The sequence below is a fragment of the Primulina eburnea genome, chromosome 14, assembly GCF_022965805.1.
Source record: "Primulina eburnea isolate SZY01 chromosome 14, ASM2296580v1, whole genome shotgun sequence".
In the NCBI taxonomy this organism is placed as follows: domain Eukaryota; kingdom Viridiplantae; phylum Streptophyta; class Magnoliopsida; order Lamiales; family Gesneriaceae; genus Primulina; species Primulina eburnea.
Window position 1 is genome coordinate 12,055,734 of NC_133114.1, and position 72,089 is coordinate 12,127,822.

The following is a 72,089-nucleotide window of genomic DNA, read 5'->3' on the forward strand; positions in this document are numbered from 1 at the left end:
ATTAATGGCACAAATAGATTGGCTTATTTGAAATCACAAAATCATGATTTCAAAATTTTCATACTTCAATTTTATAGTAATCATTAAGAATTTCAATCGCCCTACATCTAAATAAGCGGAATGCATATTTCATGAAAACAGGAGTATCTTTTTTTCAGAAAATTATATTGTAAACACATGACATGCACTTAGAAAGCATAGATAAGAAAAATTACAACACAAATCAGATTGTTAAGTAATCCTGGGGAGTCCATGCAAGAAACAATATAAAAAAAGAAATAAAAATTCCAAATTCTAAATTCACATCGTGACAGAGACAGTGATTACATGTGTTAAGAATAACAAAGTTGTCCGCTTCAGTATACGGAAATGAAATTTCAACTTTTGTTGAAATAATGACATCCCCAGGGTTCAGTAGATGAAGTTTCCTACAACTAACATGAAAAACTTAACAAGAAAGAAACTTAAAAAAAAAATCAGCAAGAACACCAAACAGCACAAACACATTTCATATTCACCACAACATATTAACTTTTGAATTTTGTAAAGAAAACAATTATGCGATTTTTTTTTTTTATAAGCAAGGAATAAAATCAGACAACATACCTCATACAATCTAGGAATTGACTGATCCAAGAGCGTAAACAACCGCCAAGCATCATATACCTAAACTAACATTCCAATACATGAAATCCTCTTCCCAGATTATACAACTCTCTCAACAGAGAAGTTCAGCAGATAAGATTAAATACTGTCAATTTTTCACGAAACCCGCGGTTAATAATTCACAAAATACTTACAATAATTCGAAGGAACAAAAATTATTATGGATAAAAAAATCAAAAATCAATTTTGTTTATTCGGATACCTGCATCCATTTTGCGGTGTGAGATTGATAACCTCCCTATCAAATATAAGTTGGTGTTTGAAATCCAAAATAATTGAACTTGCCGGAACCCAGATTCTGAAATCTGTATTTGGATACGTTAATCCATGAATAAATCTACACAGAACACGATGATTATTGAATGTGTGTGAAAAATATTGAAAAAAAAAACAGAAAGATGAACATCGTGAGAACATGGCGTTGTGAAATAATTTCTTACACTACAATTTGTGTGGGTTAATACTCGAAAGAAATTGAAACTGGTTGCGGCTATTGGGTGTAGCTGGTTGTTTGTAGAAGTCGTTGGCATAATATGTGCGGCTTTAAATAGTGTGGAATCTGAATAGGAAGCAACAACCATGAGAGATTTGCGGGTGTGCTGTTTCAGAGAATCCAATATCTGGATTTTATGTTTTCAAATAAACGATACGTTTGATTTGAGAGAATTTGTTTTCTATTTTAAGAGGAACCGATGTATCCAACGGATTTGAGAGGAGAAGAGAGGAACGTGGGGGAGAAATTAAAGGAGAGGAACGTGGGGGAGAAAGTAAAAGGAGATGGAGGGGTAATTTTGGAAAAATACAAAACAGAACAAGACACCATACGGTTTTTATAATGGGCTTAACTTTAATAAATAGTAAAAGATGATTAATGGCACAAATAGATTGGCTTATTTGAAACCACAAAATCATGATTTCAAAATTTTCATATTTCAATTTGATAGTAATCATTAAGAATTTCAATTGCCTTACATCTAAATAAGAGGAATGCATATTTCATGAAAACATGAGTATCTTTTTTTTCAGAAAATTATATTGTAAACACATGACATGCACTTAGAAAGCATAGATAAGAAAAAATTCAACACAAATCAGATTGTTAAGTAGTCCTGGGAGTCCATGCAAGAAACAATATAAAAAAAGAAATAAAAATTCCAAATTCTAAATTCACATCGGGACAGAGACAGTGATTACATGTGTTAAGAATAACAAAGTTGTCCGCTTCAATAGACGGAAATCAAATTTCAACTTTCTGTTGAAATAATAACAACCCCAGGGTTCAGTAGATGAAGTTTCCTACAACTAACATGAAAAACTTAACAAAAGAGAAACTTAAAAAAAAAAAATCAGCAAGAACACCAAACAGCACAAACACATTTCATATTCACCACAACATATTAACTTTTGAATTTTGTAAAGAAAACAATTATGCGATTTTTTGTTTTTATAAGCAAGGAATAAAATCAGACAACATACCTCATACAATCTAGGAATTGACTGATCCAATAGCGTAAACAACCGCCAAGCATCATATACCTAAACTAACATTCCAATACATGAAATCCTCTTCCCAGATTATACAACTCTCTCAACAGAGAAGTTCAGCAGATAAGATTAAACGCTGTCAATTTTTCACGAAACCCGCGGTTAATAATTCACAAAATACTTACAATAATTCGAAGGAACAAAAACTATTATGGACAAAAAAATCAAAAAGCAAATTTTGTTTATTCGGATACCTGCATCCATTTTGCGGTGTGAGATTGATAACCTCCCTGTCAAATATAATTTGGTGTTTGAAATCCAAAATAATTGAAATTTCCGAAACCCAAATTCTGGAAACTGTATTTGGATACGTTAATCCATGAATAATTCTACACAGAACACGATGAATATTGAATGTGTGTGAACAATATTGAAAAAACAAAACATAAAGATGAACATCGTGAGAACATGGCGTTGTGAAATAATTTCTTACACGACAATTTGTCTGGGTTAATACTCGAAAGAAATTGAAACTGGTTGCGGCTATTGGGTGTAGCTGGTTGTTTGTGGAAGTCGTTGGCATAATCTGTGCGGCTTTAAGTAGTGTGGAATCTGAAGAGAAAGCAACAACCATGAGAGATTTGCGGGTGTGCTGTTTCAGAGAATCCAATATCTGGATTTTATGTTTTCAAATAAACGATACGTTTGATTTGAGAGAATTTGTTTTCTGTTTTAAGAGGAACCGATGTATCCGTCGGATTTGAGAGGAGAAGAGAGGAACGTGGGGGAGAAATTAAAAGAGAGGAACGTGGGGGAGAAAGTAAAAGGAGATGAAGAGGTAATTTTGGAAAAATACAAAACCGACCAAGACATCATATGTAACGTCCTGCCCTTTTTATTGCTTTAAAAGTACTAGAAATTATTTTTTTTGAAATACTTCGGCCAACTCAATATACACCTGAAAATATTTTTATAAAATATTTTGCCCTTTTTAAATAAAACCTCAACCAACTAGCATTTAAAAATTCAAGTGAAATATTCGCAAAGCATAAACGTCTGTTGTTTGACCAAACCTAAAAAGCAATAATTTGAAAAGTATAGCCCATACTAAACCTCTCAAAAATCTCTCAAAAAGCATAAATAAATAGTCTTAAAATCTTTAACATAAATCATGAGTCAAAAGTCGTAAATGCGGAATAATAGAAGCGCTGGTCCTCGGGTTGTGTGCACCTTCAGTCCAGTCAAATCACCCATCAAGTCCTCCCTCAATACCACCTACATCCATCACACCTAGTGAGTCTAAAGACTCAACACATTATAATCTTTATAACGAGTAATACGTAATACAGTCAACATATAACGGTGAAAAATATTTGTACTTAAAATATCGTTTTCATGAAGATGCATAAACATAACCATTTTCCTAAACATTTCCATGATGCATAAACTTTAAACATAAACATTTTCATGACATGCATAAATAAATCCTTAACTTTTCCTCAACATGACATGAACATTTAACATGATCATAAACATTTTCCTTTATCTTTAGTTGAATCAGATCGTTAATTATGACTTTCGTCAATATGACATGACATGACGATGGATCCATCTACATAAAACCACAGTACTGGGCGGCGGGGACATCAGCGACACTCTCACCGGTCGACTGAGCCTTGGCCTAACATGATCGAATAGAAATATGATCGTCAGGGCTCCCTCTGGGGCCTTTTTCCATAAATGGGCTCCCTCTGGGGCCTTCTCCCCTCACGACATTCCCATTCTTACCTCATATTCGAATTAATGGAAACACGATCGTCGGGCTTCCACTGGGACCATAACCCTCACGACGTCGCCATTATTAGCGAATTAGTCACAATCACTTCACTTCCTTCAAAATTTTTCATTCACATCACTTAATAAAAATCGTGAATAATATTTACATTTTCATTTTGAAACCAAGCATGCAACATGTATTTTAAATGACTTCCCTCAATCATAAATATCAAATAGACATTTAAAAATCATAATTTAATCATGAACATTTCATAAACATTTAAAAATAATCATAATATCATAAAAATAGCATTTCGGGAACTGCCATGACCTTTACTAATTTCTAGGTGTAAAAAGACCGTTTTACCCCTGGACTCGACATTTTAAGATTTCGACTTTTTTCCTGATTTCATGACTCTATCATGTCCCAAATAATTATTTAAGCCTACAAGAATTTTCTCATATTTTTATTTAGCATAATTCGATGACTTTTAAATTTATCTTTAAATATAACGTTTTAATGCGTTTTAATCCCGAATTAAACCAAACTTGCATATAAAATTCCCAAATTAAAAAATTAGACTTATATTAATTATTTAAGCTTAAAACTAATTTTTCATAATTTTATAAGGCTTAAAACTAGGCGTTGCAATTAACTCGTTAATTAGCGTTTCGTGCGGCGATTAAATCCTGAATAAATCCAAAACTCATTATTTTGATCCCAAATTTTAAACATAACATTTTTAGTATTTATTCTACCCTTCCAAGTCATGAGCCACCCCTGTGGATCCTTGGATTCATTTTTAGTTCTTTAATTTCGAAATATGACACCTAAGTGAACCACCCGAGCCATCTCCCAAAATACTCGAGCCGCGCCCGAGCCACCTTGAACCAAAACCTAGCCAACCCATCTAGGGACCCTACTGTTCAAGCCCAGCCCGAAAAACACGCCCTGGCCCGACCAAAAATCATCTGAAATCTCACCCAATTCCTGCATGTGTTGTGCGTGTGACCCCTTTTTATCCATAGGACTCCAAACTAGTCTAGGTCTCTCCCAACCGAGCCACCACCGAGCCCACACGATCCTAACCTTCCCTGGACCACGCCCGAACCAAGCCCAGACCAACTCAATCCCTACAACTCAGCAGCAAAGCCACTGAATTCAGACAGCAACCTGTGCCCCTTGAAAGTGTACTCCACGTTTTTCTGTGTTTGGCTCGAGCCACATCTAGCCCCCTGCCCCAACTCATGACTAGCCTCTCTAGGGACCCTAATGCACCCTTAGAACCCATAGGACTCGACCCTAGCCCCAAAACCGAGGCTCTACACCAGTAGCAATTTATGGCCGAGATCAAAAATCTCTCAAAAAGCATAAATAAATAGTCTTGAAATCTTTAACATAAATCATGAGTCAAAAGTCGTAAATGCGGAATAATAGAAGCGCTGGTCCTCGGGTTGTGTGCACCTTCAGTCCAATCAAATCACCCATCAAGTCCTCCCTCAATACCACCTGCATCCATCACACCTAGTGAGTCTAAAGACTCAACACATCATAATCTTTATAACAAGTAATACGTAATACAGTCAACATATAACGGTGAAAAATATTTGTACTTAAAATATCGTTTTCATGAAAATGCATAAACATAACCATTTTCGTAAACATTTCCATGATGCATAAACTTTAAACATAAACATTTTCATGACATGCATAAATAAATCCTTAACTTTTCCTCGACATGACATAAACATTTAACATGATCATAAACATTTTCCTTTATCTTTAGTTGAATTCAGATCGTTAATTGTGACTTTCCTCAACATGACATGACATGACGATGGATCCATCTACATAAAACCACAGTACTGGGCGGCGGGGACATCAACGACACTCTCACCAGTCGACTGAGCCTTGGTGTCACGCCCCGAGCCCTGGCCCGCGGCTGCGTGACTGCACAATGGGCCCCTATAGCAACTACTTCGTATTCGTCCTCGCTTTACGAAAATGATTAATCCAAGTTGCTATAGAACTCCATTGTAAGCCATTATAAACTCATTTTAAATCTTTGTATTTTTCGATGTGGGACAAGGGTGTCACAATCACCCCTCCTTCAGAACGCGACGTCCTCATCGCGGCCTGACCCCTCGATCCACCAGCACCGAGAATCTTGAGGTGACTTCTACAGGTTCAAGAGGTGGCTCCCGTCATGTAGCACTTTGCCCCGCAGGTTCAAGAGGTGGCTCCCATGCACGTAGCACTTTGCCCCGCATAGCACTTATTTCCCGGTGTTCCATGCCGGTGACCGGCTCTGATACCATTCTGTCACGCCCCGAGCCCTGGCCCGCGGCTGCATGACTGCACAATGGGCCCCTATAGAAAGTACTTTGTATTCGTCCTCGCTTTACGAAAATGATTAATCCAAGTTGCTATAGAAGTCCATTGTAAGCCATTATAAACTCATTTTAAATCTTTGTATTTTTCGATGTGGGACAAGGGTATCACACCATACGGTTTTTATAATGGGCTTAACTTTAATAAATAGTAAAAGATGATTAATGGCACAAATAGATTGGCTTATTTGAAATCACAAAATCATGATTTCAAAATTTTCATATTTCAATTTGATAGTAATCATTAAGAATTTCAATTGCCTTACATCTAAATAAGTGAAATGCATATTTCATGAAAACAGGAGTATCTTTTTTTCAGAAAATTATATTGTAAACACATGACAGGCACTTAGAAAGCATAGATAAGAAAAATTACAACACCAATCAGATTGTTAAGTAATCCTAGGGAGTCCATGCAAGAAACAATATAAAAAAAGAAATAAAAATTCCAAATTCTAAATTCACATCGTGACAGAGACAATGATTACATGTGTTAAGAATAACAAAGTTGTCCGCTTCAGTAGACGGAAATGAAATTTCAACTTTCTGTTGAAATAATAACAACCCCAGGGTTCAGTAGATGAAGTTTTCTACAACTAACATGAAAAACTTAACAAAAGACAAACTAAAAAAAAATATCAGCAAGAACACCAAACAGCACAAACACATTTCATATTCACCACAACTGTGGGGACCCGGACGCTAATCAAATTCTTAATCATCATTGAGACTAATTAATCAATTAAAAAACAAGGTCTAAATTTTTTTTTTTAAAATGCGGAACGTAGTGAAATCAAATAATGTACAACTCAGTACAAAAGAAAGTACAAGTCATGTACTGTCTACAAATCAGTAAAACTAAGGTTCAACATCTAAATATCAAGTGTCAAAACCCTATATACATCCAATTCCGAAGTCTCCACTCTATCACGATCTCTCTTCATCTCCTGGACCCTAAACCTGTCCCACCTGTTGTCATGTACACATACAAACAAGACAACAGCCGGATAATTCCGGTGAGAATATAATCCCAGTATAAATCAACGAAACATTCAATCATATAAACGAATATAAAGCATGTAACAGGTAACAGCAACATGTATCAAAATCTGAAACATAATCAATCATAAACTGTCGACCATGCTCGTAACTCTACAGTTCAGACTAGACTCAATCCTAGTCTAGGGATCCCGGTTTCCAGATGTGGTGTTCCTATATTGAATTCTGTAATAGAAGGAACTGTGATTCTATTTACTCGATATAACCAAATATGGTGTTCCTATATCGAATTTCGTAATAGAAGAAATTCAAATTCTATTTACTCGATATAACCAAACATCTGGTGTCCCGACCTAACCGTCATAGACTGTAGCTTTATCGCTAATATCCTATCTTGAGACATCGTGAAATGTGCCCGTGGCGATCCCGCCACTATCAGGCACTTTCGTCCCTAGATTTCTATACTATCTTGTGACATCGTGCCATGTGCTCGTGGCGATCCCGCCACTATCAGGCACTTCTGTCACAAGATTACTCGTCTGATACCTGCTATCTATAAATCAAGAAGACAAGTACATCAGTCCAATCAATGCAATAAAGTAAAGTATGTGATTTAGGAAAACTCAAGTCTAAACCGACTCAAGTCGATCTCCCAATACCACATTGACTTATACCTTCCGTTTGTAGTCTCGGTCTGAAGCAATATCAGTTCTGAACTCAAGATTGTCTCTGTAAATTGGAAATGACATATCTAGAATACTAATATCAATATTCCATTCTCAATTCGACACTGAAACTGATTAATCTGGATTTAATTCAAATTATCGGCATAATGGTACAAACTCAGTATCCCCGTCAATACCACATCACCAGATAAAAATTCCCTCAATTCATAATCAATACCAATACAGTCTGATATCATATCTCAGTCAGTTAACTTTAGAAAATCACAACAATTCCATAATCAGTCCGTTTTTTAATCTGACTTCGATTCTATGATGTCTAACATGTCAAGAACATCATATATGAATCCTAATCAATTCTGACAATATCATAATTTCAAAACATGTCAACACGTAGTAAAACTTACGTCCAGTTGTAGCCTACGTCGATAGGATTACAGTACTGAAGTCGGATTACAATTTGGACGGACGGATTTCGAACGATAGTAATTTGAATCCCAAGAATCTAAATTTTCCCTCGGCTCTCGTTTTGTTTTCTGAAGAATGAATTGCATGTATATAAATATATATATATATATACACTTCGTTCATGCAGTAAGCCAAGTGGCTCGGTGTGCCTATTGCACGTCTCGCGCATATGTGTGACATCATACGGCACATATGCACGAGACCTACTGGTCTGCGCACCTAGCTTATCGGCAGCTCGCGCATATGTGCGAGGTTTTCTGGAACTTCCATTTTATTTCTCGGATGACTCGCGCATATGCGCGCACTACTTCCGCGCATATGCGCGAGGTTCTCTGGACATCACCCATTCCTTTGCACTGGCTTGCGCATATGCGCGACATCTTCCGCGCATATGCGCGAGGTCTTCTGCCTGTTTGGCGCATGTGCGCCAATGCTACTGTCCTCGCACATTACTTTTCACACGCGATCTCATTTCGTGTCCCGATTGATTCTCTCATAATCATATCAAATTATAAGTCAATAATTTCAGATTACTAGGATTAAATTTCCGGGCATTACATTTCTCCCCCCCCCCCCCAAGATACGATTTCGTCCTCGAAATCACAGGCAATCAATCATATCAATAGGGAGTATATACAGAAACTGTATAAGGAATGTAATAGAATTTTACATCAGTGAAACAATGCTGGGAATTCTTGTCTCATATCAGATTCAATCTCCCACGTAGCTTCTTCGATGCCATGACGAGTCCATTGAACTTTCACAAGAGGAATCGTCTTTGTTCTGAGCTGTTTTTCTTTACGATCGATAATCCAAATCGGTTTCTCGACATAACTCAATGTCTCATCCAGCTCGGTCTCGTCTAGCTGCAACACGTGAGAATCATCAGGGAGATACTTCCGCAGCATGGATACATGAAAAACATCATGTATTCTTGATAATAAAGGCGGCAAGGCAAGTCGATAGGCATGATCTCCTATCTTTTCTAGAATTTCATAAGGACCCACATATCTTGGAGACAATTTCCCTTTCTTGCCAAATCTGACAACACCTCTGAAAGGAGAAATCTTCAGGAATACTCGGTCTCCTACCTCAAATACCAACGGTCGTCATCGAAGGTTGGCATATTTGGCTTTTCTGTCCTGAGCTGCCTTCATTTTCTTCTGAATAAGTTTCACTTTTTCAGTCATATCTCTGATCATATCCGGTCCAGTCTCATGAACTTCAGAGATATCATCCCAGTACAAAGGGGATCGACACTTATTTCCGTAAAACGCTTCAAATGGTGCCATTTCAATACTCGTTTGATAACTATTGTTGTATGAAAATTCACAAAGAGGCAATGCATCTTGCCAATTAGTGATAAAATCAAGCACTACAGCTCTCAACATATCTTCCAATGTCTGAATCGTCCACTCTGACTGTCCATAGTCTGGGGATGATATGCGGTACTCAGATGTAGTTTTGTACCTAGAGCTTGCTGCAAACTCTGCCAGAAGTGCGAAGTAAACCGAGGATCACGATCTGAAACAATGGACTTCGGCACTCCATGTAATCTAACAACCTCTTTGACATAGATATCGGCCATCTGATCATATCTATACGTCATTTTGTATGGAATAAAACATGCAGATTTGGTCAATCGATCAATTACAACCCAAATCGCATCATAACCTCTGGACGATCTCGGTAACTGCGTCACAAAATCCATGGAAATGTATTCTCATTTCCATTCAGGAATGGACAAACTCTGCAACAATCCTCCGGGTTTCTTCCTCTCAGCTTTCACATGTTGGCAATTCAGACACTTGGCTACAAATTCAATAACATCAGATTTAATTTGCTTCCACCAATATTGTGTCCTTAAATCATTATACATTTTCCTGCTACCAGGTTGGATGCTAAAATGACTGTTGTGCGCTTCTGTCAGTATTCGCTGTCTCAATTCTGAAACATTTGGCACAACCATACGATTATTCACATACAAAACACTATCCCGAACCTGATATTCCGATTGATGACCAGCTCTGACCATTGCAATCGAATTCTGTACGTGTTGATCATCTTTTTGTGCTTCTTTGATTTTCAATATCAACTCTAGTTCGACTTGAATCGTATATAATCTCAGAGGTTGACAATCTGTTTCGAAAGCTAATCTAGACAAACAACAGTCTTTTATCAAATTCGAGACACCTATCGTTGATAAGGATAGTGCACATATCTTTCGACTTAGCGCATCTGCTGCTGCGTTGGATTTCCCTGGATAATATTTTATTTCACAATCAAAGTCTTTAGTAAATCCAGCCATCTTCGCTGTCTCATATTCAATTCTGATTGGGAAAACAAATATTTTAAGCTTTTGTGATCAGAATATATTTCAAATTTCTCACCATACAAATAATGCCGCCATATATTCAATGCAAAGACTATGGCTACCAATTCAAGATCATGGATTGGATAACGAGATTCATGGGGTTTCAGCTGTCTCGAGGCATAAGCAATCACATGCCCCTGCTGCATCAAAACACAACCCAATCCGCGGTGAGATGCATCACAATAAACGACAAAATCACCAGTACCTGAAGGAATCGTCAACACAGGCGCACTGGTCAATTTCTTTTTCAATTCCAGAAAACTGGATTCACAGTCTTCTGACCAAATAAATGGAGCATTTTTCTGAGTCAACTGTGTAATTGGTTTGGCAATACTCGAAAAATCTTTAATGAATCGGCGATAATATCCTGCCAAACCCATAAAACTGCGAATCTCGGGTACTGATGTCGGTCTCGGCCACGAAATCACGGGCTCAACCTTACTGGGATCAACGGATATCCCGTCTCCGGATATAATATGTCCTAGAAATATTACCTGTTTCAACCAAAACTCGCATTTCGACAGTTTAGCATATAATTTCTCCGCCCTCAAAATTCTCAACACAGTTCTTAAGTGCTCAGCATGCTCCATCACATTCTTTGAATAAATCAAGATATCATCAATGAATATGATAACAAAATCACAGATATCTCTGAAAGATGCGATTCATCAATCCCATAAATACCGCTGGTGCATTCGTCAAACCAAATGGCATGACAATAAATTCATATTGTCCATACCTGGTTCTGAATGCAGTCTTAGAGATATCAGAGTCCCTGGCTCTAAATTGATGGTATCCAGATCTCAAGTCGATCTTGGAATACACCGAAGAACCCTGCAACTGATCAAATAAATCATCAATACGAGGCAATGGATATTTATTCTTTACAGTTGCCTTGTTCAGTTGCCTGTAGTCGATACAAAGTCTCATCGACCCATCTTTCTTTCTCACGAACAGTACTGGAGCACCCCAAGGAGATACACTCGGTCTAATATACCCCTTAGCCAGTAAATCCTCCAACTGTTCTTTCAACTCGATCGGTTCCATCCTGTATGGAGCCCTCGAAATCGGAACTGTTCCTGGCATTAACTCAATGCTGAAGTCTATTTCTCGAATCAGAGGCAATCCAGGAATCTCATCTGGAAAGACATCAGCAACTTCACACACCACTGGCAAGTCTGCCAATGATGGGCTCGTCTTCAGTAAATCAACTGAATATACCAGGAATCCATCCGCTCCTTTCTGCAATAGTCGAGTCATATGCATTGCAGATATCAAAGGAATTCGAGCTCGAGAACCCTTACCATAAAATTTCCACTCCTCTGCCATTTCAGGTCTGAACCGAACAATCTTGTGGAAACAATCAACTGTAGCTCGGTACTTGGCTAGCATATCGATACCGATAATACAATCAAAATCAGACAAACCAAGCACAATACAGTCTAACTCAATCGTATGCCCATCGTACTGCAGTATACAAGATTTCACAGACTTCACCGATATCAAACCTGTTCCTAACGGGGAAGAAACAGACACTACCGCAGACAATGACTCAATAGGTAATGCACGACTCAATGCAAACCTCTCAGAAATAAAAGTATGTGATGCACCAGTATTAATCAATACATATGCAGGATAACCAGAAATAAAACAGTTACCTGCAACTACATCGTCAGGTGCATCCTGTGCCTGCTCCTCAGTCAACGCAAACACTCGGGCCTGCTGTCTCGGAGGCTGGCTCAATGTCTGGCTTCCTCCGGGCCCCTGCTGTGACTGAGTAGACGGTGCTGGCTGGAAATAATGAACGGCAGATGGTTGTCTACCTGCCTGAGCCACTGATCCCGATGACTCAGCTGCCTGTGATCCCTGGGCACTCCTCTGGGGACACACTCGGGCGAAGTGTCCCTGCTGTCTACAGATACGACAGCTGCCAACCACTCCTCGGCACTGCTCTGTGGAATGCCTCCCTCCACAAGTGCTACAGTATGGTCCTGTATAACTCTGGCTCTGACTGATCTGTCTCGAGCCGCTTGAACTGGACGAGCTAGTTCCCGATTTCTTGAATTGCTTCCCTCTAGCCTTCAAGAAATCCTTCTTCTTGCTAGCACTACCACTCTCGAATCTGAGAGGTGGTTGCTGTGGTGCCAGTGCTGGAGGCACAAACAAAGCTTCTCTCTGTCTCAATAAACCGGCTTCAGCTCATTTAGCTCGGTTCAGTGCGTCAGTAAAATTGTTTGGTCTTCCAGTGTTTACCAACGTAAATATTTCTGGATTTAGGCCATTTATGAACTGGTCCGCAACGGCCTCGTCATGCTCAGCTACATGGGGAGCAAATCGGAGCAGTGTAGAGAACTTGGCCACATAGTCCTCAATGTTTAACTGGCCCTGTCTCAAGTTTGCATTGTCCTTCCTATACGATACCGGAAAGAACCTTTGGTAAAATTCAGCTTTAAACACATTCCATGTAATGGCCGTACCTCGTTGTTCCAATGCTCGTTTCGTTGTAATCCACCAGTTTTTGGCAATGTCATGCAATTGGTGTCCTATCAGTTTCACCCTCTTCTCATCAGTATACTCCAACGATTCGAACATCATTTCAATATCGTCCATCGAACTCTCACACTCCACAGAATTCTCCGTACCCTTCAAAGTCGGTGGATGGAATGACTTAAACCTTTTCAACAATTTCTCCATGGGGGTAGCGGTCACATCCATGGGAGGATTCGATGTACTCCCTTGTTCTTGTATTCTTCTCGGAGGCATATCTGATAATCACAAGGATTAGCAATCACATAATAAATATGTCTTAGCCCCTTTCTGATCATCCTACCTCTGATCAAGAATCGGTTCTGATCCATATCCAATAATATACATTACCATATCAAAATCAGATAATTCAGGTAAACATGTATTAACATAATAAATCATGCTAGCAATCAAAAGCAGGAAAGAAAACATCAATCTACCCCGCTCACTAGCTCCTATCTCAATCTCAAGGATCTATCGCTCTGATACCACCTGTTGTGGGGACCCGGACGCTAATCAAATTCTTAATCATCATTGAGAGTAATTAATCAATTATAAAACAGGGTCTAAAATTTTTTTTTAAAATGCGGAACGTAGTGAAATCAAATAATGTACAACTCAGTATAAAAGAAAGTACAAGTCCTGTACTGTCTACAAATCAGTAAAACTAAGGTTCAACATCTAAATATCAAGTGTCAAAACCCTATATACATCCAATTCCGAAGTCTCCACTCTATCACGATCTCTCCTCATCTCCTGGACCCTGAACCTGTCCCACCTGTTGTCATGTACACATACAAACAAGACAACAACCGGATAATTCAGGTGAGAATATAATCCCAGTATAAATCAACGAAACATGCAATCATATAAACGAATATAAAGCATGTAACAGGTAACAGCAATATGTATCAAAATCTGAAACATAATCAATCATAAACTGTCGACCATGCTCGTAACTCTACAGTTCAGACTAGACTCAATCCTAGTCTAGGGATCCCGGTTTCCAGATGTGGTGTTCCTATATCGAATTCCGTACTAGAAGGAACTGTGATTCTATTTACTCGATATAACCAAATATGGTATTCCTATCGAATTCCGTAATAGAAGAAATTCCAATTCTATTTACTCGATATAACCAAACATCCGGTGTCCTGACCTAACCGTCATAGACTGTAGCTTTATCGCTAATATCCTATCTTGAGACATCGTGCAATGTGCCCATGGCGATCCCGCCACTATCAGGCACTTCCGTCCCAAGATTTCTATACTATCTTGTGTCATCGTGCAATGTGCTCGTGGCGATCCCGCCACTATCAGGCACTTCTGTCACAAAATTACTCGTCTGATACCTGCTATCTATAAATCAAGAAGACAAGTACATCAGTCCAATCAATGCAAATATCAATGCAATAAAGTAAAGTATGTGATTTAGGGAAACTCAAGTCTAAACCGACTCAAGTCGATCTCCAAATACCACATCGACTTATACCTTCCGTTTGTAGTCTCGGTCTGAAGCAATATCAGTTCTGAACTCAAGACTGTCTCTGTAAATCTGAAACGACATATCGAGAATACTAATATCAATATTCCATTCTCAATTCGACACTGAAACTGATTAATCTGGATTTAATTCAAATTATCGGCATAACGGTACAAACTCAGTATCCTCGTCAATAACACATCACCATATAACAATTCCCTCAATTCATAATCAATACCAATACAGTCTGATATCATATCTCAGTCAATTAACTTTAGAAAATCACAATAATTCCATAATCAGTCTGTTTCTTTATCTGACTTCGATTCTATGATGTCTAACATGTCGAGAACATCATATATGAATCCTAATCGATTCTGACAATAGCATAATTTCAAAACATGTCAACACGTAGTAAAACATACGTCCAGTTGTAGCCTACGTCGATAGGATTACAGTACTGAAGTCGGATTACAATTTGGACGGACGGATTTCGAACGATAGTAATTTGAATCCCAAAAAGCTAAATTTTCCTTCGGTTCTCGTTTTGTTTTCTGAAGAATGAATTGCATGTATATATATATATATATATATATATATATATATATATATATATATATATATATATATATATATATATATATATACACATTTCGCGCATGCAATAAGCCACGACATCATGCGGCGAACATGCGCGAGACCTACTGGTCTGCGCACTTAGCTTATCGGCAGCTCGCGCATATGCGCGCTTCATCTTCGCGCAGGTCTTCTGCCTGTTTGGCGCATGTGCACGCATACGTTCGCGCATGTGCGCCAATGCTACTGTCCTCGCACATTACTTTTCACACGCGATCTCATTTCGTGTCCCGATTGATTCTCTCATAATCATATCAAATTATAAGTCAATAATTTCAGATTACTATGATTAAATTTCCAGGCATTACAACAACATATTAACTTTTGAATTTTGTTAAGAAAAAAATTATGCGATTTTTTGTTTTTATAAGCAAGGAATAAAATCAGACAACATACCTCATACAATCTAGGAATTGACTGATCCAAGAGCGTAAACAACCGCCAAGCATCATATACCTAAACTAACATTCCCATACATGAAATTGTAATAGCCGAGCCCGGTGTACGGTACGATTTAAGTTTCGTTTGTTATTTGGGATATTTGATTAGATGTTCAGAGTTGTATTTTTGGGCTATAGTATTGTTAGTTTTATTGTCTTGAGGTATTAGATGATGTTGGTTGTTCGTTTCAGCGTTTCGGTTTGATTTTTGTTGCATGGGAATAGTGTTTTGCCGTGAGCACACCGCACCCGCGGCGTTGTAGTGACCGCCCCCGCGGTGGAGACCGCACCCGCGCTGTTTGCAGTGCCGCACTCGCGCTGTTCGAGTTCCAGATTTTTTTGAGATGCCGTAGCCATTGCGCACCCGCGGTCCTTGTGTTGGCGCACCCGCGGTGAAGGTATGGGCGAGATATTTAGTCGATTTTGGAGTGGTTGGCCATCACTTTTCCTTTTTCTTTCCTTCTCATTTTCGCATTTCTCTCCATTGCAAGGGTTTTTGGTCATTTCTTTCACTTCCTATCTTCGATTCAAGCGTTTGTTTGGAATTTCGACTTGAGATCGACGTTCTCCTTGGTGCTAGGAAGCTTGGGTAAGCTTTTGGTGCGATTCTGTTAAGGTTGTAAATTAAGAGTTGTTTAGGTTGGTTGTTTATGTGGATTTATGGATTATTTAGCTTGTAATCTTGGATATTTAGTTGATATTGGTGTTATTTGTGGATTATTTGTTGTAGGTGGTGATCAAGAGCTAAGTTGAGGTGTTTGTTGTGGTTTGTAAGTGGAAATTCATTCCTTTTGCTCACATGATTTTATATGTATGTGTTTCAAAGAGTTTATTGTGTTATTCCCTTTCATTTGATCCATAGTATGTATTGTTATATGTATTGGAGGCATTGTATGTCTCATTATTGATTAAAGGGAATACAAAGAGATATATAGAGTTCAAAGTGATTGTTAAAACCAGAGAAGAATTTAAATGTTTTCGGATTGATAAATACATAGTCAGAGATTGCATGCAATATTAGATGATCATCGCCCAGAGGCTTATATCCCTCAGAGTTATCGGTATTTATATCGATTTGGGATACGAGCAACCCCAGAGCAGAGATACTATTGATATCAATCCCCAGAGCAAAAGATAAATACCATCATATTTTATGCTATTGCTATATTATTGATATTCAGAGTTTACAGTTCAGAGTTGATGGTATTTATGATTTCAAAGAGATGTTTTACAGAGTTATTGTTCATTGTTATATAAGAGTTCCACTTGCTGAGATTTATTCTCATTTCAGTTATTTTCATGTGATGCAGATCAGAGTGGTGCCTCGGGACGTTGACTGTAGATCGGGGGTCATATGCATACACCGTTGGAAGGAGGATTTTGGCATGATCATAGGAATGATATTTTGTTTTTGTTATGTCATTTAAATGATCATGTATTTATTTTGTAAAGATATTGATGATATGTATTTTGAAACTCCTTCCGTATATTTTAAAGAGAAAATTTTATTTCCGCTGCGTATTTATTTTAAAAGAGGTCAGGGTGTCACATTTAGTGGTATCAGAGCGGTGTTCTTCGGACCAATGCATATGACTTCGTCTACTTTCAACTGTCCGGGTATGTTTTCTTTGCATCTATCTATTGTTATGTATTGATTGGTATCTTGTGAGCATTGTAGAGTAGAGGATGCCTCCTAAGCGTAAGGCGTCAGAGGGGGAGGATAGTTCGTCCTCGAGAGTTGTCGACGAGTTCGGCAAGTTACTGAAGGAGCAGGCTAAGGTTCACAGTGAGCAGATCCAGCAGTTGCTTAGACTGCAAGGAGCAGGCCAGGGCAGAGGCCAAGGTAGAGGGCAGGTTGCTCCAGCTAGCAGTTGGTTCTGATGCTATCTTTTCTGCGTTTAAGAGGATGGATCCACCCGAGTTTCCAGGCAGCTCCGATCCTTTAGCTGCAGTAGAGTGGGTCAAGGCTTTGGAGGCGATTTTTGATCATCTCCACTATGAGGACAGAGACCGTATCAGTTGTGCTGTTTTCATGCTGGTTAAAGCTGCACGTTTGTGGTGGAATGCGACCAAGGTTGGCATTGATGTTTCTACTTTGAAGTGGTCTGAGTTTACTGAGCTTTTCTACGACAAGTACTTTCCTGATGCACTGCGAGCGAGGAAGGTCACAGAGTTCTTGGAGCTTCGTCAGGGGAGCTTGAATGTGGACGAGTATATTCTCAGGTTCGAGGAGGGTTGCCTTTTTGCTCCGTACATTGCTACCAGTGATAAAGATAAAGGTGCTCACTTCATTCGAGGCCTTAGAGCGGAGATCAGGCGTGATATCAATATGTCCAAGGCTGTGACTTTCAAGGAGATTGTGTCCAAGGCGTTGCTAGCAGAGCAGGACGAGAAGGATATCGCCAGGGAGAGACAGGCGAGGCACCAGGCTAATGTTCAAAGAGGCCAGAGTTCAGGTCAGCGTGGCAGAGATCGATTCAAGGGGAAGGGCAAGGTGGATCAGAGTCCTAGGCCACCGTCAGTGCCAGTTGCTCCGTCTGATTCTGAGAGATCTTTGTGTCCCAAGTGTGGCAGACCTCATCGTGGAGAGTGTAGATTTGGCACTCGTTCTTGTTATCGTTGTGGCATGCCAGGCCATATTTCCAGAGATTGTCCTAGGGGAGCTAGCCAGGAGAAGGTGCAGGGTCGTATCTTTTCGATGACTAAGGAAGGTATTAATCGTAATTCTTCTGTAATCTCTAGTTACATTTTAATTTCAGGCAGAGTAGCTACTACTTTGATTGATACTGGTGCTACTCATTCTTTTATGTCTGAATTGTTTTTGAGATCTTTGGGTATAGTTCCTTCTGTTATTCCCCTCCAGCTTAGTGTTGTTTTGCCTTCGGGAGATGTTTTGTGCCCGACTTCCATAGTGTATGCGTGCCCCGTTCGTTTTGTTGATCGAGAGGTCTTTGCTGATTTGATTGTGATCCCGATGGTTGCCTTTGATGTTATTCTTGGCATGGATTGGCTGTCGACCTATCGTGCTGTTATTGATTGCGTTGCTAAGACGGTGACTTTTGCAGATGATGGCCAGGGAGGAGTTCTCGCCAGCTCAGGTACTTCGCTGGTCCTTCCTTTTATTTCGTGTCTTGATGCTGAGAGGCTATTGTGTAGAGGTTGTGATGTTTTTCTAGCATCTGTTGTGGATATGGATAGACTGATTAAGTTGAATATTGATGATATTGATGTGGTGAGGGAGTTTGCGGATGTGTTTGAGGATGATGTTCCGGGTTTGCCGCCGGATAGAGATGTAGAGTTTGTTATTGATCTTGCTCCAGGTACGGTTCCTATTTCTAAGGCTCCGTATAGGATGGCTCCTACCGAGATGAAAGAGTTGAAGACGCAGTTGCAGGATCTTCTAGATAAGGGTTTCATTCGTCCGAGTTCTTCGCCTTGGGGAGCTCCGGTTCTATTTGTTAAGAAGAAGGACGGGTCTTTGCGTCTGTGTATCGATTACAGAGAGCTCAACAAAGTGACGATCAAGAACAAGTATCCGTTGCCACGGATTGACGATCTATTTGACCAACTCCAGGGTGCCACTGTTTTCTCGAAGATTGATCTTCGGTCTGGCTACTATCAGTTGAAGGTTAGGGAGTCTGATATCCCTAAGACGGCTTTCAGGACCAGGTATGGTCACTATGAGTTTCTCGTGATGTCTTTTGGTTTGACCAATGCCCCTTCTGTTTTCATGGACCTGATGAACCGTGTGTTCAAGCCGTATTTGGATAGCTTCAGTCATTGTCTTTATCGACGATATATTGATCTATTCCAAGACCAGAGAGCTTCATTCAGAGCATCTCAGAGTTGTTCTCCAGTTGCTGAGAGAGCGGAGGTTGTTTGCTAAGTTGAAGAAGTGTGAGTTTTGGCTGGATCAGATTTCTTTTCTAGGCCATGTCGTTTCGAGGGATGGCATTGCTGTTGATCCGATGAAGATAGAGGCGATTCAGAAGTGGCCTATTCCTACGACTGTTTCAGAGGTACGCAGTTTCCTTGGTTTGGCGGGTTATTATCGTCGTTTTATTTCGGATTTTTCCAAGATTGCCCTGCCATTGTCCAATCTGACAAGGAAGACTGTGAAGTTCGAGTGGTCTATAGATTGCCAGAGCGCATTTCAGGAGTTGAAGGATAGATTGACGTCAGCTCCTATTCTCGCATTGCCCAGTGGTTCAGAGGATTTTGTGGTCTTTACCGATGCGTCGAAGAAGGGTCTCGGTGCAGTGTTGATGCAGAGAGGTAAGGTCATTGCCTATGCTTCTCGCCAGTTGAAGGATTATGAGAAGAATTATCCGACGCACGATTTGGAGCTAGCAGCTGTGGTTTTCGCCCTTAAGATTTGGAGACATTATCTGTATGGCAAAAAGTGTGAGATCTTCACAGACCACAAGAGTTTGAAGTATCTGTTCTCGCAGAAAGAGCTCAATATGCGGCAGAGGAGGTGGTTAGAGCTTGTCAAGGATTACGATGTAACTATCAGTTATCACCCAGGGAAGGCGAATGTTGTGGCTGATGCTTTAAGCCGCAAGTCGAGTGTTTCATTGAGTTCTTTGATTCAGAGACCGTTACTGATGGATTTGCAGAGAGAGGATATTGATCTGGTGATTCCAGGCACCATTGCTCGTCTTTCAGCGTTAGTTATTCGATCTTCATTGACGGACAGGATTCGTAGAGAGCAGTCGACTGATGTTCAGTTGACAGAGTTGAGAGATAGAGCAGAGATTAGAGGTAATTCAGAGTTTGCCTTGAATGGTGATGGTTTGGTGACTTTCAGAGGTCGTATTTGTGTTCCTGTTGGCGATGATATTCGTAGAGATATTCTGACAGAGGCTCATACCGCGCCGTATTCGATTCATCCAGGCAGTACGAAGATGTATCAGGATCTTCGTCGACTCTACTGGTGGCCAGGTATGAAGAAGGATGTTGCCGTGTTCATTTCTCAGTGCCTTACTTGTCAGCAGGTGAAGATTGAGCACCAGAGACCTGCTGGGACATTGTTGTCGTTGCCGATTCCTCAGTGGAAGTGGGAGCATATTACGATGGATTTCGTGACTGGTCTTCCCAGAGTGCGGAGAGGTTTCAATTCTATTTGGGTTATCGTTGATAGATTGACTAAGTCAGCGCACTTTCTTCCAGTCAAGACGACGTATTCGATGAACCAGTATGCCGAGGACTACATAGCAGAGATTGTCAGACTTCATGGTGTTCCTGTGTCGATCGTGTCTGATCGTGACCCAGATTTACTTCAGAGTTTTGGAAGAGTTTGCACAGAGCTATGGGTTCGCGATTAGCGTTCAGTACAGCCTATCATCCTCAGAGTGATGGTCAGTCAGAGAGAGTCATTCAGATTCTTGAGGATATGCTCAGAGCGTGTACTATAGACTTTCCAGGTAGCTGGGATTCTTTGTTGCCTTTGGCTGAGTTCACTTATAATAATAGCTACCAGGCGACGATTGGCATGGCACCGTATGAGGCACTTTATGGCAGGAAGTGCAGGTCTCCCTTGTATTGGGACGAGGTTGGTGAGAGGAAGATGTTGGGACCAGAGTTGGTCCAGCAGACTGCTGATGTTGTTGCTGTTATCAGAGAAAGGATGAAGACTGCCCAGTCCAGACAGAAGAGCTATGCAGATGTTCGTCGCAGACCTTTGCAGTTCGAGATTGGCGACCACGTGTTTCTGAAGATAGCACCTCTCAAGGGTGTGATGAGATTTGGTAAGAAGGGCAAGTTGAGTCCTAGATTTATTGGTCCATTCGAGATTTTGGACAGAGTTGGTGACAGAGCCTACAGATTAGCCCTACCTCCAGATCTTGACAGAGTTCATAATGTGTTTCACGTCTCGATGCTCAGGAAGTATGTTACAGATCCTTCCCATGTTCTTCGCCATGAGCCATTGGACTTGACGCCGAGTCTGACTTACCATGAGATTCCGATTCAGATTCTGGATCGCACAGTTAGAGTTCTGAGGAACAAAGAGATCGGCATTGTCAAAGTTCTTTGGAGGAACCATTTGTTAGAGGAGGCTACGTGGGAACCAGAGGATGAGATGAGAGAGAAGTATCCTGAGTTGTTCGTGCCGTGACGTCAATTTCGCGGACGAAATTCCCTTAAGGGGGGGAGATTGTAATAGCCGAGCCCGGTGTACGGTACGATTTAAGTTTCGTTTGTTATTTGGGATATTTGATTAGATGTTCAGAGTTGTATTTTTGGGCTATAGTATTGTTAGTTTTATTGTCTTGAGGTATTAGATGATGTTGGTTGTTCGTTTCAGCGTTTCGGTTTGATTTTTGTTGCATGGGAATAGTGTTTTGCCGTGAGCACACCGCACCCGCGGCGTTGTAGTGACCGCCCCCGCGGTGGAGACCGCACCCGCGCTGTTTGCAGTGCCGCACTCGCGCTGTTCGAGTTCCAGATTTTTTTGAGATGCCGTAGCCATTGCGCACCCGCGGTCCTTGTGTTGGCGCACCCGCGGTGAAGGTATGGGCGAGATATTTAGTCGATTTTGGAGTGGTTGGCCATCACTTTTCCTTTTTCTTTCCTTCTCATTTTCGCATTTCTCTCCATTGCAAGGGTTTTTGGTCATTTCTTTCACTTCCTATCTTCGATTCAAGCGTTTGTTTGGAATTTCGACTTGAGATCGACGTTCTCCTTGGTGCTAGGAAGCTTGGGTAAGCTTTTGGTGCGATTCTGTTAAGGTTGTAAATTAAGAGTTGTTTAGGTTGGTTGTTTATGTGGATTTATGGATTATTTAGCTTGTAATCTTGGATATTTAGTTGATATTGGTGTTATTTGTGGATTATTTGTTGTAGGTGGTGATCAAGAGCTAAGTTGAGGTGTTTGTTGTGGTTTGTAAGTGGAAATTCATTCCTTTTGCTCACATGATTTTATATGTATGTGTTTCAAAGAGTTTATTGTGTTATTCCCTTTCATTTGATCCATAGTATGTATTGTTATATGTATTGGAGGCATTGTATGTCTCATTATTGATTAAAGGGAATACAAAGAGATATATAGAGTTCAAAGTGATTGTTAAAACCAGAGAAGAATTTAAATGTTTTCGGATTGATAAATACATAGTCAGAGATTGCATGCAATATTAGATGATCATCGCCCAGAGGCTTATATCCCTCAGAGTTATCGGTATTTATATCGATTTGGGATACGAGCAACCCCAGAGCAGAGATACTATTGATATCAATCCCCAGAGCAAAAGAGAAATACCATCATATTTTATGCTATTGCTATATTATTGATATTCAGAGTTTACAGTTCAGAGTTGATGGTATTTATGATTTCAAAGAGATGTTTTACAGAGTTATTGTTCATTGTTATATAAGAGTTCCACTTGCTGAGATTTATTCTCATTTCAGTTATTTTCATGTGATGCAGATCAGAGTGGTGCCTCGGGACGTTGACTGTAGATCGGGGGTCATATGCATACACCGTTGGAAGGAGGATTTTGGCATGATCATAGGAATGATATTTTGTTTTTGTTATGTCATTTAAATGATCATGTATTTATTTTGTAAAGATATTGATGATATGTATTTTGAAACTCCTTCCGTATATTTTAAAGAGAAAATTTTATTTCCGCTGCGTATTTATTTTAAAAGAGGTCAGGGTGTCACAGAAATCCTCTTCCTAGATTATACAACTCTCTCAACAGAGAAGTTCAGCAGATAAGCTTAAACACTGTCAATTTTTCACGAAACCCGCGGTTAATAATTCACAAAATACTTACAATAATTCGAAGGAACAAAAATTATTATGGACAAAAAAATCAAAAAGCAATTTTGTTTATTCGGATACCTGCATCCATTTTGCGGTGTGAGATTGATAACCTCCCTGTCAAATATAATTTGGTGTTTGAAATCCAAAATAATTGAAATTGCCGAAACCCAAATTCTGAAATCTGTATTTGGATACGTTAATCCATGAATAATTCTACACAGAACACGATGAATATTGAATGTGTGTGAAAAATATTGAAAAAACAAAACAGAAAGATGAACATCGTGAGAACATGGTGTTGTGAAATAATTTCTTACACGACAATTTGTGTGGGTTAATACTCGAAAGAAATTGAAACTGGTTGCGGCTATTGGGTGTAGCTGGTTGTTTGTGGAAGTCGTTGGCATAATCTGTGCGGCTTTAAGTAGTGTGGAATCTGAATAGGAAGCAACAAGCCATGAGAGATTTGCGGGTGTGCTGTTTCAGAGAATCCAATATCTGGATTTTATGTTTTCAAATAAACGATACGTTTGATTTGAGAGAATTTGTTTTCTGTTTTAAGAGGAACCGATGTATCCGTCGGATTTGAGAGGAGAAGAGAGGAACATGGGGGAGAAATTAAAAGAGAGGAACATGGGGGAGAACTTAAAGAAGATGGAGGGGTAATTTTTGAAAAATACAAAACAGACCAAGACACCATACGGTTTTTATAATGGGCTTAACTTTAATAAATAGTAAAAGATGATTAAATGTAGAACCCGTAAATCAGTCTACGTATAAGCCATGCATAATTCTAGTATTTTAAATTAAATTGATTTTTATTGCATGAGTATTTAAATGATTTTTCCTTAAGTTAATTATTTCATGCAGCAGTTTGATTTTTATCATTTCAGTTAATTCAGTGAGGCCGGACTGGAGATTAGAGTTTTGAGATCGAATTTAAGATTCAAGAAACATTTCCAGAATTTATTTTAGCTAGCAAGTAAGTTTATTTAAGTTAGATAGGAGGTTTGAGGATTTAATTTAATTACTTGAGGTGAATAGGAAATAAATTCATTTAAGTTCCTTAATTAGGGGGTTAGTTCACTAAATTAATTAAAGGAATAGTGGGGCTTTAAGGGTTATTAATTTACTAGATAATCAACATTTCCCCTCCTTTATTTGTGAATTTTCAGCCCTTAGCATCTAGACTATTCCTTGCCAATTCATCACCCCTTTTGACCCATTCTTGGTTGAGTTAGCATAATAATCTTTTTAATCCTTGATCCACCTTAATTAAGTAATTGTTGAGCATTATCCTAGTCTAGATATCTTAAGGAATTCGGCCACCTCACCCCTAAGCACTCCAATAAGAAATCATTTGATAGCAACAAGAATTCAAATTTCAAATAGAAGTAGACTTAGTCTTGCATCTCCCCTTATATTGCACCCAATACCCTCACTCTCCTAACCACCACTCTCCTCATAATCCACCGAAAGTTTGAGAGCATTCAGAGGAAAAATCAGTGCAAAAACCGTGGGGTTCATAGCTAGAAACAAGAAGGAATATCGGTAGCAAACAAGGTAGCTAGATCGCACCACTCCTCCGTGCCGCGTCGTCGTCGTTTCGTTCGTTTTCTTTCAAAACGAAACCAGGCATGCATATATTATTCCTTGACTCTTCAATCAAGTCATACTATCATATTTTTTTTATGTTTCATGATCATCCCTTCATGTAAAAACCGAAATACATTAGCATTTTCAGAAAAAAAAAACATCACATGCAGATTTTTCGAATTCTTTGGCAGCTTCACGGTTTTCGCTTGTTGTGATGTTTCAGGTGGATGGTTCGATTCCAGGCTCCCAAGGCGACATCTAGACATGTAATAGGATGCATTAGGACCCCATTTGTCCATTGGTTTAACTTCATACTTGCTGGAAATCAAGAAAATGACAGCAACTCCTCATTTGGTCCATTTGTGATTTTCAAAAATGCAGTTTTGCTGTCATGAAGGAAATGATTCTGATCATGGCTGCACAAGGCCTATAGCCTTGGTTAGATCACTTCCCTAGCATGTACAAGACGTGACTAAGTCGTCCTTTTGGTGGCTTGGTCCATGGTTAGTTGGATTTTACATAAAACTCAAGAACAGCCCCCCCCCCCCCCCCCCCCACTTTCGCCCCTCTCATTTTACAGCATGTATGGTTCGGTTTTGGTGGTTTGGTGTGGATCTTGGTTGGCATATGGCCCTTAGCCACGGTTCATACCATACCCCAAGATGTTAGATTGTGCCATGGTCAATCAAATGGCCACTGGAACGAGACGAGACAGCAAGCAAAGCACAACACCACACACGCATGCAAGGTGTTCTCGGTTGGAGTTTTTTCTTGTGTTTGCCGAATGGTGCGAATTGTGGCTGGTCTAGGGACCCATAGCCATGGTTCAAATCATTCATTAGTATGTTGGTAAGAGGTTCTGGTCGGTGTTTCAAGCCCCAATTGCCATTAGCCTCGCAAACGACACAAGCAACCCAAGCGCAGCTGCTGGAATTTCTGGATAGCAGCTTGCTGCGTCGGTTCGGTGGCTCGTTCAAGTTATCGGTTGGCTTTTAGCCTATGGCCTTGGACTGGACAGTGACTCATTGAGTTGGGAAGGTCATGTTTTTGACCGTTTGTCGTTCGGATAATTTTTGAGGTCGTACGAGAATTTACGGTGCGATGTGCCAAATTGACTCTCGAAAGAGCGTTTCGTGTTTTGGCCTCCATTCACCGAGATTCGGCCCTCACCATTTTAGGAGCATTATTTTATCATTTTAGGCGTATTTTAATCATGATGGTTCAGTGTTGGTTCGGGTTGGTTCGGAGTCATGATTAAATACGAAGTCGGTAGGCGTAATTGTCACAGTTTTGAAGGTTATTGCATAGTTTCGTCAAGTAAATCTATTGCATACTTTTCATGACATATTTAGGTTGCAGCGAGCCAGGGAGCAATCCAATCCAATCAGTAAATGGGTACAGTATATTTAATTCAGTTATTTACATTATATTACGTGCATAAAATACAAATTTTGAGATTTATGCGATATTGCTTGTGGTCACCAGTTACCGGTTAGTTCAGTTGTTTCACCCAGTAATGTGGTAGTAGTCTGATCAGACGTAAATCCGATCCCCGGTATCGGTCCGGTCACCAGTTACCGATTAGTTCAGTTGTTTCACCCAGTACTGTGGCAGTAGTCTGATCAGACGTAAATCCGATCCCCAGTATCGGTCCTGGTTCCCAGTAACGATCAGCTCAGTTCAGGGACCACTTGCGTAGACAAAAATCTCACCAGAAAATTATTACAAGCTATTTTAGTACAGGGCTCTAAGGAGCAAACAGTTTCACTATGTGTGAAGGCCCGAAAATCCTTGCTAGAAAATTTGCTGAAAATTTAAAATTTTTCGTTTAAAATAAATGGAGTGCCTCATTCATACCAAAAACCGATAAAATGTTTAACGTTCAAAATAGCAGCGGAAGAAATTATTACTTGCCAAAATAACAAGTTAAAGTATTCAACAATTAATAAAATATTTGAGCATCAAAAATAAATGGCAAGTGCTGAACTGAGGTCCTCGGGTGCCACTACTGCCGACCCAAGCTGGCTCACTGGTCCCCGCCCTCGGCCCCATGCTCATCAGTACCTACAACAATCAAGTCTAGTGAGTCTAAAGACTCAACATGCATATATCGTAGATAACGAGTAAATACAATAATAAAATTTGCATGAAAGTAAAATCTCATGTCATGAGGCATACTGAAAATAACTTGTACTGAGCAATTATAATACGTGCATAGCTTAACTGAAAATCATAGTAAAAATGTTTGCTCCTTGGAGCCCTGTACTGAAATAATATTAAATAATTTTATGTTGAGATTATGGTCTACGCAAGTGGCCTCTGCACTGAACTGAACTGTCTGATCACTGGCGACCGGGTGGTACCAAACTGAATTGAACTGTCCGATCACTGGCGACCGGGTGGTACCAAACTGAACTAAACTGTCCGATCACTGGCGACCGGGTGGTACCAAACTGAACTGACCGGTAACTGGCTACCTGTAAAATAATGCTCCCATGATAGTGAATTGACCACAAGCAATATCGCATAAATCTCAAAAAAAATAAGTATTTTCTATTTTTATGCACGTAATATAATTGAATGACTGAATTAAATATCCTGTACTCATTTTACTGAATGGATTGGATCTCTCCCAGGCTCGCTGCAACCCAAATACGCCATGAAAAATATGCAATAGCTTTTACATGACCAAATTATGCAACTAAGTTCGAAAATGCGACAATTACGTCTAACGACTTCGTATTTAATCATGACTCCGAACCAACCCGAACCAACACTGAACCATCATATAGTCATGATTAAAATACGCTAAAAATGATGAATTAATGCTACTAAAATAGTGAGGGTCGAAATCTAGGTGAATGGAGGCCAAAACAAGAAACGCTCTTTCGAGAGTCAATTTGGCACATCGCACCGTAAATTCTCGTACGACCTCAAAAATGATCCGAATGACAAACGGTCAAAAACATGACCTTCCCAACTCAATGGTGCACTGTACAGTCCAAGGCCATAGGCTAAAATCCAACCGAGAACTCGAACGAGCCACCGAACCGACGCAGCAAATGTGCTGTACAGAATTTCCAGCAGCTGCGCTTGGGTTGCTTGTGTCGTTTGCGAGGCTAATGGCCATTGGGGCTTGAACCACCGACCAAAACCTCTTACCAACATCCCAAGGAATGATTTGAACCATGGCTATGGGCTTTAGACCAGCCACAATTCGAAATATTCTAGCAACAATCGAAAAGATTCGTCCGAGATCACCTTTGCGTGCGTGAGGGGTGTTTGCTTCGCTTGTCGTCTCGACTCGTTCCAGTGGCCATTTGATTGACCATGGCACGACCTAGACTTCATGGGGCATGGTGTGAACCGTGGCTAAGGGATTTAGGCCAACGAAGATCCACACCATTCCACCATACTCGAACCAACACATGCTGTCAAAATCAAAGGGGGCCGAGAAGGGGAGGGGCTGTTCTAGCGTTTGATTTAAAAACCGATGCACCATGGACAAAGCCACCAAAAGGGCGACTTAGTCACGTCTTACAAATGCTAGGGAAGTGATCTCACCATGGCTATAGGCACCTGGGGCAGCCATGATCCGATCCATTCCCTCATGAAAGCAAACTGAATTTTTCGAACACACTTGGGCAGAAATGGGGGTTGCTGTCAATTTTCTTTTCCAGCGGGTGAGGGGCTTGAATGAATGGACCATTATGATCATAACATGTCCTAGTACATGTCTAGATGCAGCATTGGTAGCCTTGAGTCGAACCATCCACCTGAAACCACAAAACAAGAGGGAGCCGTGAACTGCACAAGAAAACCGAAATCTGCATGTGATGTTTTCTGAAAATTCTTTGATGTATTTCGGTTCATACATGAAATGATGATCATAAAACATAAAAATAATGATAGTATGACTTGATTGAAGAGTCAAGGAATAATATATGCATGACTGGTTTCGTTTTGAAAGAAAACGAAAGAACGAGACGATATGGCGCGGAGGAGGTGGAGCGCTTTCTTTTCTACCTTTCTTCTTACTCGATTTTATTTCTCTCCTATCACCCCTCTAAATTCTCACGATTATGACACTGAAAATGGCTCTTGTTTTCGGTGATGGAGAGGAGAAATAGTGGTTAGGGGGGTGAGGGAGATGGGTGCACAATATATGGAGCAAATCAAGACCAAGTCCACTTCTTTTTTGAATTTTGAATATTTGTTGCTATCAAATGATTTTGTTGGAGGGATTATACAAGGGTATGACCGATTTCTTCTTGTTTTCTAGACTAGGATATGTCCATTAATTAATTAATTAAGGTGGACTAATAATAAAATAAAGATTAGCATGTTAACTCCAAAAAGAATGGGTCAAAAGAGTGATGAGTTGGCAAGGAATAGTCTAGATACTAAGGGGCCGAAAATTCACAAATAAATGGAGGGGAAATGTTGATTATCTAGTAAATTAATAACCCTTAAAAGCCTCACTAATCATTTAATTAATTTAGTGAATTAATCCTTCAATTATTGGAACTCAAGTGAAATTATTTCCTACTCACCTCAAGTAACTTGAATAATTCCCTAAATCTCCTTTTGACTTAAATTAACTTACTTGCTAGCTAAATTAAATTCAAGAAATATTTTCTAGATCTTAAATTTTATTTCTAACTCCACTCCAGTCCGGCCTCACTGAATTAACTGAAAAGAATAAAAATTAAAATGCTGGCTAAAATAATTAACTTCAAAGAAAAGCATTTAAATAATCATCCAATGAAGTCAATTTAATTTAAAATACTAGAATTATGCATGGCTTATACGTAGACTGATATACGGGTTCTACACTATGATTTTCAGTTCAGCTATGCACGTATTATAATTAATCTTGACACGATACTTTTCATTATGCCTCATGACATGATATTTTTACTCACATGCAAAACTTTATTATTATTTACTTGTTATTTACGATATATGCATGTTGAGCCTTTAGACTCACTAGACTTGATTGTTGTAGGTACTGATGATGTCGGGATCGAGGACGGGGACCAGTGAGCTAGCTTGGGTCGGCAGTAGTGCCACCCGAGGACCTCAGTTTTAGCACTCGCCATTTTTTTTATGCTCAAACATTTTATCAGTTGTTGAACATTTTAACTTGTTATTTTTGGCAAGTATTAATTTCTTCTGCTGCTATTTTGAACGTTAAACATTTTATCAGTTTTTGGTATGAATGAGGTACTCCATTTATTTTAAAAGAAAATTTTAAATTTCCCGTAAATTTTCAAAGTAAGGATTTTTAGGCCTTTATATTAATGGCACAAATAGATTGTCTTATTTGAAATAACAAAATCATGATTTCAAAATTTTCATATTTCAATTTGATAGTAATCATTAAGAATTTAAATTGCCTTACATCTAAATAAGCGGAATGCATATTTCATGAAAACAGGAGTATCTTTTTTTCAGAAAATTATATTGTAAACACATGACAGGCACTTAGAAAGTATAGATAAGAAAAATTACAACACAAATCAGATTGTTAAGTAATCCTGGGGAGTCCATGCAAGAAACAATATAAAAAAAGAAATAAAAATTCCAAATTCTAAATTCACATCGTGACAGAGACAGTGATTACATGTGTTAAGAATAACAAAGTTGTCCGCTTCAGTATACGGAAATGAAATTTCAACTTTCTGTTGAAATAATGACAACCCCAGGGTTCAGTAGATGAAGTTTCCTACAACTAACATGAAAAACTTAACAAAAGAGAAACTTAAAAAAAAAATCAGCAAGAACACCAAACAGCACAAACACATTTCATATTCACCACAACATATTAACTTTTGAATTTTGTAAAGAAAACAATTATGCGATTTTTTGTTTTTATAAGTAAGGAATAAAATCAGACAACATACCTCATACAATCTAGGAATTGACTGATCCAAGAGCGTAAACAACCGCCAAGCATCATATACCTAAACTAATATTCCAATACATGTAATCCTCTTCCCAGATTATACAACTCTCTCAACAGAGAAGTTCAGCAGATAAGCTTAAACACTGTCAATTTTTCACGAAACCCGCGGTTAATAATTCACAAAATACTTACAATAATTCGAAGGAACAAAAATTATTATGGATAAAAAAATCAAAAATCAATTTTGTTTATTCGGATACCTGCATCCATTTTGCGGTGTGAGATTGATAACCTCCCTGTCAAATATAATTTGGTGTTTGAAATCCAAAATAATTGAAATTGCCGAAACCTAGATTCTGAAATCTGTATTTGGATACGTTAATCCATGAATAAATCTACACAGAACACGATAAATATTGAATGTGTGTGAAAAATATTGAAAAAAAAAAACAGAAAGATGAACATCGTGAGAACATGGCGTTGTGAAATTATTTCTTACACGACAATTTGTGTGGATTAATACTCGAAAGAAATTAAACTGGTTGCGGCTATTGGGTGTAGTTGGTTGTTTGTGGAAGTCGTTAGCATAATCTGTGCGGCTTTAAGTAGTGTGGAATCTGAAGAGAAGCAACAACCATGAGAGATTTGCGGGTGTGCTGTTTCAGAAAATCCAATATTTGGATTTTATGTTTTCAAATAAACGATACGTTTGATTTGAGAGAATTTGTTTTCTGTTTTAAGAGGAACCGATGTATCGGTCGGATTTGAGAGGAGAAGAGAGGAACGTGGGGGAGAAATTAAAGGAGAGGAACGTGGGGGAGAAAGTAAAAGGAGATGGAGGGGTAATTTTGGAAAAATACAAAGCAGACCAAGACACCATACGGTTTTTATAATGGGCTTAACTTTAATAAATAGTAAAAGATATCTAGCCTTATTAATATTTTTTCTACATTTTAGTTTATTGTCTTTTATATTTTTGTTTTGAAAACCTGTAAATAACGATAAAAATATTTATGTACCCCACTAATCTCGTTTGATATGCTTAACTTTTAAAGTTTGACCTTGGCGAAAAAAAGCAGAGTACCGGGCTTCATGCACTTCAATTCCACACTATTCATTTGTTATCATCCAAAACACTGCCCTTTGGAATCTTCTTTCTCCAATGTCTATCATCAAAAAAGACAAACAAATACAGCTTGGATTCTTGGCTCTATTGTATATATCACATCGTTCTCTATAATATATATAAATTCACAGTCACTTACAGTATTAATCAACGAATGTAAAGTAAAGCAAGATGATGGTGGCGGTTGAAAGTCCACTTCCCAATAAAATATGGGTAGTTTCCTTTGGTTTGCTTTTTGCATTGAATGTCCTCATTAATGCATCAAATCTCGAGTCCAAGGAATATGAATCTGATAGAATAAATGAACTACCTGGCCAACCCCAAATCCCAATGCTATCACAATTTTCAGGGTATATCACAGTTAATGAAGAGCATGGGAGGGCCCTTTTTTATTGGTTCTTTGAGGCTCAGTCTCAACCAAATGTTAAGCCCCTTGTTCTTTGGCTCAATGGAGGTATTATTTTTACATATATATATATGTCCACATTTTGAGCACTCAAGTCTTTACTATTTTTTTGATTGATGTTTCTTGAAGGGCCTGGTTGTTCATCAATTGGATATGGAGCAGCGGCGGAGTTGGGCCCTCTCAGAGCTGGAAAAAATGGAGCTGCCCTTGAATACAATCGGTATTCTTGGAATAAAGGTTTGATTCAATGAATACATCGGGTTGATTGCTTTTTCTGTTTGTATGATTTAATTTGGAACCAAAATCATTTTGTTAAACGCAACCAAATAAGTTTTGGTCCCAAATAATATATGCGAAAGAATATAATTATATCCTTTTAACAGAAGTACCCATTTTTGTGGGAAAATAAGGCACTTGCAATGCGTGTGTCCTTTTTCCGTAATGAATTAATGTCAGAGATCAAAAGCTTCAGAAATTCACAAATTGGGGGACATCTTTTATACATAACAAAAAAACCAAAATGCTGTTATGTTAGGAGAATAATCGAAAAATGACGTTTGAATTGTAGTACTATTTAAAATATTTGAATTACAATATTATTGTTAGTTGTAGTTAAAACGATATCAGCTTGATCTAACAGCATATGTATTCTTTTGCGTTAATGTGTTTAATACAAGAGGTAGGGAGAAGTGGGATTCAATAAAATATAGCAAATTGTATGTTAAAATTCAAGAATTTGTTATACAGAATCGAATTTGCTGTTTTTGGAGTCTCCAGTCGGAGTTGGATTTTCTTACACCAACAAATCATCTGATTACACCAGAATAGATGATGGATTTGTAGGTAATAAATTAATACATTGTTCATGTCATTGAAAGTTCTTCTATTTCCTTGCTAGAATCGTGTGTCTATAGCAGTTATTTTCCATTTTTCAGCTGAAGATGCCTACAACTTTTTGGTCAATTGGTTGAGAAGATTTCCACAATTCAAGGATCACGAGTTTTTCATTACAGGGGAGAGTTATGCAGGTAATTATTTGAATTTGCTAGTGGGGCGAGAAGGAACGATCACCCCTCCATTATGTATATAAAAGATCACATTTTTTATGGAACATAACAATTTTTGGTACTGTATCATTGCCTTTTTGTATGTTTAGTCCTCTATATTGACACAGTTAAGTTTTAGTCATGTATCTTTTAATTTTAGACATTTTTCCGCAAGAATGTTGATGGCGCATTTCATAGGCCAGCGTCATACTGGCCTCACCCCGACATCACTTGATTAAATGATTAAAATTTTAAAAAAAATATTCAAATATACCGGGTTTGAAAATGAAATTTTATATTATAGAGGATTAAAAAAGGCTGAATTTTTTAAGCTTTAGTTTCACATATATTGCAAAAATTCTAGCTGTCTCTGCTCGGCGGCCGACTTTATGCAAAAAATGTGTTAACCGCTCATGTTAAACGAAGCTGAACGATCTGTATTTGTTTGTGATTTGTAGGTCATTATGTGCCTCAGCTGGCTGAACTTGTCTATGACAGGAACAAGAATAGAAACAAGTTTCCATATATCAATCTAAAGGGTTTCATAGTATGTATACCTCAATATTGATCCCCTGCCACTTCCAATTTAGAAATATAAAAATGACCAAGTTTGTATGATCACGAACTATTCGATAATTTTCAGGTGGGAAATCCTGAAACAAATGATTATTTTGATAATAAAGGGATTCTCGAGTATGCGTGGAGCCATGCTGTGATATCGGATCAAGATTACAATGAGGCTAAGCGAGTATGCAACTTCAAGAACGATGACTGGTCCCCGGAATGTAACAAGGCCATGACTGTAGTGTTTAATAGATACAAGGAGATTGACATATACAACATATATTCTCCCTCATGTATACTAAACAAGACCTCATCGGTGGCTGATTATTTCGTAAGTCGAAAAGATTTCACATTTGCTAAAGGTGTAAAAATTCCTCGAATGGGTCATTCAATTTTCCTAACTTCTATGCTGAAGTTTAAGCTTATCAGCAGTTTCTGAAACTATTAATCATGATTTGTTCTATGTAACAGGGTCAAAGTTACAGATTTGGAAGAATGAGACTCGTTCCGGGAGGTTACGACCCGTGCTTTTCTACGTACGCAGCAGAGTATTTCAATAGGAAAGACGTTCAAAAAGCGCTGCGTATTGAATACAGGGGGCTGAGTGATAGCGTAAAATGGAGCGTCTGCAAGTAGGATAAGATATTATTGGTCTTTTTTATGGGATTAAATTGTCTTGAAATGTTATGAATGATTGGTTTTATTCTTTATTTCCTATTGCAGTGATTCTTTGTTTAGAACATACAACTACACTGTGTTTTCAGTTTTGCCAATATACAGAAAACTCATAAAAGGAGGACTAAAGATTTGGATGTACAGGTATGAAGCACCTGATTTCAATCTCCTCTAGACACGAGCTCAGCTATTTGGCTCCTAAAATACATTAACTTATTTCGCCGTCGGAATCATATATCTAACACGCCCCCGCCCCCGCCCACGCCCCTATGACTGCGTGAGCATCTATATCGAATTGCGTCACAAGTTATGTCAATATTATCGTGTGTTACAGTGGAGATGCAGATGGTAGAGTGCCAGTGATAGGTACAAGATACTGCATAGAAGAACTTGGACTGCCTCTCAAGACTCCATGGACTTCTTGGTTCCACAAGCATCAAGTTAGTCAACTTCCCTCTCTAGACACACCACTAGAATGCACTTAAATGGGTTTTAAAGCATGTTAAAAATAATAATGCACTTGAATGAAAGAAAAAAACCATCTTAAAAAATAGGCTTTAAAATGACCTGAATAAGGATTTGTACTGAAGCCCATAACCTGATAAAAAGCCAAGTCTAGCCCGCCCGTATGATGTTTTTCTCCGATCTATTAAAGTTGTTTATCTTTACATTTTTGGTTCAATCCTTACCTCATTCTTGAAATGTTTCATCATATCATCCCCAAAATTGCTGAAATCACCTTCAAACATAAAAAACTCAGACTGACGTGAGACGCCTGCGCTCTTACAAGGCAAAAACCATTCTACGGAATTCGAAATGTGGAACTAGAACTTCTGTAAAATATAAACAATCACTGAAGCTTAGACACATATATTTGCAGGTGGCAGGAAGAATAGTAGAGTATGAAGGATTAACATTTGTTACCATAAGAGGAGCAGGTCATTTGGTGCCTCTCAACAAGCCAAGACAAGCACTGGCTCTCATCCATTCCTACTTGTCCGGCCAACATCTTCCCACCCGCCCATGATATTAGTTCTTCTTCTATAATGTCTTTCAAATGGCAGAATTTTATTTGTGCCACAACAATTTCACTTTGATATGTAATTTAATCTTACCATAAAGTATGACGTTGAGTGGCATTAGTCGAAATAAGCATGACGGAATTATGCCACTAATTAAAGAGTTTCAATATCCAATCTTTATGAGATAAATCATCTAACTGATCCATATAACTATATATTTCCATTGAAATATGGACGTCATCTGGATGGTTGGCACTTTTTTAAATTTAATGTAATTAATTAATATCATGGCAGTATCTAAGGGTGTCAAAAGTAGACACGACCCACCAACCCGGCAAGGTTAAACTCAAAAAAATCAGGTTTGTGTTTGGGAGTTTCGAGTTCGAGTCAGATCGGGTTGGACCCGATAGCTGACCCGAAAAAATTGATCGGTTTGGGTTGGGTTCGGGATGACCCGAGTTGACCTGAAAATTTTAATTTTTTTAAAAAAAATATAATTAAAAATATTACCTACATTTTTATATATTATATGTCTAAAAAAATATTTATTTTATATTTATATCATAAATTTTCATAATTTAATATTTATTTTGAATATTTTTTATTTTTTAAACAATTGTTTATTTGATTTAGTAAATATACTTTATTTTTCTATAATTAAAATTTTAAAATTATATCATATATATGATGGATATTTTGTTATTATGTGTTTAAATTAAATATATTTTAATTTATTTTTTAAAAAAAATTAAAAAATATTAAATCGGGTTAATCGGATTGATCGGGTTGATTCTGGTTCAGGTTTGGGGTGGCAGTTTTCGGGTTGGCTCGGGTCCGAATTGGGTTTGGGTTGAGCAATTTTTGAATAGCACTATTGCTTCATCCGACTCACCCAAATTGACATCCTTAGCAATCTCATTTTAACATGACTTGAAAAAATAACTAAAATTATTTTTTTAAAAAATAAAATAATTAATTAAAATTAAAATTTTACAACATTAATTATCAAAATTGTAACACGTAGTTTTTTAATTTAAATATATATTATTAGTGAGAAAAAAATAGGAAAGGGGAATAATAAATGTAGTAACCCATTCTTTTAAACTTTTTGATATTTGGAAGTCGAGGCCTGAACTAAAAACAATTAGTGAAGCTTAGAGACATTTGCAGGTGCAGGAAGAATAGTAGAAAGAAAGTCGAAATTGTTAGAGCAGATGCCCTGCAAGCCAACGGTTGGCTAGGAATTTTATTGACTCAGTTGTAATAAAAAATCTTTATTTTAATTTAATTTAACTTTTAATGGTTTCGTTATACTTTATCTGTGTACCCATGCAATCAGCATAGATAAAGTCCTTGATTATGCTTTAATACAAATGAATCGTAATTCGATGTTGAAACTCATTTGTAAACACTGCATATTCTAAATTCGTTCCTAGTCGATTCAGCCGCCTAAAACATGGATAAAGGTCGCTTGAGCTTGAGACTAGCATATGTGATGTTGTGTACTGCGTTTCTTGGTAAGGGCATAGAGATGTCCAAACATGCAGATGGGTAGTCATATGATGATTATACCGAACAACCCTCCCTCGAACTTTCCAAGTGGTTCTCATTCATCGAGAGGATAAGTTCGTGGTTATGATTGTACACCATTAGTCCTTACGACCCGGGACAACACTGAGGCTCTATATGCTAGGGCTGTGCTTTGACTCGTTTACCTGCTCCATGAGAGTCATCAGGTGGCGAGGTTGGGTACAGTTGCGACACATATAGGAGCCAGTGCATTGTAGTCGGGGATTCACCGCTCACCTACGGGTGTGGATATCCTGTGTGATCTAATGAAATAATAGTGCATGGAATCTCTGGCCAGAGTATGAGATGTACGTTAGAGAAGGAGTTCTCGAATAGTACACGCGATGCCACTATTATAGTTATCACATTGTTATCGAATTAATATGCAACCCTCGATGAACCAATGGTTGCAGATTCGATCGGGATATATGAGATAAAGGGACTGTACTGTACGTTAATCATAATCGACTGGTTCTTGCAGGCACTATCAGTGATACCTAGGTGATCATGGGGCGATGCTACTAGACGCTCTTACCATGATCCGATGGGTCCAATCAAAAATGAGTTCTGACATTCTTAATCAAGGTGATGATGAAAGGAATGGGCTAACTAGGGTAAGCCCGAATAAAAGATTATGTCCTGAATCACAAAGAGTTGTGAACCCACGGCTAACTGTATCCCTGAACCATTGAGGGTCACACAAGTACTGGATTGTTTGTTCCCGTTGAGAGAAAAAATTCAAGGAGTTGAATTTATATTATGATATAGTAAATTCAAAGAGTTGAATTTATGATAATTAAATTTTGAGAAAATAAATTCAAGGAGTTGAATTTATGATATAGTAAATTCAAGAAGTTGAATTTATAAAATTTGGAGAGAATAAATTCAAGGAGTTGAATTTATAATTTAAATATTAAATTCAAATGTTGAATTTATAATGTATTTAATTTATTAAGCTCAAAGGTTGAGTTTATTAAATATTAAATTATGGAGGTGATAAAATTCAAGGAGTTGAATTTATAATAATAAATTCAAATGTTGAATTTATTATGGATTTAATTTATTAAACTCAAGAGTTGAGTTTATTAAATATTAAATTAAATATGATGTGAGATATGTTTAATGGGCTTGTAGGAGTACAAGTCAAACATATCAAATGATTAAAGTTCTTAATAGACTTTAATATAATTAATTAAACTAGTTTGACTAGTCTATTTAATTAACAAAGCCCATTGGATTTAATTAAGTAACATAAATCCATAATTATGGAATTTAGGTTTAGGTTGTTGTTTTTTTTTAATATATATAAATAAAAAAAAAGAGACCTAGCCCCCAACAATTAATGGTGATGGCCGAGAATCACCATTCAATATTCCTCCAAAATATTTTTTGCCATTTTTCAAGAGAAAAGGATTTGAATCTTTCTCGAATTTTCGATCTCAACGCAAAATCTGTTCTACTTTTCTAGTGCAAATTAGAAGAGGAAGACCGACGAATTCGGTTGGGATTAATTCTACAAGCGGACTAGGTCAAGTTATAGTAAATGGACGAACAGTCCAAGTATCGATCCCACAGAGACTATTATTTAATTACTAATATTCAATTATTTTATTTAATCTAGGCAAACAATAACGAGCGATTTGATTATTATTTCAACTAAGTGAATTTTAAACTAATTTATGCGAATTTAATGACTAAATCAAATATCAGAGAAGATTGGAACTTGGGGATTTTCAAATTTAAATAAAATGACCGGGAACACACGATGGTAACAAACTCTGATTAAAATCATGCACTGAATTAAATGATCATAGACTATTCAATGTCACGTTGCAATTATCCAATTTAATTATAAATCTATTTCTAGAATTTATAATCCTATTTTCATTTAACAGTCCAATTATTTCTAATTGAATTTAATTAAACAAAAACGCATTTATCAACAATAGAATTACAGCTGTCGCCTAAAATCGCACACTGAAACCGAATACTATTTCTAGTCGGTTTAACCGTGTGTTGATTAATATTTTTCAAGCTAAATTCAATTTTTTCCCTTTCGAGTCAAGATCGAACGACGAACATGCAAAAAATTGGCCAAATTAAAAGCACGAAAATTACGCAAACATGAATCAATAACATAAAATAATTTATGACTCAAACGATCCAACGAATAAACAAAATCAATCGTTTGTTCCTATCGTGGTCCCGATCACAAGAGAAAACTACTCCATAAATTCAAAACTAGAAACAAATCTATCAATTGAATTCATGACTGAAAATAATGAAAATGAAAGGGAAGAGAAAATCTCACTGATGGTGTGCGGTTCTTGCGTATTAAGCGCGTCTCTTTCTCTCGATTTTCTCCCAAGCCGTTGCCGTCTTTCAGAGTCGGGAATTTCTCCTCCTTTTTCTCCTGAAGTCGGCTCTTTCTCGAAAATTCAACCCCCTATTCATTTGTCTTTCTTCCCTTTTATTCTTCAACCCAAATCACGAGCAAATCTTCGCCAAGATCTCGATCTTATATAGTGTACACGGACCCCGTGCCTGCATCCGGAGAGGGGTCCGTGTAGACTCTAGATTTTGCTTCCTCGAGTATAGCCGACACGGACCCCGGATACAGGTCCGGTGAGGGGTCCGTGTAGACTCTGGATTTTGTCTTCCTTTTGCTCCTGAGGCACGGACCCTTACACGGGGTCCGTGTATGGGTCCGGGGCAGTCTCGAATTTTCTCTTCTTTGGGGGTTGATGTACACGGACCCAAAGACGGGGTACGTCTCTGGGTCTGTGTTTGGCCTTCGTGTCTTTTTCCTATTTTTCCGGGTGTTTCTAACGTGGCATTGCGAAGTTTGACTTTTCTTTCATTTCTTTGGCTTTCACCCTCTTTTGGTTAAACCTGCAAATAGTCATAATGAGACGAAATAAACGCGAAACTCGGAATAAAAAATGCCAGATAAGCACGAATACGACAAAATAAGATCCCTAAAATGCTATATAATTCGTGCTTATCAACTCCCCCATACTTAAACCTTGTTCGTCCTCGAACAAATCAGACAAAAATAAAGATGAGAAATATCTCAGATTCAGAGCTCAAGTAACACAATCGAACCTTCTCAATTTGTCAAACTCCTTCACCCCGGTCAAAAGATCACGCTTCGCATATCACAAGATTCGTTTTCGTTGCAATTTTAAGATTCAAACATTTACCCAGTCAGGTTCAACAGAACAAGATGTGTGTAGTGTGCAGGTCAGACTCGTACTCATCTCCAGTTACTTAGTTTCATGAGCACTTATTTTCATTTGTTATCGAAACGCCCCATATGCTTGACTTTCATACCCCTCTCTACTAAATGTTGAACGACGATGACTTGGTTAATAGGTCTTTTCAAGCTTATAACGTAAGGCCAAGGCTCACGGCTACAATAAAAGATATGGGAATCAAAACTGAGAGAAAATAAAAATTATTCCTGAATAAAAATTATTCCTGCAGCACATTCATTCAACTATTGACTCATCACCTATTACTGTATTTTCATCATTTTCAGAGCTCGTTTGTCTTCTTTCTTTCTCATTGTTCATCAACTTTCACCCACAGATTTTTTTCGGCTGCTTTCAACATTATACATTTTCCTCCTTTTTCTTTTTCTTTCCTCTCTTTTTTTTTTCATGAATAAAAATTCATCGACTCCTTCACACATATTTCTTCAATCCATTGGAGTAATTCAAACATTTCAATGTGCACATGAGTTTTATTTCTCTCACATGTAGGTAGGAAAAAGTGTAAAGGCTAAGATTCAGGTAGTTGATGTGGGACATTGAATAACTGACGAATGGGGGCTAACTGTGTGTCATTGACACACACCATTCGATTTTTTCAGCTCAAAAGGGGTTACTAGGGGCAATGAATGATGTATCGGTCAGGCTTGAAAGGCTCAAACGGTCCAAAGATCGCCTACATCATCCCTAAGTCACCATCATTCGTATTTTCGCTTCGAGGGCTAATCAGACAAGTTCTAGGGATCGTTGTTCGATTAATTTTTTTTTTTTATTTCACATTTCACCAATTCACTATGAATGAGTAAAAGTTTGACCACGTGCATTGAACAAAATGTTGATACAGAATTGGTTCATGTTAGACTCCCTCCTTGAAACTATGACTCCTCTCACTCAATAATAGGCATGCAACAATTTTCCTGGTGATCCATGGTCTAACAAATTAATCCGATTATTAAGTGAAACAAGAGTTCTTTGTCTATCAATAGTCTCATCCTACGTTAAAAGTGTTGTTAAGTGCTTGTGTAACGGCGTGAAACAAAACCCACCCCCACACTTTGATCATGACACTGTCCTCAGTGTAAAATGATATAAAAAGAAGTATCCAGAATGTGAAAACAAAAACACTTCCCTGGTAAAATGTCGAGTACGTGGTGGAAAGAGGTGGAAATCAGCAAATCCTGAAAAAATGACATCGAATACACCAAAAACCGTAAAATGCAATAGACAATAACACACAAGCGCTCCAATAAAGTCCGAAAGATAATAAACATAAATAGCATGTCCCAAAACATCAATAACAACAAATGAAATTTCGAAGTTAAACAAAATGAATACAATCCTCCACATAGTCTAAAATAAAGCTACTCTTCGTCGTCTGACCCCAGCTCTAAGTCCATGAATGCATCGAGAGTAGTTCTTTCCCAAGGTGGGGCATAGGCGTCGGGAGACTGTTGCTCGATACGAGCTAAGCGGTTTCGAATGTCGTCCATGCAGTCGAGTACGGATGAGTAAAAGTGACGCCGGGCTTGCGAGTTGCGCGGTCTAGGGGGTACACCAGCTCTAGGGCCAGCTCGGGCATCCAATGCCGCTTCTTCCTCCCTACGGTCATCCCAGGTGCGGTCATCGATGGCAGGGGGAGGCACCGGTGGGTCACGGGGGTGAGGGCTGATGTGTCGACTGCCGGAATTACGGTACCAAGTGTCCTGTCGGCAGATGAAGTACATGCCTTGCATGGCTTGAGCGGTGAGCATATGCGTAGAGGTAGGCATAAAGGAAGTCTCCCCTGTGAAATCGATGCCATGGGCCGCCAAAATGCGAGAGATGATGATAGGGAAAGGGGCGTAGGGCGTCTTATTCTTTGTTGGGTCAATATGAGCGACTGAGCGCATATGGGAAATGATGATCGACGCCACCGGAATGGCATTGATCGCCCCTAATCCATTCAACATCTTATCTATGATATAAAGGTCCATAAGGCGCACTTCATTTTTACCTGGCTTCCTCGGGATAATGTTCGCTCCCGTGAAATAGCAAATCAAACGATCAAGTAGCGGGATGGTAGTCGGGAGGATACTGGAGCGGGAGCCTGTAGGAGACGTATGGTACTGAAGGTGGCGTCGGGCTTCCGGGATCCGAAAGGTGATGTCCGAAAAGAATATATCTAGCTGATTAAAGGACACCGGCGGCCCTTCATTTGGAACATTTAAAAGCGTAGCCAAGTATGAGCTGTTCACCTCGATAGGAACCCCCTTCATGTATGTACGCACATGTGACAGACCGGTGATCTCTTTTTCTTCGAAATTGGCAATTAATTGCCATACCAGGTCGGGATAATATGGGCCGGAGATGTCCAAGATAGGGCCCCATCCAAATTTATCGAACTCGGCGCGGAGTGGCACCTCAGCATCAATACGGGGATGAATAGACCGCTCCACGATGACAGAATTCCCGTGAAGGGCCGAGTACCATTCAAAATTCTCGATGGATGTGAATTTATAAGCATCAAATGATCTCCTGGCTGACCCAGAGGACGAAGAAGCACCGGTTCGGGCGCGCTTACCAGTAATACGACGGGGAGGCATGACGATAGAGATGGCTAGACTCAAAGAGGCAATCAAAGACGCACATCAATCCCAACGTAGAACCACAATCCAAGTGATCCCGAGCAACCAAATTAAAACACAAGGCAACACTAACGCAAGGAACACAACACCCCCAGTCGACGGACAATAATTTCCAATCACAATTCAATCCCAACTAATCCACAATGCTGATATGATAGGCCTCAGACAAGCTAAATCCAACAAACCAACACACGACGAACGAAACCCAAGCAATAATCGAACCAAATTGCAATAAATTTGTCTCTTCTTTAGTACACAAAATCGCCCACACTAATAATTGGCAAATGGAGACAAGGTGTAGCCACTCTTACCAGAAAACAGAAGATGACGTTGATAGCACGACGAAGTAGGGTGGTCCGGCGGTGATGTGGCGGCGGCGGTTAGCGGAGAGAGGCGGCACAGGAGGTTGTGAGGTGCGGTTCTGAGGAGGTAGTGATGTGTACCGAAGTAGGAGATGGCTTTCAGCGGCGATGAGTGGTGGTGGTCGGTAACGGGAGAGGTGCAAGGACAGCTGTGTTTGGTGTTTTTAGGGTGGAGGCGGCGGTGATGATAGGGATAGCTTTGGGGATTTAGGGATTCGAAGGAGGAAGTCGCGATATAAATTCAGAGCAGTCGCGAATTTAGAAGGCACGGACCCCGTGTAGGGGTCCGTGTACAGGTCCGTGTAGGCTCTGTAAATCGGAGGTAAGGAAAAGTGATGGACACGGACCCCGTGTAAAGGTCCGTCCATGTGACATTTCTGAAGATGAAGTATACGGACTCCGTGTAGGGGTCCGGGGCTGGGTCCGTGTACACTCTGGAACAGAAAACTCAATATACGCTTTTTTTTTTTTGAAAAATAGACGAACCAAACCCAAATTTGATGCCATGAATGTACAATTCTAAGAATCGATACACAAAATTTGAAAATCAATCAAGCACACAAGATGCAAGAATTGTACAGAAACTTCCCTGGTACATTTGTGGTTTTGAAACCGATCGCCCTGATAGACTTCCCACACTTGAGAAATTCCATCGCCGGCAGATAAATTACCGGCACCACCATTCACTGAGATTAACTCAAAAAAATTGCGAGAAAAGCAAAAAGAACGTAAATAAGAACAACTAAAATAAAATAAAAATGCGAAAGAAAAATAAAACTAAATACTGGGTTGCCTCCCAGCAAGCGCTAAATTTAGAGTCAATAGCCTGACTGTACTCCCTTGATTCAGTTTGGATCCTGCAGATCCACTGTGGTCGGCTCATCGGGTATGGCACCACCATGATAAACCTTCAGCCTATGCCCATTTACCTTGAAAGGTCCCGTTGCTTCAGTAGTGATCTCCACCGTCCCGTAGGGGAATACTTGCGTAATGGTATATGGTCCTGACCACCGTGAACGCAACTTACCTGGCATTAATTTCAGACGAGAATTATATAGCAGGACCAGTTGTCCTACCACAAATTCTCGATGGACGATGTTTTGATCATGCCAGCGTTTGGTTTTCTCTTTGTAAAGCTTGGCATTCTCGTAGGCCTCCAACCTAAACTCGTCCAATTCATCCAGCTGCAGCACTCTGTTGTCACCTGTGGTTTTAGTATCAAAATTTAAAAATTTAGTAGCCCAATAAGCCTTGTGCTCAATTTCAAGAGGGAGGTGGCATGATTTCCCATACAACAATTTAAAAGGAGACATGCCAATGGGGGTTTTAAAAGCAGTGTGATAAGCCCAAAGTGCATCGTCAAGTTTGCTAGCCCATTCTTTCCTTGAAGCACCGATAGTCTTCTCAAGAATGCGCTTAATCTCTCGATTTGATACCTCGACTTGGCCACTAGTCTGAGGATGGTAAGGTGTAGCCACCTTATGTCAGACCCCATACTTTGCCAACAGACTGTCGAATTGACGATTGCAAAAATGAGTACCCCCATCGCTAATAATGGCTCTAGGTGTTCCAAAACGTGAAAAAATATTTTTCTTTGAAAATTGAACAACAACCCTAGAATCATTAGTTTTGCATGCACTTGCTTCCACCCACTTAGACACGTAGTCTACAGCCACCAAAATATACTTGTTCCCAAAAGAGACCGGGAACGGACCCATGAAATCGATACCCCACACATCAAATAATTCACACACAAGAATGTTATTGAGAGGTAATTCATGTCTCCTAGAGATATTACATGTTCGCTGACAATCTGGACATTTTGTGACATATTCATGCGCATCCTTAAACAAAGTAGGCCAATAAAAACAAGACTGGAGGACTTTGGACGCAGTTCTAGTTGCCCCAAAATGGCCTCCAGCCGGACCAGCATGACAATGAAACAAAATTTCACTTACCTCTTCTTGGGGAATGCATCTACGAATTATACCGTCTGCACATTTTCTAAACAAATAAGGGTCCTCCCACAAATAGTATTTTAAATCTGAGAAAAACTTTTTCTTTTGCTGATATGTAAAATGGGGAGGAATGAACTTACCTGATAGATAATTAACAAAGTCGGCATACCATGGTAAGCTCTCGATTTCAAAGAGTTGTTCGTCCGGGAAATCATCTCGAATAAAGTCATTACCTTGAACTGGACTTTCCAATCGCGAAAGATGATCTGCAACTTGATTCTCTGTGCCCTTCCTATCGATTATTTCCAAGTCAAATTCCTGCAACAGAAGAATCCAGCGAATTAGTCTTGGTTTTGCATCTTTCTTGGACATCAGATATTTCAAAGCTGAATGGTCGGTGTGCACGACGACTTTACTCCCTATCAAGTATGATCTAAACTTATCCAACGCAAACACCACGACAAGGAGCTCTTTTTCTGTAGTGGCATAGTTCAATTGGGCAGCTGACAGTGTCATGCTAGCGTAGTAGATGACATGAATGTATTTTTCTCTCTTTTGTCCCAACACTGCCCCTAGTGCTGTGTCGCTTGCATCACACATCACCTCAAACGGCGACCCCCAGTCAGGTGCTATCATCACAGGTGCTGTGATTAATTTCTCTTTCAAGATCTGAAATGCCTGTACACACTCAACAGAAAAATCAAAAGGCACCTCTTTTATCAATAAATTAGTCATAGGCTTGGCAATGCTAGAAAAGTCTTTTATAAAGCGTCTGTAGAATCCCGCATGCCCAAGAAAACTACGCACTCCTCTAATGTTGGTTGGGGCTGGGAGTTTCTCAATCACTTCGATTTTTGCCTTATCAACCTCAATCCCATTTTCAGAAATTTTATGCCCCAACACTATTCCCTCTCTCACCATAAAATGACATTTTTCCCAATTTAAGACCAAATTCGACTCCTCACATCTCTCCAAAACCTTAGACAGGTTAATTAAACAAGTATCAAACGAGGAGCCAAATACAGAAAAATCGTCCATGAATATCTCAATGAAATCCTCAATCATATCATGAAAAATTGCCATCATGCATCGTTGGAAAGTCGCTGGTGCATTACATAGACCGAATGACATTCTTTTATATGCAAATGTCCCATAAGGACAAGTAAAAGTGGTTTTCTCCTGATCTTCAGGGTCAATAGGAATTTGCATATAACCAGAATAGCCGTCCAGAAAACAATAAAAAGAATGGCCAGCTAGCCTTTCCAACATTTGATCAATAAACGGGAGGGGGAAATGATCTTTACGGGTGGCGTCGTTAAGTTTTCTATAATCGATGCAAACCCGCCACCCTGTAACAGTTCTCGTGGGAATCAATTCATTATTATCATTTTTCACAACAGTGACCCCACCTTTCTTTGGAACAACCTGTACTGGACTGACCCACCTACTATCAGAAATCGGGTAGATAATACATGCGTCCAGTAACTTAATCACCTCTTTCTTCACCATTTCTTGCATAGCCGGGTTCAGACGCCTTTGAGGCTGAGTAGATGTCTTGTGATCGGCCTCCATCAGAATCTTGTGCACACACATAGAAGAGCTGATCCCCTTAATGTCTGCGATGCTCCAGCCGATGGCTTTGATATTCTCCCTCAACACTCGCAACAACTTTTCTTCCTCCTTACCTGTCAAAGTAGATGAAACAATCACTGGAAGTTTATCATTATCAAGTAAAAACAGATATTTTAAGTGCGAGGGAAGAGGCTTCATCTCTAGGATCGGGGCTTCTTCGATGGATGATTTTAAAGGTCTTGGGACATGCCCAAGCTCCCCAATCCTAGAGTTTACCGTTTTTGACAGTGGTCTGCCTGCGTCCAAATAGGAGATACATTCATCAAGCTCTTGATTTCCCAATTCTTGTGGCGATGAATGGGTTAAGCGAATCTCCAAAGGGTCCTCACCTATCATTCCCTGTAAATCACACTCAACAAACTCATCAGTAGCGTCAATTCGAAAACAATCAGAAGTATCATTAGGATATTTGATGGACTGAAAAACATTGAATATGACAGTCTCTTCATTAAACCTCAAGATTAGCTCGCCCTTTTGCACATCTATCAAAGCTTTCCCTGTGGCTAGGAATGGTCTCCCCAGAATAAGAGGAATCTCACGATCCTCTTCCATATCCAACACAACAAAATCGACCGGAAAAATGAACTTGTCAACCTTAACTAACACATCCTCTACAAGTCCCCTAGGATATTTAATCGATCTATCAGCTAACTGTAGGAAAATTGAAGTTGGCTTCACTTTACCTATTTTTAGTTTCTCAAAACATGAAAATGGCATCAAGTTAATGCTTGCACCTAAGTCACACAAAGCTTTACTGAAATTTAACGTTCCAATAGTACAAGGGATAGAGAAACTACCTGGATCCTTAAACTTCAGAGGGAGTTTATTTTGTAAAATTGCAGAACATTCATCCGAAAGCTTAAATATCTCAAAGTCAACCAATTTCCTCTTGTTTGATAAAATTTCTTTAAGAAATTTTGCAAACGAGGGAATTTGAGCTGAAGCCTCTGCAAATGGGATATTTATGTGCAGCTTTTTGAAAATCTCAAGAAATTTTGAAAATTCGGTATCCAGTTGCAGTTGCTTTGCTCTTTGGGGAAATGGGAGTGACTTAATATCAATACTGGAGTTTGAGTTTAGAGACTTACCTTTCTCCCTCGTGTCATTGGACTCTTGCCTGGATATTTTCTTCTCTTTCTCATCTCCTTCAACATCGATCACTTCCTGCTTTATGGGAGACGTCGCCGTGACAGCATTGACACCTTTTGGATTCTTTTCCGTGTAACTAGGTAGTGTACCCGGAGCTTGTGTAGCCATTTGTGTCGCTAACTGCCCTAGTTGCGTCTCCACTCTTTGCATCATGGCATCATGGTTTTGCCATCTCATCTCAGTTCCAGCTATGTACTTGGCAAGCATTTCCTAAAGATTCGACTTGCTATCCTGTGGCTTGAAACCAGGTGGCATAGAAGGTCCTGCACCTTGTGGCGGTTTAGGTGGTTGTTGAGGAGGTCTTTGCTCTGTAGGATGTTGTGGAGGATTAAACTGTAGTTGCTCAACATAAGTTTCAGGTTGCTTCCATCCAAAATTCGGATGATTCCTCCAGCCCGGGTTATATGAAAAACTGTATGGATTGTATTGTGGACGACCTTGGTTTCCCACATAATTCACCAAGTCCCCTCCAAAGCACTGTATCCCCTCACAAGACATATCTGGCGCGTAGGGCATATCACTAGATGATCCACCAAATGCCTCAGCACTTCCCTGAATATGATGCACCGGTTTGACTGGTATTGATTTATTTGCCTGTAACTGTGCCATCTGATGTGTCAACCCGTCAAGCTTCGCTGTGATCGCTGTCAAAGCGTCCATCTCCGGAAATCCTACCTTCTTTTCCCTCCGGTTATCTTGCCAACCTACATTGCTTTCTGTAATATTCGATATGATTTCCAGTGCTGCAGTCGGCGTTTTTCGATATAAGCTCCCATTTGCTGCCGCATCAAGCATAGATCTCACAGAAGGATCCACCCCATAATAGAATGTCTCAACCTGCTGGCCAATTGAAAAGTCATGTCTTGGGCACATCCTCAACATCTTCTTAAATCTTGCCCATGCTGAATTCAGTGATTCCCCGTCCCTCTGTCTAAATGATGTAATTTCATTTCTCAACTGTGTAATCTTGGTTGGGGGAAAATACCTGTGCATGAAGAAATCGACCAATCCATCCCATGTCGTGATAGAACCAGCTGGAAGGTCTCGAAGCCACTCCATAGCCTCTCGTTGTAGGGAGAATGGAAATAATCTGAGTCGAATGGCATCCGTACTCACCCCATTGCACTTGATTGTGTCACAGATTGACAGAAAGTTCTCCAGATGTGCATTAGGGTCTTCAGAAGGTGATCCTCCAAATTTGACTTGAAGTTGGATCATCTGGATGATGCCCGGTTTAAGCTCAAATGTATTAGCATGTAATGTGGGACGCACAATACTAGACCCATAACCTCCGAATGAGGGTCGATGAAGTTCCATCAGCGTCCGATTATCCTCTTCTCCGGCCATTTCCTCAACCTCTGGTTCACGGTCTATTTCAGATTCTGTTTCAGATTCAAACTCCAGGGTCAAGTCGTTGTTCCTTCGAGCTCTGTGGATACTGCGGAGAGTGTTCAATCTCAAGATCAAGTGGCACTAGATTCCTGACGTCTTGAGCACGGCTCATATAACACGAGCTAACCCCTGAAATCAAAAATTTACAGTGCAAGATTTAAGCTCCAAAAGAGTATGAAAAGCTGAAACAAAGTTAATCTAATTAAAATGCTAAAGAAAGAATGAAAGATTTAAAACTAAGAATAAAAGCCTAGTCTCAAACGAATAATTTATCATAATATCAAATAAATAGTCCCCGGCAACGGCGCCAAAAACTTGACCGACGAATTCGGTTGGGATTAATTCTAGCAAGCGGACTAGGTCAAGTTATAGTAAAGGACGAACTGTCCAAGTATCGATCCCACAGAGACTATTATTTAATTACTAAGATTCAATTATTTTATTTAATCTAGGCAAACAATAACGAGCGATTTGATTATTATTTCAACTAAGTGAATTTTAAACTAATTTATGCGAATTTAATGACTAAATCAAATATCAGAGAAGATTGGAACTTGGGGATTTTCAAATTTAAATAAAATGACCAGGAACACACGATGGTAACAAAATCTGATTAAAATCATGCACTAGAATTAAATGATCATAGATTATTCAATGTCATGATGCAATTCTCCAATTTAACTATAAATCTATTTCTAGAATTTATAATCCTATTTTCATTTAACAGTCCAATTATTTCTAATTGAATTTAATTAAACAAAAATGCATTTATCAACAATAGAATTACAGATGTCGCCTAAAATCACACACTGAAACCGAATACTATTTCTAGTCGGTTTAACCGTGTGTTGATTAATATTTTTGAAGCTAAATTCAATCTTTTCCCTTTCGAGTCAAGATCGAACGACGAACATGCAAATAATTGGCCAAATTAAAAGCACGAAAATTACGCAAACATTAATCAATAACATAAAATAATTTATGACTCAAACGATCCAACGAATAAACAAAATCAATCATGTGTTCCTATCGTGGTCCCGATCACAAGAGAAAACTACTCCATAAATTCAAAACTAGAAACAAATCTATCAATTGAATTCATGACTGAAAATAATGAAAATGAAAGGGAAGAGAAAATCTCAGTGATGGTGTGCGGTTCTTGCGTATTAAGCACGTCTCTTTCTATCGATTTTCTCCCAAGCCGTTGCCGTCTTTCAGAGTCGGAAATTTCTCCCCTTTTTCTCCAGAAGTCGGCTCTTTCTCGAAAATTCAACCCCCTATTCTTTTGTCTTTCTTCCCTTTTATTCTTCAACCCAAATCACGAGCAAATCTTCGCCAAGATCTCGATCTGATATAGTGTACACGGACCTCGTGCCTGCATCCGGAGAGGGGTCCGTGTAGACTCTGGATTTTGCTTCCTCGAGTATAGCCGACACGGACCCCAGATACAGGTCCGGCGAGGGGTCCGTGTAGACTCTGAATTTTGTCTTCCTTTTGCTCCTGAGGCACGGACCCTTACACGGGGTCCGTGTATGGGTCCGGGGCGTCTCGAATTTTCTCTTCTTTGGGGGTTGATGTACACGGACCCAAAGACGGGGTCCGTCTCTGGGTCTGTGTTTGGCCTTCGTGTCTTTTTCCTATTTTTCCGGGTGTTTCTGACGTGGCATTGCGAAGTTTGACTTTTCTTTCATTTCTTTGGCTTTCACCTTCTTTTGGTCAAACCTGCAAATAGCCATAATGAGACGAAATAAACGCGAAACTCAGAATAAAAAATGCCAGATAAGCACGAATACGACAAAATAAGATCCCTAAAATGCTATATAATTCGTGCTTATCAGGAACAAATCTTCTAGTCGTGGACCTGATTAGAAGAAAGGAGTCCTTGAAGAAAGTTCGTAGTGATTCATCAAGAGCTAATCCGTTTATATCGGATTATTTGGAGCCACGTGATTAATTCACAAAGGTATAAATTTCTAAACATCCTATGTATGTTTAATTTACGAAAATCATACGAGCGTCCAAAGCAAACAATATCTTGAATGTCAAGATCTAAAATTTTTTAAAACTTCCGCTGCGTTTGGGCATGTAGAAAACCGGGATCCAACAGAAATATATTTTTTTTAAAAAAAAAGTATATATGGTTTGATTTTGGTGGAAATCCAAGCAAAATGTTTAGGAAATGCGATTTTTTTTCATGTGATGAAAATGAAAGTTCCTCTGTTATTTCCCATACCGTTCCGGCGGTATGGGAACCGTCGGAATGGAACCACAACGAGGGTAGCCTTGACATGTGTGGGAAGAGGTGCTTTGAATCGTGTGATGTAAGAAAAAAACGCCGTTATAACGGAGGATCAGCTGTTTCTTTTGGTACCGAACGAGTTTTCCTGAAATCGGAGAGGAACGACTGAGTTTGCCTATTTTTTCCCATTCACGTTTCTGCTCTCTGTGTGTGTCGTAAAGGAAGGAGAAAGGGTAGGAAGATGCATTTGGGCCGGAAACTTGGCTGAGGGGAATGTCTTAGGCCACCCTTTTTTTAAAAAAAATAAGTGACCATTATTTTCCTTTTTCTATTTTTTTTACATGTAAATTTACTAATAATATGTTAATAATTTTGGAATCAGTTTTTATTTAGAAAATAACTAGGGACAATTTCATAAAATAAAATTGATGCGATCAAAAAAATTCGCACCCAATAAAATATCTTGAATCGATGATCACGAACTGAATTCTTCAATAAGCCGAATCAAACCGCTCCACAAATATAACTAGGTATCAAAGAAAAAGGGTGAGATGACTCCACCCGGAGGCGAAGCCACTCCGACGCTCAAGTCTGTATCTGGGAGAAAAAATACAAGAATAATGCAAATATTTTAGATGAAAGCGTACCTCAATTAGGGTTAAGAGCCCTTTATTTATACGTGTGGAGTCTTAAATGATATAGAATTTTGTAATATATGGTAGCTAGATTTGTGCATATCCATAGAATATTTTGTAATATCTCTAGAATATAATTGATGATATGACATGATTTTTACCATATCATCAGTAGTACCTCACACAAAAAAGTGACGACGAGTGAAATGATTGGAGGAACGTTTAAATGAATGAAATAGTATTTTAGAGTATTTAAGATAATATTCCAGTTGCCTGTAATAATATCCTTTGAAACATTTGTTGTTGAGTGTGCTTTCTGAGTGAGCCAAATTAAACGGCTAATATAATCATCTGATACTGAATAATTAGTCGAATGATCTTTCCTGTCGAGTCGTTAGAGAGTCAAAAGAGCCAAGAGGGGCTATACTCCTCAATAAGAATTCAGGTCAAGATTTAGAGACCGGCATAAATAAGAAGTTCAAGATATATCGACTGTCGCGAGAAGATAATAATACATGTCTGAGTAAGCCATAATTAAGAGCCTGAACCAAAATATAGTTTGATATGATGATCTGAGCTGTTTGGAAGTCATACTCAACTAAGAGTTGTTGATTAATACCTGCCGAAAGTCGAGCTCAGATGAAGAGCCATAAAGAATATCCTGCTAATAACCGAGCTAAAATGATGAGCTATAGATAAGATCATGTTGAAAACCGAGCTCAAATGAAGAGCTATAGATAAGAGGATCTTCCTGAAAATCGAGCTCAAATAAAGAGCTATAGATCATAGTCTGTTGAAAACCAAGCTCAAATAAAGAGTTATAGATATGAATCAAATTACTGCTATCGAGCGCGAGGTCGAGCTTATATATGTTTTTCAAGCCGAGTTGGACTTACTGAATGAAGAACGCGAGGTCGGACTTGTGGGACTCGGACGCTAATTCATTTCTTAATCATCTTTGGGAATAAATGGATCAAATAAATAAACTGGGTCTAAATTATTATTGTTATTTTTTTAATATACACAAGTTTACAATCTGTAACAACATGTGATAATTCATCTTATTCAACTTACAAGATCAATAAATAAAATGGGTCTAAATTATTATTGTTATTTTTTTAATATACACAAGTTTACAATATGTAACAACATGTGATAATTCATCTTATTCAACTTACAAGATCAAGTGCGATATCTATGACAAGATCAAAAGTACAACCTGGTTCAAAATAAAATCATACAAACTAAGGTTCAACAACTACATATCAAGTGCTGAAAACCAATTCTACTTCTGGGCCCGGATCTCCACGTTAATCTCGATCTCTCATCCTCATCCTCTTCTCGACTCTGATCATATCCACCTGTTGTTATGCACACATACAAACATAAAAACATTCGAATAACTCCGGTGAGAATATATTTCCCAGTATAAACAACGTATAAATGCATTTCATATAAAAGCATAGAACAATATATTATCAATAGCATGAATCGATCTAAAACTGTAAATCAAACTCTTTGACTCTTAATCTCTGACTCGAATCTTATCTAGGTATCCCGGTCTGAATAAGAACGTAACAAGTCTCCCACCTACTCTCCCATTCGGGGTGGCGGTACGTTCCTATTCCCGAAATTTGGTCCTCTATATCGAGTGTCTACAATAGGAGTCGATCTGTAACGTCCGAAAAATCAGTCCACGTAAACCACATGCATGCAAAAATATTTTAATTGCTTAATTGTTTTATTTAATTGCTTTTAAATGCTAGCATGATGTTTTATATGATTCAATATAGGATTTCATGATTAAATGATTATGTGACATGTTTTCATGAAATTAAGGATTTTTACGCAAATATTCGATAATAGGTAGGGAAAAAGAGACCGGGGACGACCAAGACAAAGATATGTATTTTTATTTAAATAATTGAAAGGCTTCCTAATATGATTTAAAAATGATTTAATTTTCCTAAAAATTTGGAGTTCGAATTATTTTATGAATCGAGCTCGATTTTTCCCGAGAAGCCGGTTTTGGGCAAATAAGGAGTTTTAAAATATCAAAAATATTATTTTTGGGAAACTTATTTTATAAACTTTTATGTTTTAATTAATTAAGTGTTATTGGGCCCAATTTAATTATTTTAAGTAGGCCCAATTACCCTTAAGTTGCAAGCCCAAAACCTAAGTCCATTAATATGTTAATTAAATTATAAATAGCTAAACCTAGGTCATTTAGCAAGATATTTCAGCCTCCATCAGCCGAGAACACCTTGCACACACTCACAATATTTTCGAAAATTTGGAGGAAGGAAAAGCTAGGATTCTTCGTCGTCCGGTCGTCCAAATTCGCACCCTTGCCGAAGATCGAGTAATCGAGCGTTCTAAAACGCAAAGGCACGTTTCCTAAACTTCTTTTAACATCATACAAATCATAATATGCTTGATTTAATTGAGTATGCATGAAAAAAATATTTGTTGTTCGATTTTTACGGTACGATACGTATTTTCAACGTTTTACGATTTTACACTTGATTCGAAAACGATTTTTAATCCAACGAGTACGCTACCAAAACATGTTAAAATAGGATTAAAATAGGAGCAAGACATGTCAATTTTAACAAGAGAATCATGCTGGAACCGTAGAAAAAATAAAATAAAGAAAAGTAAGGGCCGTGAGTTTTTTTTGTGCTTTTTGTTCTTGTTGGGTTCAAGGGGTTCGTTTCTTATGCATGGTGCTAGGTGGCTCGACCAGTGCTGGTTCAGGGTCAGGGGTGGTCTCGGTCTAGGGCTGGGTTGGGTCCTAGGGTGGCTAGGGTCGAGGGTGATGGCTAAGGAAGAGTCCTAGTTAACTAGGACTCTCCCTTGCGCAAGTAAATCAGCAGCCGAGAGAAGGAGGGGCTGCAGCTCGCTAAGGGGCTGGCTGGGCGGTCCAGGGGTTGGCTCAGGGTGGTTCATAGTGGGTCAGGTAGGCTAGGGCACGGTAGGGGCTGCTGCAAGGAGTTCCATGCAAGAAGGACTCTCGCGCGCAATTGGGAAGAGACGCGCGGCGCTGGTGCTGTTCGCCTGGCTGCTGCACGGGTTCAAGGGCTCGGGGCTGCTTGGTCAGGGTCTGGGCGTGGTCCAGGGGTGGTCATGGTCGTGTGGGCTGGAGTGTCTTGGCTGGCCGCTGGCGCGAGAGGTGATGGAAACGTGAGGCAACCAGATTTAGCGTGAGGCTGCTGGCTTGATTCAGAAGCTTTGTGCGTGGGTTCAGGGGCGTGGGCCAGTCTGGGCTGGGGCTGGGCGTGGTCCAGGGTCGGTTAGGGTCGGCTGGGTTCGGTGGTGGCTCGGCTGGAGGTGTCCTAGTTGGGTTAGGAGTCCTATGAGTGCTAGGAGTCTCAAGCCCAACACAAGCAGATTTTAGGTGAATTTCCAGAGGGCTTTTGAGCGGGCCAAGGCCGGGTTTTTTGGCTGGGCTTGCACAGTAGGGTCCCTAGGTGGGTTGGCTAGGTTTTGGCTCAAGGTAGCTCGGGCGTGGCTCGGGTATTTTGGGAGTTGGCTCGGTGTGTTCACTAAGGTGTCAATTTCGAAAATTAAAGAACTAATATTGAATCCATGGGTCCACGGGTGTGGCTCATGACTTGGAAGGGTAGAATAAATACTAAAAATGCTATGTTTAAAATTTGGGATCAAAATAACGAGTTTTGGAATTTTCCGGGATTTAATCGCCGCACAAAACGTTAATTAACGAATTAATTGAAATGCCTAGTTTTAAGCTTTATAAAAATATTAAAAATTAGGTTTAAGCTTAAATAATTATTAAAAGTCTAAGTTTTTAATTTGGGAATTTTATATTAAGGTTTGGTTTAATTCGATATTAAAACGCATTAATGTGTTATATATGAAGATTAATTTAAAAGTCATCGTTTTAAGCCAAATCAAAATATGAGAAAATTCATTTAAGCTTAAATAATTATTTAGAATAATCCCATGTCACTAAAAACGAGAAAAAAGATATATTCGGGAATTTTTACGTCCAGGGGCAAAACGGTCTTTTTATACTTGAGAAAATATGAAACGCTTGGCAGCATCCCGAAGGATCATAATGCTTGTAAAATGATATTTCATGATTTATTATGATGATTTTGATGATAATATGTATTTTTATGATTTATGGTAAAGCTGTGCAATTTATACCGTTTAAAATGCTATTTTTGGAAAGCTGTCTTATTTTATGATTTTTAAAGAAAAAGAAAAATATTTTGAGGGATGTGAATTGACCGTGACAAAAAAAAATTGAGGTCGTTTCAGTTGGTATCAGAGCCGAGGTTTTCCCCAAAGGGTTGTGTACTATCACTTCGAGAAGCTCAAGAAGTCACGCCTCAACTATGTGAGTTTTACTGGTTTACATTTTATATTCTAAAATTCTTTCAATGATTATATGATGCATGATATAAATGTTACTTGCATGCTCCATGAAAATTTTTAAAACGCATGTTGGTTACGTGGTTTGGACGACGTATACAGAGATGCCTCCTAAAAGGAATGTGCTTAGGACTGATGAGGTTAGACAGGAGGAGAATATTCCACAGCCTCCACTTGGTCAGGATGCTAGTGCCCGTGTACTAGCCGGTATGGCCCGTTTCTTTGAGCAACATGTAGGGGATGGAGCAAGGGCTAGACCAGAAGCAGCGTATGAGCGTTTTAGGAGGATGCACCCCGATGATTTTCATGGCACTACTGATCCATTCGTGGCTGAGGGATGGATTAGATCTTTAGAAGTAATCTTTCGTTATATGGACATGGCGGACGCCGATCGAGTTCGTTGTACTATCTATCTGTTGAAAGGCGACGCTTCCTTATAGTGGGAGGGAGCGGAGCGAGGAGTGAACATGCCGACATTGACTTGGGAAGGATTCAAGAGAGTGTTCTATGACAAGTACTTCACATCCGATGTTCGTTCTAGGCTTAAGAGGGAGTTTATGAGTCTCCGTCAGGGGGATTGCACTGTTGCCGAGTTTGTGCGGAAGTTTGATAGAGGTTGCCACTTTGTGCCCTTGATTTCCAACGATGGTGCTGAAAAATTACGACATTTTCTAGATGGTTTGAGATCGACAATCCGACGCGATGTGATGCTTGTCGATCCTGCTGATTATACTACTGCCGTTGATAGAGCTCTTAGAGCTGAACAGTCATTGAAGGATATCGATTGGGAGATGCAGCGAAAGAGGAACCGTGCTCAGCAAGCCAATCAGAGTAATAAGAAGCCCTATGTGGGACCACCAAAGCAACCAGAACCACCAAAAGGGAATATTCCGAAGGCTGATGACAAACCACTTTGCAAGGAGTGCAATCGTCCACATTCTGGCAAGTGCTTGTGGGGCACCTACAAGTGCTTCAAATGCGGAGATTTGGGACACAAGGCTAAAGATTACCCAACATTCAAGCAACCCACTACTGGAAGGATCTATGTGATGCAAGCTGCGGAGGATGAGACAGAACCGACACTACACTGATTACGAGGTAACGTAGCTATTTAACATTTTTCGATGCTTTTCTTGCATGAAATGTTAAATTGGATTATGGGTATTGTTTGGGATATTGAAGAACTTAGAGGAAAATATGGTGCATGCACTACTTGAGCTGGATTTAGGAGTCGACTTTGGGAATGTTTTTGTGTTAGAATTGCAATTTTCAAAGATTTTGAGGACCGAATTGTAGAGTTAGAGGTTAAGCTGAGATAAATAAGGGAATCTAAGCTTTGCAATCATCAAGTCAAGGGAAATTTCGAGGACAAAATTCAATTTAGGGGGGGAGGGGAGAATTGTAACGTCCGAAAAATCAGTCCACGTATGCATGTAAAAATATTTTAATTGCTTAATTTTTTTATTTAATTGCTTTTAAATGCTAGCATGATGTTTTATATGATTAAATATAGGATTGCATGATTAAATGATTATGTGACACGTTTTCATGAAATTAAGGATTTTTACGCGAATATTCGATAATAGGTAGGGAAAAGGAGACCGGGGACGACCAAGACAAAGATATGTATTTTTATTTAAATAATGGCAAGGCTTCCTAATATGATTTAAAAATGATTTAATTTTCCTAAAAAGTTGGAGTTCGAATTATTTTATGAATCGAGCTCGATTTTTCCCGGGAAGCCGGTTTTTGGCAAATAAGGAGTTTTAAAATATCAAAAATATTATTTTTGGGAAATTTATTTTATAAACTTTTATGTTTTAATTAATTAAGTGTTATTGGGCCCAATTTAATTATTTTAAGTAGGCCCAATTACCCTTAAGTTGCAAGCCCAAAACCTAAGCCCATTAATATGTTAATTAAATTATAAATAGCTAAACCTAGGTCATTTAGCAAGATATTTCAGCCTCCATCAGCCGAGAACACCTTGCACACACTCACAATATTTTCGAAATTTGGAGGAAGGAAAAGCTAGGATTCTTCGTCGTCCGGTCGTCCAAATTCGCACCCTTGCCGAAGATCGAATAATCGAGCGTTCTAAAACGCAAAGGCACGTTTCCTAAACTTCTTTTAACATCATACAAATCATAATATGCTTGATTTAATTGAGTATGCATGAAAAAAATATTTGTTGTTCGATTTTTACGGTACGATACGTATTTTCAACGTTTTACGATTTTACACTTGATTCGAAAACGATTTTTAATCCAACGAGTACGCTGCCAAAACATGTTAAAATAGGATTAAAATAGAAGCAAGACATGTCAATTTTAACAAGAGAATCATGCTGGAACCGTAGAAAAAAAAATAAAGAAAAGTAAGGGCCGTGAGTTTTTTTGTGCTTTTTGTGCTTGTTGGGTTCAAGGGGTTCGTTTCTTATGCATGGTGCTAGGTGGCTCGACCAGGGCTGGTTCAGGGTCAGGGGTGGTCTCGGTCTAGGGCTGGGTTGGGTCCTAGGGCGGCTAGGGTCGAGGGTGATGGCTAAGGAAGAGTCCTAGTTAACTAGGACTATCCCTTGCGCAAGTAAATCAGCAGCCGAGAGAAGGAGGGGCTGCAGCTCGCTAAGGGGCTGGCTGGGCGGTCAAGTGGTTGGCTCAGGGTGGTTCATTGTGGGTCAGGTAGGCTAGGGCACGGTAGGGGCTGCTGTAAGGAGTTCCATGCAAGAAGGACTCTCGCGCGCAAGGGGGAAGAGACGCTCGGCGCTGGTGCTGTTCGCCTGGCTGCTGAGCGGGTTCAGGGGCTCGGGGCTGCTTGGTCAGGGTCTGGGCGTGGTCCAGGGGTGGTCATGGTCGTGTGGGCTGGAGTGGCTTGGCTGGCCGCTGGCGCGAGAGGTGATGGAAACGTGTGGCAACCAGATTTAGCGTGAGGCTGCTGGCTTGATTCAGAAGCTTTGTGCGTGGGTTCAGGGGCGTGGGCCAGTTTGGGCTGGGGCTGGGCATGGTCTAGGGTCGGTTAGGGTCGGCTAGGTTTGGTGGTGGCTCGGCTGGAGGTGTCCTAGTTGGGTTAGGAGTCCTATGAGTGCTAGGAGACTCACGCGCAACACAAACAGATTTTAGGTGAATTTCCAGAGGGCTTTTGAGCGGGCCAGGGCCGGGTTTTTGGGCTGGTCTTGCACAGTAGTGTCCCTAGGTGGGTTGGCTAGGTTTTGGCTCAAGGTGACTCGGGCGTGGCTCGGGTATTTTGGGAGTTGGCTCGGTGTGTTCACTAAGGTGTCAATTTCGAAAATTAAAGAACTAATATTGAATCCATGGGTCCACGGGTGTGGCTCATGACTTGGAAGGGTAGAATAAATACTAAAAATGATATGTTTAAAATTTGGGATCAAAATAACGAGTTTGGAATTTTCCGGGATTTAATCGCCACACAAAACGTTAATTAACGAATTAATAGAAACGCCTAGTTTTATGCTTTATAAAAATATGAAAAATTAGGTTTAAGCTTAAATAATTATTAAAAGTCTAAGTTTTAAATTTGGGAATTTTATATTAAGGTTTGGTTTAATTCGGGATTAAAAAGCATTAATATGTTATATTTAAAGATTAATTTAAAAGTCATCGATTTTAGCCAAATAAAAATATGATAAAATTCATGTAGGCTTAAATAATTATTTAGAATAATCCCATGTCATTAAAAGTGAGAAAAAGATAAATTTGATAATTTTTACGTTCAGGGGCAAAACGGTCTTTTTACACTTAAGAAAATACGATAACGCTTGGCTGCGTCCTGAAGGATCATAATGCTTGTAAAATGATATTTTATAATTTAAAATGATGATTTTGATGATAAGATGTATTTTTACGATTTATGGTAAAGATGTGCAATTTTAATGTTTAAAATGCTATTTTTGAAAAGTTGCGCTACTTCATGATTTTTAAATAAAAGGAAAAATATTTTGAGGGATGTGAATTGACTGTGACAAAAGATATGATAAATGATATATGATTTTGTGGAGATGACGTGAGGGCCAAGGCCCCAGAGGGAACCCATATTCGGGCCAAGGCCTCAGAGGGACCCCGTTTACGGGCCAAGGCCCCATAGGGACCCTGTCTATGAGAAAAGGCCCCCGAGGGAACCCCGACGATCGTAATTTCCATGGTGTAGCCCAGTGCACACCCCCATGGGCCATGTGAAGCTAAGACTGCAGTCGACCAAATGATAAAAGCTAGTCACTTTCAAGGATCAAACTCTACCCAAAATGATATATGATTAAAAGCTTATGATAAAAATGATTTTTACGATATATGATTTATGATGATGATTAAAGCTATTTTTAAATGATTTATTTATGCTCAAATAATTTTTAATGGTTTATTTATGTTCAAAAGATTATTTTAAATAAAAATATGATTTTTAATTGCATGTAGATGTATATGTATTATTTGCTATCCATGTTTAGAACATGTTGAGTTTTTAGACTCACTAGGTTTTTATGATGCAGGATTTGATGATTTTGGAGGCGGTGACGATTGAGTCAATCGAGTGCAGCAGTACACACCCGATGGCCTTTATTTTTCCGCACTAGCTAGATAGATTTATGATTTAAAGATTTTGCTAATGATTTTTATTAGAGATATTTTTATGCTTTATTGTTATTGTTAGCCGATCTTTTTAAAGGTCGATTTAGGAATTTTGGTTAGCCGATGATTTAAGATTTTATTTCATGCACTTGATATTTAAATTGTTAAACTATTATGATTCATGATTATGTTAAATTATTTTATTTAGTTTAGTAGTTAGAATTTATGATATAAGAATAGGAAAAAAAAATTGAGGTCGTTTATCAACTGGTACCAACACTTAGGAATCTAGGTACTTATCCTGGAGGTCTTGGGTTCAAGTATTGGGGAAGGCGAAAGAAACCACTTTCCAGGAGTGGGATATTCTGTGAGTGGCGGTGCATGGGCATGGGCCGAGGCCCATGCTGGACCATCCTAACGACCCATGACCAGTAGTTGTGCAAGGGAATGGGCCGAGGCCTTTGTTGGTTCAGCCTAATGACCCATGATCGTTACACGATCTTCTCCTATGATCATCGATATAACCAAACGTCCGGTGATTTGGCACCTCTGTCAAAAACTTGGCACCTCTGCCAATGACTAGGCACATCTGCCCACAAGTCTATTTATCTTCTATTATCTGCTTTTATATAAATCAATAGGATCGCATATTCATTCAAATAATACAAAGGTATTAAAAACAATAACAAACAAGTATGTGGTTTTGGGAAACTCAAGTCAAATCTAACACGAGTCGTATCTCCCGGTTAACATTGATTTATACCTTTCTTTTCTCGGGGTTTGGCTTTGATCTGTCTTCAAAATCTTTAACACCAAATCTGGAGTAACATGTTCGAGAAATACTATATCAATATACAACTCAATACAAATATGTATTTGATCAATCTTAATCTACTTCTGTTTCGACCACACAACATCGCAGTCTCGATATAACCCGATAATACCATCTCAATAGACATCTCAATATCTCATACTCAATAACAAACATAATCTGATACCAAATCTATATATTCTCAATCAAATCAAATCTAAAAATCATAACAATTTCATACGGTATCTGTTCTTCAATCCAGTTTCAATTATATAATGACTAACATCTCAAGAACATATCATTGAAATCAAATCATGATTCCTTCAACTGTAAATTTTGAACCATGCTAGAAATCAATAAAACTTACATCCTCTTGACGTTCTAGGCGAGAGGAGCATGGAAATATGTTCATAACGAAATTCTAATGGAAGCATTTCTCGCAAATCAAATTCTAGTATCAAAAGAATTGAAGCTTTCCCTGGGGTTTGTTTCGTTTTCTTGTTGGAACTCTGAAGGGAAAGAAAGGTATTGATATATATATCATGCATGGTAAGGGACATGTGGCTCATTCCTGGTTCAGCACGTCTCGCGCATATGCGCGAGCCTCCCCGGCGCATATGCGGGACACCTACTGTCTCGTCGCATAAGAATTCTCCTGCTTGCGCATATGCGCGCCCTGACCCCAAGCATATGCGCGAGACCTACTATCTCGGCATACTGCAACTCGCGCATATGCGCGCCTCGTCTCCGTGCATATGCGCGGGACCTTCTGGTCTCATACTTAAAGATTTTCCCATGTCTCGCGCATATGCGCGATGTCTTCTGCCATGCTCGCACATATACGCGCCTCTTCTCGTGCATATACGCGAGGGGTTCTGTCTTCGCACACACGAACTATGTTCCATTCTTTTCCCACGTCTTTCCTCGGTCTATTTCTTTCATAATCACGTCAATTCATAAAATCAATCATCTCGGATTAACACAATAAAATCTCGGGCATTTCAAGACTTGTATATTTTCCAAGTAGAGTTGGGCTTACTGAGTGCCGAGCGCGAGGTCGGAATTGTATATTTGCCAAGCAGAGTTGGACTTACAGAGTGCCGAGTGCGAGGTCGAACTTTTATATTTTCCAAAGCATATTGGGGCTTACTGAGGTGCCAAGCAAGGTCGGGCTTACTGAGGTGCCGAGCAAGGTCGGGCTTATAATTGCCCAGCAGAGTTGGACTTATTGAGGTGCCGAGCAGGGTCAGCTTACTTAGATGCTGAGCAAGGTAGGGCTTATATAAATGCCAAGCAGCGTTGAACTTACTGAAGTGCCGAGCAAGGTCGGGCTTACTGTGGTGCCGATAAAAGTCGGGCTTATGTAATTGCCAAGCAGAGTTGGGCTTACGGAGTGCCGAGCGCGAGGTCGGGCTTGTATATTTTCCAAGCAGATTTGGGCTTACCGATGTGCCGAGCAAGGTCGTGCTTACTAAGGTGCCGAGCTGGGGTGCCTGCTAGTGAAAATCACATAAGTTGAGCCCAAGCAAGTTGCATCGAGCATGCTGTACAACATTGCAATGAAGCACAAGAAACGAGACAAAGGAGAGCCAAAAATAATTATCTCAAATATTTGAAATGGATGATGCAACATAAGAAATGTATGATAAAAAATGTTTGTTCTGATAATGATAAAATCTCAAGTACATCAAACTTATCATGCGAATAAAATATTTTGAGCTTTGTAAAACTTATCTTGTCGCAGTGAGAAAAATATTGTCACTTTAATAAAATCAAACAAGACATATACTTGATGCGATAATGTAAGGGTTGAGCATATGTGTCTCCGACTATTCACATAAAAATGTAAAACACCGAATGAAATCCATCTCGAGTATGTGAAATTCAACATAATATATCATCAAGATGTCATGCTATGCTTGGGACAGACAAAAACTTTATGAAATAATGCGATGTTCGAGCTCGTGTGGCCTTGAATAACTAATTCAGGGTAACGGATAAGAGCCACATGTTGATCAACCTCTCGAGTGGATGCAGTACTAAAAATCACCAAATATAGTCGTGAAGTCATGCTAAACCTTAAGGATATTTGCTCCCAAAATCTTGCAAATATGGAATTATCAAAGCTCAACCAAACAACCAATCTAGGATTTCAGCATGTTTTAATATTGAGGTTAGATCCATCACTCAGAATAATCCAACATCACTGATGAGGTCGTACAGTTTGGCTGAATAAAGTAATACAACTATGGAATTTGTCTAAAGATTTATTTAGATCTATACTGTAGAGGCCTAGAAATCCGTGTTTGAAAATTTGCGGAAAATTTAAAATTTTTCTTTTTAAATAATTAAAATTGCCTCATTCTTAAATGAAATGATAAAATAGAGTTTGATGTTCAAAATGGCAGCTGAAGAAATTAACATTTTCGAAATAACAATAAAAGTTTATCCAACGATAATTAAAATATTTGAGCAAACAAATAATAATAAATGCTGAACTAAGGTCCTCGGGTCCTGCTACTGCCGACTCGAGCTGGCTAACTGGTCCCCGCCCTCAATCCCGACATCATCAGCACCTACAACAATCAAGTCTAGTGAGTTTAAAGACTCAACATGCATATATCGTAAATAACAAGTAAATAAATAGTAAAATTGCATGCTAGTGAAAATACCATGTCATGAGGCATATCGTAAAAATGTCGTGTCATGATTAATTATAATACGTGCATCACTGAACTGGGAAATCATAAATGAAAATGGTTGCTCCTTGGAGCCCTGTCATGAAATAACTTATAATAATTTTCTGGTGAGATTATGGTCTACGCAAGTGGTCCCTGAACTGAGCTGACCGGTAACTGGCGACCAGGTTTAGTAATGTACGTCTGATCAGACTACTGCCACAGTATACTGGGTGAAACAACTAAACTTACCGTTAACTGGCGACCGGACTTGTAACTGGCGACCGGATTTAATAATGATAGTAAAGTGACCACAAGCAATATCGCATAAATCTCAAAAATGAATATTTTTGCACGTAATATAATTAATTAACATAATTAAATATCCTGTAATAATTTTACTGATTGGATTGGATCGCTCCCAGGCTCGCTTCACCTAAATATGCTATGAAAAAGATGCAATAACTTTTACTTGACGAAACTATGCAATTAAATCCGAAAACTGAGACAATTGCGCCTAACGACTTCGTATTTAATCATGACTCCGTACCAACCCGAACCAACACCGAAACATCAAGTAGTCATGATTAAAATATGCCTAAAATAATGAAATAATGCTCCTAAAATAGCGAGGGCCGAAATCTAGGTGAATGGAGGCCAAAACATGAAACACTCTTCCGAGAGTCAATTTGGCACATCGCACCGTAAATTCTCGTACGACCTCAAAATTGATCTGAATCATGAACGGCCAAAAACATGACCTTCCTAACTCAATGAGGCACTATCCAGTCCAAGGCCATAGGCTAAAAACCAACCGAGAACTCGAACGAGCCACTGAACCGGCGCATCACTTGCTGTCCACAAAATACAGCAGCATGCTTTGGTTTCCTGCGTCGTTTGCGAGGCTAATGGCAATTGGGGCTTGAAACCCCGACCACAACCTCTTACCAACATCCCAAAGAATGATTTGAACCATGGCTAAGGGCCTTAGGCCTGCCACAATTCGCACCATTCCAGAAGTAACCCGAAAGTTCCAACCGAGAACACCTTGCATGCATGTGTGGTGTTGTGCTTCGTTTGCTGTCTCGTGTCGTTCCAGTGGCCATTTGATTGACCATGGCACGATCTAGACATCTAGGGCATGGTATGAACTGTGGCTAAGGGCCATAGGCCAACCAAGATCCACACCATTCCACCAAATTCGAAGCACACATGCTGTCCAAAAATGAGGGGCCGAAGGGGTGCTGGGGCTGTTCTTGCGTTTTTTTGTAATAACCGATTCACCATGGACCAAGCCTCTAAAAGGTCAACTTAGTCACGTCTTAGACATGCTAGGGAAGTGATCTAACCATGGCTATAGGCCTTGGGGCAGCCAAGATCAGATTCATTTCCCTTTTGACAGCAAAACTTGATTTTCGAAACTCAAATGGACACAAATGGGGAGTTGCTGTCATTCCTTTATTTCTGGCGTGCAGGGGGTTAAATGAATGGACCAACATGGTCCTAATGCATCCTATTACATGTCTAGATGTCGCCTTGGGAGCCTGGAATCAAACCAATACCTAAAACCATTAAAACAAATGAAACCGTGAAGAGCATCAGGAAGGCCGAAAATCTGCATCTTTTATTTTCTGAAAATTCTTGATAGATTTCGGTTTTTGCATGGAAATTATGATCGTGTAATGTTAAATAATGATAATAGGACTTGATTGAAGAGTCAAGGAAGAACATATGCATGCCTGGTTCGTTTTGCAAGAAAAACGAAAGAATAAGACGACTCGGCGCGGAGGGGTGGAGCGTTCTTGCTACCTTGTTTGCTACTGATTTTTCCTCTTGTATCTAGCTATGAAACCCACGGTTTTAACACTGAATTTGCTCTCAGATTTCGGTGGGTAGGAGAGGAGAATTATTGGTTTGGGGAGTGAGGGAGATGGTTGCAATATAAGGGGAAACATGCAAGACCAAGTCTACTCTTTTGAATTTTGAATATTGGTTGATATCAAATATTTGTTGGGGTGTTTGCTAGGGTGCATGACTGATTCTCTCATGCTAATCTAGAGTAGGATAATGCTTAATAATTAATTAATTAAGGTTGATTAATAATTAAAAAGGTTAGCATGCTAAAATAACAAAGAATGGGTCAAAGGGTGAGTTGGCATATCAATGCTTAATCAACTAAGGGTGGCCGAAATTAAACAATAAAATGAAGAGGAAATGTTGTTTATTTAGTAAATTTTTAAAACTTTAAAGCCTTACGTATCCTTTAAATAACTTAGTGAATTAACCCCTTAATTATGGAACCCAAGACCTCCTGGACTTATATAGATCTTGGCAGCAATCCTGGTACCAGTTGAACTAGTAGATCAACTGGTTCCAGGATTACTGCCAAGATCTATATAAGTCCAGGAGGTCTTGGGTTATAATCCTGGGAAGGCAAAAGTTCCAGTGCCTAGGCTGGAGAAGTTCTATGAGTAATAGGTAATGGGATAACCGTGAGGGGACTTAAGCCCAATCGGGAACAACCCATGTGCATTACATATACAGTGAGGATTTGAGCTGAGGCAATTGCTTTTAAATATTTCCACAAAATAAAATTATGATAAGGATTCAGAGTATGCATTAGTGTAAAAAAAGCTATAGAACTAAAGACCAACAATCTCTAATTTAAATAATTTGGTAGACGAAAAAATGAAGCAACCAAGACAGTGATCCCTAGCCAAGACATAATCTTATTTTTGGTTCAAGCATATCTATAAGAACTATCCGGAATTGATCCCGTTTGTCATGGGTCGTGACATCAAATCAAAATATGAACTCATGATAACATATCATAAGAATTGGCAAGAAAATTGTCTGAAACATAGGCAGCCTCAAATTTTAATAAGTGAGAAATCTAGTTTGGTAAATAAATGTTTAAACCGAAACCATGTTTACATAATCCACTCTGAGCGTGTAATGACCAAAGATTATGAAATCGTATGGCCTAAGAAAATTTCTGGAGGAAGAGTAGCACCTTTCCCAAAAGCCAATTTTAAAACAAATAAGCAATAAAATTAATATGATGGGTATGGAAGGTGACCAAACCAGAGATTCAAAACCTAATTAGCCACTTCACTCTTTATGCCGCTTCAAGGTTTTGATAATTTTTCTCGACCGACATAGACTTCTTTGGCAAAAATACATGGTAGAGGGATGAAGGATATCATGCAAAACATAATGACACCCAATAAAATAGAAACACAAGCTCAAATCCAATAATCTATAATCAATAGTGCTCCGACTTGGAAACTAGAATGACATCTAAAAGAAAATTATCAGCATAAGAAATTTCGTATGAAATATCCATTGAGGTTGGAATTTTGAGTTCATTGTCCATACGACAAGTTTCATCATGGAAATTATATGACATTTTCATATTTTAGTGTTGATAATAGTTTCCAAAAAGAAGATAAATCGTTAAGAATTGGATTCATGCGGCTGAGGTTAATGAGTTGTGTTGGATCTGGGTTTTCTACATGCCCAAACGCAGCGGAAGTTTTAAAAATTTTAGATCTTGACATTCAAGATGTGTTTTGCTTTGGGCGCTCGTATGATTTTAACATAAACATTATAGGGAATTTAAAAGTTATTCCTTTTGTCAATAAATCACGTCGATATTACGGATCTAGCTCTTAATGAATCCCTACGGACTTTCTTCAAAAGACTCATTTCTTTCCTTCTAATTAGGTTCTCGACTGGATGATCTATACCTCTTCCAATTTGCACTAGAAAATATGGAAGATATTTTGCGTAGGAGAGAAAATAATTGAGAGATGACTCAAACCTCTTCCCTACAAGAGTTGGCCGAAATTCTTAGGGTTTGAGAGAGTGATTTTCGAAATTTGTTGTCTTGGTAGGCTAGGGTTTTGACTTGCATCCCCTATTTATAATTAAGTCATAGCCTAATTACATAATTAATGGGCTTGATTAATTGGGCTAGTCCAACTAATTTAATTAATTTAATCAAGGCCCATTAAAACTTTAATTAATTATTATGTTGGACTTGTACTCCTGCAAGTCCATTAAACATATTACCCACCATATTTAATTTATTATTTAATCAACTCAAATTTGAGCTTAATAAATTAAATACATTATAAATTCAACATTTGAATTTATTATTTAAATTATAAATTCAAAAACTTGAATTTCAATCACCTCCGAAATTTAATATTTAATAAACCCAACATTTGAGTTTAATAAATTAAAATTTCAAATTTTATAAATTCAACTCCTTGAATTTATTCTCTCAAAATTTAATTATCATAAATTCAACTCCTTGAATTTAATATATGATATAAATTCAACTTCTTGAATTTATTCTCTCAACGAGAACAAGCGATCCAGTGCTTGTGTGACCCTCAATGGTTCAGGGATACAGCTAGCCACGGGTTCACAACTCTTTGTGATTCAGGACATAGTCTTTTATTTGGGCTTACCCTAGTTAGCCCCATTCTTTTCATCAACACCTTGATCAAGAATGTCAGAACTCATTTCTGAATGCACCCATCGGATCATGGTAAGAGCGTCTAGTAGCATCGCCCCATGATCTCCTAGGTATCACTGATAGTGCCTGCAAGAACCAGTCGATTATGATTAACGTACAATACGGTCCCTTCATCTCATATATCCCGATCGAATCTGCAAACATTTGTTCATTGCGGGTTGCATAATAATTCTATAACTATGTGATAACTATAATAGTGGCATCGCCTGTACTATTTGAGAACTCATTCTCTAACGTACATTTCATACTCTTGCCAGAGATTCCATGCACTATTATTTCATCAGATCACACAAGATATCCATACCTGTATGTAAAAGCCCTAAAACTCCTTGCTTGAAAATTTGCGGAAATTAAAAATTTTCTTTTTAAAAGAACTTAAATGACCTCATTCATAAAATCAACTGATGAATCGAGTTCAATGTTTAAAATATAGCAGCGGAAGAAAATAAAGTTTTCCAACAATAACAATTTAAAAATATCCAACGACTGATAAAAATTGTTTGCGGAATAAAATAACAACTGCTGCACTGAGGTCCTCGGGTGCCACTACTGCCGACCCAAGCTGGCTCACTAGTCCCCGCCCTCGGCCCTAGCCTCATCAGTACCTAAAACAATCAAGTCTAGTGAGCCTAAAGACTCAGCATGCATATATCGCAGGTAACGAGTAAAAATCTGAAGTAAAATATGCATGGGATAAAATATCATGTCAAGAGGCATGCTGAAAATAATCTGTACTGAGCAATTATAATACGTGCATAACTGAACTGAAAATCACAGTAAAAATATTTGCTCCTTGTAGCCTTGTACTGAAATAACTGGTAAAATTTTCTGTTGAGATTATGTTTTACGCCTGTGGCCACTGCACTAAGCTGAAACTGATCGGTAACTGGCTACCGGGGAGGCTGAAACTGAACTGATCTGGCCGGTCACTGGCGACCGGGTGGTACCATACTGAACTTATCGGTCACTGGCGACCGTATAAAATAACACTCCCACATAGTGAATGAACCACAAGCCATATCGCATAAATCTAAAAAATAATCATTTTAAATTTCTATGCACGTAATATAATTAAATGGCATCATCAAATCTGAAAAATTTCAATCTCCTGTATTAAAATCATTTACTTGCGATAATTTAAAAAAAATCTATATGACTTGATTGAAGAGTCAAAGGAGATATAAACATGTCTGGGTTTGTTTTGACAGAAAACAAACGAAATAACGACGCGGCGCGGTGGAGACGGAGTGCTCTTCACTTTCTCACTTTTTCTCTCTAGTTCCTTTGACGATATGAACGCGATGAGATCGAAGAACGAGCGTCGGGGACAAAATTTCTTTCAAGAAAACGCTACGGCCGAGGGAACCAGCTGCTAAGCTGCTGAAACCGAGAGAAGAACTTGAGGAGGGGGTGTCGGCTCTGATACCACTTGTAACGCCCCAGATTCGACGACTGTCCTCACTGTATCACGACGGGTCTTTCCAGCGTGCTTATGTCCTCACTCACACGCACCCTGAGAAACTTCCCAGGAGGTCACCCATCCCAAAATTGCCCCAAGTCAAGCACGCTTAACTTTAGAGTTCTTATGTGATGAGCTACCGAAAAGAAGATGCACCTTCGTGATATGAGTAGTACCAATCAAATCTTTTAAGCCCTCTTCAACTGTTCAGTCCATTACATTGCCCAGTCTCGGAATCCCTCTCATTCCCGTGTGGGTCGGTTCATTCATGTTCCCTCCACCTAGAAGCCTGCCAGGAGCCGCTCATTGTCCGTGCAACTGATGGCACCGGCGATCACCCCCCGTCCTCTTCGGCCCCGGGCCTCACATGCCCACCAGCTTCCGCTTGGTTCGTCCCCGAACCACACCGTACTAAGAAAGATCGGTAAAGATCTGGCACTTCTCCCCATACAGATAGTGCCTCCAAATCTTCAAGGAAAAAACTACTGCGGCCAACTCTAGATCATGGGTGGGGTAGTTCTTCTCGTGGATTTTCAGCTGTCGAGAAGCATATGCTATCACTCTCCCATGCTGCATCAATACTGCGCCAAGACCGAGCTTCGAAGCATCAGTATACAGAACAAACTCGCCGGGTCCTGACGGTGTGGCCAAAACTGGTGCTGAGATAAGAGCTTGCTTCAAAGTATCGAAGCTCTTCTGGCACTCATCGCTCCACACAAACTTCACATTCTTCTTTGTCAGTGCTGTG

General features: G+C 39.1%; 1 protein-coding gene and 2 long non-coding RNA genes across 3 annotated transcripts; all 3 read left to right on the top strand.

Annotated features, from left to right (window-relative positions):
* Positions 1–16,465: 16,465 nt before the first annotated feature.
* LOC140813301 (uncharacterized) lies at positions 16,466–17,311 on the top strand. The gene is made up of 3 exons (XR_012113877.1): positions 16,466–16,516; positions 16,658–16,697; positions 17,238–17,311. It is a non-coding gene; the product is annotated as an uncharacterized lncRNA (long non-coding RNA).
* A 5,269-nt stretch (positions 17,312–22,580) lies between these two features.
* LOC140813302 (uncharacterized) lies at positions 22,581–23,426 on the top strand. Its single transcript, XR_012113878.1, has 3 exons — positions 22,581–22,631; positions 22,773–22,812; positions 23,353–23,426. It is a non-coding gene; the product is annotated as an uncharacterized lncRNA (long non-coding RNA).
* A 9,037-nt stretch (positions 23,427–32,463) lies between these two features.
* LOC140812963 (serine carboxypeptidase-like 26) lies at positions 32,464–36,220 on the top strand. Its single transcript, XM_073171352.1, has 10 exons — positions 32,464–32,778; positions 32,860–32,967; positions 33,478–33,573; positions 33,666–33,758; positions 34,235–34,323; positions 34,420–34,671; positions 34,812–34,972; positions 35,064–35,159; positions 35,350–35,455; positions 35,896–36,220. Exons 1-10 carry the CDS (start codon positions 32,496–32,498, stop codon positions 36,040–36,042), a joined length of 1,431 nt encoding a protein of 476 aa, XP_073027453.1. The 5' UTR covers positions 32,464–32,495; the 3' UTR covers positions 36,043–36,220.
* The last annotated feature ends 35,869 nt before the right edge of the window (positions 36,221–72,089 follow it).

Bases quoted from the DNA above. Each gene is read 5' to 3' on its own strand.
- LOC140812963 (XM_073171352.1), top strand. From the start codon at position 32,496: ATGATGGTGGCGGTTGAAAGTCCACTTCCCAATAAAATATGGGTAGTT. The intron at 32,779-32,859 runs GTATTATTTTTA...TGTTTCTTGAAG, and splicing joins TGTTCTTTGGCTCAATGGAG to GGCCTGGTTGTTCATCAATT. The intron at 35,456-35,895 runs GTTAGTCAACTT...ATATATTTGCAG, and splicing joins CTTGGTTCCACAAGCATCAA to GTGGCAGGAAGAATAGTAGA.